The sequence below is a fragment of the Protomyctophum parallelum genome (genome assembly GCF_964188405.1).
Source record: "Protomyctophum parallelum genome assembly, chromosome: 12".
NCBI classification, from domain to species: domain Eukaryota; kingdom Metazoa; phylum Chordata; class Actinopteri; order Myctophiformes; family Myctophidae; genus Protomyctophum; species Protomyctophum parallelum.
In genome coordinates, this window is record NC_139712.1 from 37,504,114 (window position 1) to 37,576,202 (window position 72,089).

General features: G+C 41.6%; 1 protein-coding gene across 1 annotated transcript; it reads right to left on the reverse strand.

The window, feature by feature from the left end:
• Positions 1-3,273: 3,273 nt before the first annotated feature.
• vipr1b (vasoactive intestinal peptide receptor 1b) lies at positions 3,274-46,833 on the reverse strand (the record flags this gene model as incomplete). The annotated part of the gene is made up of 12 exons (XM_083777776.1): positions 3,274-3,459; positions 4,559-4,600; positions 5,952-6,081; positions 8,635-8,726; positions 10,200-10,272; positions 10,354-10,414; positions 10,501-10,654; positions 17,402-17,537; positions 22,211-22,308; positions 26,149-26,249; positions 36,551-36,661; positions 46,761-46,833. 12 exons carry the CDS (start codon positions 46,831-46,833, stop codon positions 3,274-3,276), a joined length of 1,257 nt encoding a protein of 418 aa, XP_083633902.1.
• Positions 46,834-72,089: the final 25,256 nt, after the last annotated feature.

The window sequence follows — 72,089 nt, forward strand, 5'->3', positions numbered from 1 at the left end:
CTAAGAACGCCCTCTAAATTCTAATTCTGACCCAAGTTTTCTGATAAACTTCACATATTTATTCAAAAATTACAAAAATGTTATGCTGCTATATTGTACATAGCTCAACAACTCTAAAATGCGTTCCGGACTTGAAGGGTAAAAACACCAAAAGTAGGAAACAAAAATAAAAACCCTCACAAAATGCAAAACATGAATCTAAAATGAATTAGGAAAATGTACAATGTGTCAGTATCTAGAGCTTAAGGTTTGTTTTATTTGTAGTTTCACCGTGGTTTACATGACATCAGTGCTACATGCATTGCACTGAAGATAAATCAATTCCAAATACAGTATATACTGTAGGCTACAACACAATATCCAGTCTGAGCAGTTGAATAATATAAATCAACTCATCAATATACATATTACATATATTAATACTGAACAGTTTTGTGCACACTTATGAGTACTTACTGACTTAACATACTTTGTATTATCTCATGATACACCACAACCACACCAGAAGTGACAGCCACTGAAATAATTTGGAACAACAATACGTGTCACTGAATTTGACGTATTCAGGTTGATTGTGTAAAAAATAATACATTCTTCATAATGACGCGGCATGAGAGGTACATTGGCTGATTCATAAGTACATTACACCTTTCTGACAACAAAGAACAGGCAGGCACACAACACACAACTGTGATGGACAATCAATTGAGGCTTTAAAGGAGTAGTTCACCCAAAAAATGACTATTTTCTAACAATTACACACCCGATGAAGCCTCAAATTCATGGGGATGTTCTGGTTTTTGCCACATTGCTATTTGCTGAGCCAACAATTTGTGTATAAAAAAAATGCAAAAATGCAAATGTCTCCGGTAGGACTGTGGACTGTGCCGGTCATGAAATTATTGGATCGGGAATTTGACAAAAAAATATAAAAAATATATCCATATTCAAGGCTTCATGGGGTGTGTAATTGATAGAAAATAAGTACTTTTTTGGGTGAGCTAATCCTTTAAGTTGTTGTAAAAGCCACCATTGTGAAAACATTTCAGCGTCAACCTTTGCACGGTTAGTCCAGAGGGCACAGTACTTTAACTCTGTTTAGTGCCATTAAGCAGATGACTGCTTTTCTTCCTTCAAAGCAGTGTCTTCTTTCTAGTAAGGCTTTGTTTCCTTGCTCAGTTTTACATAACGGCAAGAGTCTCTCTTGACTGCAGACTAAAATAAATATAGAAATGTACCACTGTGCTCATGCACCATCAAAGCCTGTTGAATCCTAAACATGTTTTACTTCTCTTCTTTAGGTAATTCACAAGCCATAAACTGCCTAGTACATTAGTGGTTCAACAACAGATCTGTTTGATATTGTACAAAGTTCTCATGAATACTACAACTACACTTATTATGAATATGAATACAATATAAATTGCAATTCGATTGGCACAAACATCTATTAAGTAAAACAACATCAAATAGTCTTGAATTTACGATAGTCAGTGACCTCACCACCAAGTAAAGTAAACATTCATGGAATGGATTGTGTAAAGATATTTTCCTTCCCACACTTCTGAAAGCCATGTAAAAGCCCTCAAAACACGGAATCCTGGCACTCTGTATACTAGACCACCATAATGCCTGAATTAATACAAAAGCCTCAAAATAATACAAAGCCGCACAGGAGAAAGTGGTGTGAAGAAGGAAAAGACAATTATCTGTTATGAGAATGATAATGCAGAGAAGTACTCTAAACCCATCGTTCCGAGTCAATGTCACATTGGTAGCCCACTCTAAAGGCCCGCCCACATGGTACTATTTATATAAATAAAGTGTCACGTCCAGGCTTTCTGTTTCCATCTGCCCACATACACGGACACATGCAATGTACGGCGTAGACTTTGTAGAGTTTTTACAATCCCCCCCACCACTACAAAATACATCGTGTTTATGTGTGGATATGTTTTATTTTAAAAATGTTTAGAAAATACTTTCTGCAATGGCTCAAAATAAACTTCGGAATACTCTATGATTTATTTTGTCACTTATAATCACTATATTATAGTTTTGCACATATCACATGGTTATGGATGTATATATTGTGATGCCATGTCTTGGCACAATTGTGGAGAGTTCTGATCCACAAACAGATTTTGCCCATAATGCCCAAAATGGGGATGAAAGGTAATTAAATTAAGTTAAAGTTTTATTAATTAACCAATTAAAACTAAAGCATGAACAAGAGCTTGTGACTAAATAATAACTAGCCTGTAAACCAGACGAAGCTGCCAGTGAAAAAACAAACGAACAAAAAAAAGCACTCGGCAGGAAGATTAGTCTGCCCCCGAAGTTGTGGGGAACCAATCAGGGCCCAGCATGTAAATATGGGACATAATATCACCAGGGGCATCTTTTTAACCCGCCCCTTGGAAATGCAGGTTCCATACAGTGATTCCGGACTAATATATTAGTTTGGACTCTGGCCATGCCAGGCTAATTAATAACTACATTGGATCCATTGGAAGCTTTTCCAGTGATCCCATTGGATTCTAAGACACGTCTCCATGGAGACGCATAGGGGTCATGGTTGATTCTCACAGATCATTTCCTATCATCTGTGGTCTTCTGATGATGACCGTGGTATGTCCTCTATGCGGCCCACAGTGTGTACCAGTCAATCTCCCGCCAAGGGTACAAAAAGTCAATGAGCAAAAGAGTCTTCTGTCTTTCATCATCATCAGTGGGCTCCAAACAGTTTTCCCATATAGGCCACATGACCCATTTTCTCCCTCACTTTGCTATAACAAGAGGAATGCACCATAACATACCCAAACATAAACCAGCCGTTGAAAGGTCCATCAACCATGTACAGTATGCATGTATTATGAATGTTTGTTTGTATTTCAACACTGTAAAATCCAGAGTGTTAGTTAATGGAACGAAGTAAAAAAAAAAAGCGAGATTTTACAGTGTATATTGTGTATTTTAACCACGTAAACCCCATAATTATTGTTGAGGGCTGTCCCTCAGGGCTCTGTGCTAGTGTCTGTTTTCTGTTATTGTGGGGAAAAGCTTTCGCTGAAAATAGCTTGAAATCCCCACAATATGGATGCTGGGGTTTTAAGTCGTTAATCGTTAAAACGTTTTACACATGAGCCTATATTTGTTATAATATTTGCATGTCGCTCTCGTATGCGCATGTGAGGGTGTGTGTGTGTGTGTGTGTGTGTGCTGTACTGTACAGTATGTCGTATTCGTGGCCAAGCGGCATTAGCACTGCTCTCAGTCCTCCTGGCAGGAAGACGAGGCAGCGCGCTGCGTCTTGGGGCTGCAGCGGGTCAGCATGGAGATCTGGGTTCTGCTGAAGTTGCCGCCGTTGCAGCTGTTCGGGTGCTGGTACTTGCTGTCGGAGTGCATGTACCTCTGGAGGTGCCACCGCCTCCACTTCCTCCTGATCTCGCCCTGGACCTGCATGGCACGACACGACGCGCTAGATGAATTATGCAGTACAGGATGTCATCACTGTGGTTGATTGTTTTCTTCCCCTCTCGCCAGAGGATTTGTCACCGCGGTGACTTGCTATCATGTATTAACAGGCTTTGAATGTGTGTGTTTTTATCACTCTACTGTATTACTGAGGGTATTGCGGATTATAATTCGCCCTTTTGTGGGCAGTGGGCACACACGTCCGTCCTTCTAGGTCCCACACAACTCATTCCCAATTCAGCTCACGCACAGTCTAACCGCGCCACACAGCAGCAGGCCACAGCATGATCAGACCAACCGCTGGGGAACATAAATAAATGTTCCGACTGTGTGCAACAGCAGGCGCTGGCTGAGTGTAGAACTCCCGAGGAAGCCAGACCGTTTTTTTAATTCACGGCTCTCCCAGCCCACGGGATGAGAGAAATTATGTTACGACTGAAGTGCATGGGAGGAGAGGAGACCGCAATAACGGCCAACGCCGGTGACTCATGCTCACACCTCTCATTCGAACCGTATTGTGTGTGACTGTGTGTGCGTGCGACTGTGCATGCGCGTGCGTGCGTGCATGCGTGCGTGCGCGTGCGTGCGTCTGCATACGTACTACTACTGGAGGACAGTGATGGAAGAAGTACTCACATATTTTAAAGTATCAATACCGCAATGTCAAATTAAATACTCATTTTCCATTTCGATTTCCAAAATCTTTTGAAAATAGCAGATCTACAATCTGCTATTTTCAAATAGTCTAAGTAAATACAGGGCTGAAGTGGTTCATTCAGAGTATCTAGTATAACTAAAGTATTAAAATAATTGTAGTGAAGTAAAAGTACAATATCTTCATCTGAGATGTAGTTGAGTAGAAGTTAAAGTATAGAATAATGGTTATAATCCAGTAAAGTAAAAGTACTTTACAGTAAGTAAATGTACTTTACTGATGGGGGAGCCAATACAAACTGACTGGCAAACTCTGTTTCCTGAGTGCCAGTTCCAGTGCACTGCCACGCTTCTATTGATGTTGTTAAGGGTTCTGGCTGTGCGTTTTAGATAGCAGTGTTTACATCACTGTGGGGAGTGTACCTACCTCTCCATTGAGGAAGCAGTACAGGACTGCCACGACAAAGCCCTGGGATGAAATAAACAACAACATAGCGATAAGACTGTGCCACAGTTGCGTGTCAATGCAAAGCAACGCATGGCTTCCACTGAGTTCCAGAATTAGTGTTGAAGTGTCCTTTAACTAGAACCCCCATGGTTGCCATCGGTGTATGAATGGGTGAATGCAATGCACAATCGATGTAAAGTGCTTTGGATAAAAGCGCTATATAAATGCCCCATTTACCATTTTATTTACCATTGAGATGTTATTCAATTTCATCGATTCAACAATAATTTACAGTAAAATCTTCAGTGATAATATAATTCCAAAGAGTGTAAAAATGCTAACAATTTGGTCCAATTTGAACATGCTTCAGAGTTAAATTAATGTGCCATGATTTTTATACTTTTTCTGTTTTGTATGTGTCTATGGAGTGAACAACCAGGTGTGGTTATAATATTCAAATATGTCTTCCCTGTGTATTTTTGGTTTCTTCCTGAAAGCTTGAAATCCTTTTAGTCAAAAGGCCCAATACCACCAATCACACTTTTACTTTTACTGTGTAGAAAGCCATGCTGTGTGGAAAGCAAATCTAGTGAATGATGCATGATGACTCACTCATCGTAGAGACATGGATGATTACAGCACTCAGAAATAAATATAGTGCTGGAAAAGTTCATATCTGATGAGGTGTCTGAGATACAGCCAAGCTGTCTGAAGTCTTTTGCAGTACATCTTTTCGCATTATGTGATGGAAATATGGAAATTGTGTAATTAGTGGTGTTATTCCCAAAAGTGCCTGGAGACAAGCCTGTTATCTTTCATAAATCGAAACACACACACACACACACACACACACACACACACACACACACACACACACACACACACACACACACACACACACACACACACACACACACACACACACACACACACACACACACACACACACACACACACACACACACACACACACACACACACAGAAATGTCAAAATTATTGTTTTGGCACGTAATTTAACTGCAAGAATGAATCGGATTTGGTGTATAAAAATAATAATATATTTTATAGAGTGCGTCTAGTGAAAATAAGCTGTTGCTGTTTTTGTTGTAAAGTGTATGTTATAGGCCAGGGCATTAAGCCAATTCAACTAGTTGAATAGTAAATCCACTAGTCGACCTTGTTGGTACTAGTTGACTAGTTGATAATGAAAAAAAATGAAAAAAACGTTAAAAATATATATAATAGGTAGTTATTAGTTAAACATCTAGTCGACTAGTCAACTATTAAAAATGACTAGAAATGAATGACCTACCTAGTATGTTATGAATAATTGACATTTGGATTGGATTGGATAATTGATATCTGTAGTACCTGAAACGAGCCCAGAATCAAGTCAAAGACCAGCCTCAGCTCCGTCTTCATATGTTCCGGAATTAACGCAAAGACGAGGAAGTTGATTCCAAACAGAGGGATCAAAAGCAGTGTTGACTTTGCCAATCTCCTGCAACAACAAAACATAAATACAGCGTTCAGTGTACAGCCTTCAACCATGTGTCAATGTCATGAATGACCCTCTGAAACCAATATTTAGTCGCACTCTCCATACACCAATAAAACAGTACAACTCTGATGGCTGCTTTTTACAAATGAGTTCAGTATGTGAAAGATGGTGTGGGGGGGAAAAAGTCTCATGCAGGGCGAAAAAATATACTCATACTATGACAGGCTTAGTATGTATGACAGGCTTATGAGATGCCCTCCATCACATGGAAATCAGTTAAAGCTCCTGTCCGCATGTCCCAAGGTGTGATTTAAATCCTCTGAAAGAATCCTCGATCACAAGCTCACAACGTGAGCATGTAGATCTGCCATTTATTTTCAAAATACTTTTACATATTAAACAGGGCATTCTGCACAACTAGTACTTTTCCTTTTGGTAATTTAAGTATATTTTTGATGCCAATACTCCGCTAATGTACTTTGTCGGACATTACTCTAACACTAACCATACCATTAAACCTAACATAATCCTAATCTCACAGGGAAGCCACAGGTGAGTCTTAACCGGCAACGTATGTCGGACTCCGTCACAGTCTTAAGCCGCGTTCACACCGCCAGAAGCTGGAAAAATAAAGCATGCTAAAATTATTTTGAAGCTGCCTTTCTTTCAGGAAGTGGGTGTGTACAAGGTACCTGTCGGTCAAGTCGCGGCTGGACTTGCCTTGAGAAGAGACAGAAATGAAGCAGTTTGAGCAGGCGCGCATTTTAGTCTAAAACGTAAAATAGTGGCTGTAGAGGAGAAATAAGTCTATATGAGTCATAACCAATTTATGGATACATAAATAATATTATGTTGGTAAACATGCTTCTAAATAACTGAACGAGCCGTCTGTATCCCGACGTCTCCTCCCTCGTCAGCCTCTGCTCTTTTCCGCTGTCCTCTCCCCCAAAGACGAAACCCTCCGGGTACAGCTGACCACACCGAGATCGAATAAAATTATATGTATGTAATGTTAATGTTGATTTGGCAAGAGCATACCATATTTATGGAAGGAAATAAATTTGTATACAGCCAGCACATCGTGGAAGCAATTAAAACCATTTCTGTTTCTGTGTCAGGTCCAGCTCTCAGCCCCAAGTCTCCCGGGGAAGGGAGACCCTATCAAGGGAGACGCTGTCGGTCTGTCACTGACCCTCGTCCCCCGGCTGTCCACTCTGATGTATTCCTATCTCTAGTCTCTATCATCTAGTTAATAATATAGGCCTATTATATCACACACACGCACATGTCATCATCATCCTGGCTTTGCTTCGCGAACGAAGATCTAGGGAGGCGGATGTCCACGTCTGCTGCAGGCACGTTGGTGCATGATGACCGGCAAGCTCTGCCACAACCGCTGCAGGGAAACGAGTGTTCTGATGTTTCTGCTTGTGCTGCATTCCAGTTCTTTCTTTTTCTTCTCTTTTCTTCTTTTACGGCGTGTCGGTTTTTCTCAAAGTGATCTATCTATCCATCAATGCGGCAGAACGGGTGACGGCCGGGTCTTTTGACTCTTTTTCTTCGCCATGACTTCTTCACCAAAACTTTTCCACAAGCCAGGCAGGGGGTTGTGCACTGATCAGTGGGCTGTGCTTCAACTGTCCCCGAGGTGAGAGAGCTGGGTTGGTCTGTCACAATGTGCATTGCATGTGCAACCAATTTATTCCTGCACACACACACTGACTGTAGTCCTCTCCCCAGACATTGTGCCTTTCCCCTGGGAGATAACTGGCTCGCAACTGGTTCAACAACTACGTACCTAGGCATTTCCTTTAATCCACCCGACACTGATCGACATATACGTCACCATCGAAAGCCGTCACTCACAATCAACGTAATTGATTGTTGATTGTTGATTGATTACGTAACGAAAGAATGAATTTGAAATGCTTAAATAGAATTACCTTCATGTTCTTCAACAGATCTCAAAATAGTGTCAGACAGGTAAATACTTTTCAAGTAAGTCATAGAGCTGTATTCTAGATAGCCAGGACAAATCATCAGCATACTCCTGAGTAGACTAACGTTGGACCAGGACAAAATAAATCCTTAGCTGAGAGCTGGTACTGTCGACCAGTTTGTAGCGGTCGACAGTACTTGCGTGCTCTGCTTGCGCACTAGTAGGTCATTTATACTTGCGTGCAACAAGCAAGTAGGCACTCGACAGAGTGCAGTTCTAGTTAAGTATATTATCACTAAACATGTACAGTAAGTGTTTACCAATTATATGGGAGGCCACTTCCAATACCCAGCCCAAGGGTTGAGAATCATTGCTTTATCAGGTATCACGTGAAGATAAAAAATGAGCGGCTCCCATCTCAGCCAATCACAAGCCGAGTCCTCCCCAACCATACTAAGGATGATTCTAATACTCACTCTGTGTGTGTTTGCGTGTGCGTGTGTGTGTGTGTGTGTGTGTGTGTGTGTGTGTGTGTGTGTGTGTGTGTGTGTGTGTGTGTGTGTGTGTGTGTGTGTGTGTGTGTGTTACTGTGTGTACTGCTACATGATACTCACAAATACTGGTTGGATTCATTCCTCCCCATGTCCGGGCAGTTGATCTTCTGGCGAAGTATTCTAATAATGCACATGAAAAGCATGCTGTTCATCTGCGGGGGGGGGGGGGGGGGGGGCGGAGGGTTAAAGAAATTAGAATGTACAGTAATCCGGAACATTGTGGAGAGTGCAGAAGGGCACTCTGTTGAAGATTAGTAATTGAAATTTACTTGTCCTGTAACACAGATTAAAATCGTAGTCACGATATGGTCACTGTTGGGCAGACATCTTGATCTCCATATTTCAATATAAACACACACACACACACACACACGGCTATTTTCACTATTTTAAAATGTTTTTTAAACTAGCAATAAAAAAAGGAACAGCAACAATATGTTTGTACATATCTGTCAAAAAGGATAAAACACCAAAAAGCTCGAGAGCTTAACAAAAGCTTGTGACTAAGAAATAACTACACTGGATCCATTGGTTCCTTTGTCCATTTCCTGAAAAGTAATGGTTTCAGACATACTGTAGGAGACAGAGAATATACCTAAACCATTTGGATGTCTTAGCCAACATCATCATGTCACAGTGATCCTGACCGAGAGGCAGAACGACATTCCGAGGCGGAATGACGTTCATGTTCAGCCGGGCTGAACGTGAACAATTGACAATCATTTCTGCCAAGATATGAAGCTAGCTTACCAAAAGCAACTAAAGAATGTGGTCTGATTGAATACACAAAGACTTGTAAAATGTACTATAAATGTATAATGTATTTATCGTACATTGCAAAAAAAACAATCTGATCACATGCCATCACTGCTGCAGTGATGGCATGTGATCAGATTGTTTTTTTTTGCAATCTAATTCAAGTGAGATTTGTGTTTAGTTATAGACCTTACCCTGTGTGTAATGTACACATGCACGCATGCACCCATACACTCAAGCAAAGACTGACGCTGAGCCATTGAGTCTGACCTGCACAAACAACTCTTTCACAATGGGACATTGAGGTCTTTCTTTTTTTTTTTATATATTTTTTATCCCACGATTTTGTAACCCATTTTTCACCCGTGTCAATCATCTAATGTGATCCTGGGCTCTACACACCCTCCGCCAACCTGGGGAGAGCAACGGACTTAACTCATGCTTCCTTCATGCTTGAGTGTCCAAGTTGCTCCTTTACACCTGACAGGGGGGAGTTTCCCTGGTTGGACGTAGCGCGTGGAAGGAACACGTTATTCCAACCAGTTCCTTTCCCATCCATCAGGCGCCCCGGCTGGCCAGGGAGAGGCAGTTTAGAGACCAGGATTACTGCATGTTTTTGTGAGGGTACCTACCCTAGGGGACACGGGCAAACTCCACACAGAAAGGCCCTTTCGCCATCCCCGCCTTCGGGTATGGGCACTGTTGACGCGGAGGAGGAAACACGCCGCCAGCACCCACAGCGCCCCGAGCGGGAATCGAACCCAGGACCTTCTAGCTGTGAGGCGACAGCACTACCAACTGTGCCACCGTGCCCCCCATTGAGGTCTTTCTGACACAATAGTTACTTGGCGCAAAAGGTGGGAACTTACCAGAATGGATGCCAGTATGGGAGTTTTAATGATCCACCACAATACATCAGTGCTCTCAATTATATCCCAGCACCTGGCAACACAACACTGGGTTACAGGATATGCTCTGCATCAATACAGTGCTTTGTGTTGACAGTGGTGTGTTTCTGCTTACCCCACATCATTATAGTAAGCTTTAGCAATGCTCCAAGCTGTGATGAAAACTGTCGGTCCCCCTGTGGACAGGTGACAACAGTTACAGACAACAACAGACAACAACCCCCCACCCCCACATGCTACACAAAACAAGTCATATACTCACCCCAGCCGATCATAATGTAAGCCCAGAAGTATTTCCTCTCTGAGAAGAAAGAGACAGCCAACAGTGCATGGAGGTAAAGGCCCTCCACCAGGAGCCAGAAAAAGCTGGCCATTATACAGTACTGGAATAAGACCATCACAGCCTTGCAGCCAACCTGACAGGGACACAAAGCACATTGTCACACAAGCTAAAAGAAAGACAACAATGTGTGAACCTCAAAGCCAACAATTTGCATTTCTCTTCACCGCACAGTAAGATGGTATGGAACTACAGATCACTTGGAATTGCGGAAACACACATACACAAATAATAATCAGTCCACTTAATTGGAAGTTTAATTGCTACCTGATGTTTAATTGCTACCTCACAATGGAGTTTGTGTCTGTTGTGATCGACTAATCAGTGTTTTGCAGCAGCTGTTAACACAACTCCCTATTCAACTAGCATATGGAACCCTGCCATTGTTTCCCAAACATCTACGGGTTGCAGACCCATTTTTATGGTTCACGAATCACGAGTAAATATACGTTTCCCACATTTAGTTTTTAATTGTTTTTCAACCTCCCCGACCCATTCTACATTTTTCACAAATTAAATGCAAATTAAAGATCATCTATTTTCACTAGCTTGGGTACTGTGAGAGATAAAATGTCCTTTTTGTGTCTCAAGCTAAAAAAGTTCAGAAACCACTGCTGTACGGTACAGTTTGTTTGTTATTGAAAACAAACAAACAAACAAACAAAATGTACAATTATGGAGTGGTTACTATAGCAAGTCTACAGACATACTGTAAGTGACATCAGCTAACAAGGGAATGCAAAAAGCTAGAGAACAGAGACAATTATGGAGGATAACAATCAACCTCATTTTGGTCAGCTGTCACCAACACCATGGAAAAAGTACTCACATTATTAATAAAGCAATGTATAAATACTGTGTTGCAAGTAAAAGTCTGGAATAAAAAATTTACTTGAGTAAAAGTACAAAAGTACACCAAAAATAATGTATAATGAATGTCAAATGTATAATGAATGTGTTCACAATGCATCGCATTGTGCTTGTAGATCGTCTATTTTTAATTTGCGACTTGGGACGAGATTCATTAATGATCACAGACCGCCTAGGGCGAGATAAGTATAGTGTTCAATAATGATTTTTAGCGGCTCTTGCCTTGATCGTCACCAGGCAGCAGATCTCTTCAGCGTCTGTGACGTCATTGGTTATTTGCCATCCACAGGTCCTCATCTAGCACGTATCCAAAAAGCTCTTTGTATTGGAATTGAGCTCAGATTGAGTAAAACGTTCATGTTTTTGGAGGACAATAAAAACAGTTGGCGACCGCTTCAGCTGTTATGGTCACAACACCATGCATAAGGTCAAGGTGCACCCCTGGAATGCTTCCGTGTGTTCCTGGAAGTGTGCCAATTACGGTGGTCTCCCTTCTTAAATGGCCGAAATACAGTACTTTGTGATGTAGTGGAGTAGAAGTAAAATGATTGAAAATTGGAAATACTTTCTTCTTTCTTTCCACCACTACACAACACCCCAGTACTTCCAAAAGGTTACATTGACTCATTCAAACCCCTGTTTCCTGTTGAGAGCTGCATGAGAGGTTGTTATTTGCCTTTCTACACGCAGCAATACAAAAGGCTTATTTTCCAAATGGTGAGGATGATTTGGGCTGATGCACTTTCCCAATATTCAATTCACTGAAATGCACTTTCACACTGTCAGATCAGATACGTTTATACATTTCCCAGAGTTACAAGCGAGATTCTACCAAACCACCTTGGGGCACACCGCACTCAGGTTAGATGTTTAGTGACAGATGACAGGGAATCAGGGATGGGATGAATTGGAATTAAGATGAAAGGCTACAATGGAAAACAGGCACATTACAGACAGATGACAGAGGAACAAGGCAAAGGGGTAGATGAAAGCGGAGACGATGTGAACAGAGTGAACAGACATGATGGACGAGGGGGACAAAGGAATGGAGCAGAGAAGAGGCGAGATTTTATTTTTCTAGAGACACAGATACGACTCAAGCAAAAAATATTAGAGAAGAAGATAGCTTCAGGCCCAGGCCGTAGCGTAACGGTCTGGGCACCGGACTGGTGATCCAGTCGCGGTGTGCCGCGGGTTCGACTCCCGGACCCGACACGGCCTTTACCGCATGTCATCCCCCCATCTCTCTCCCGTTTCCTGTCAGCCTACTTTCTATCCCTTAAAAAATCAATAAAGGCCTAAGCCGCAAAAAAATATCTTAAAAAAAAAAAAAAAAGATAGCTTCACAAAATAACAAGTACCCTCCCACATGGAAAGGAAATATATGAACATATATGCCAATATATGCCACATATACGGTATGCAACTTATACAGCATATTCAGGTTCATACATGGCTTATATATATCCACATGCCAGTCAGGTTCATATATTTGCATATATGTCAGACATAATGCCTTATATATAGCTCATATATGTCTGACCTTTTGCATATATGTCATACATAATTCCTTATATATAGAGCTCATATGTCTGACTTTACATACAGTATATGCTATGCTACACAAAACATGTATGTGTAGTACACATACATGTGCAATTGTGTATATATGCTATACATACTGTGATGCCCCACACACATCACTAGATGGGGTGATAAAGTGGATAGAGTGCTCTGCCTATACTTAACCCTTTTCCAATAGGTGGGCATTCCAGCCTAATGGCTGATTGGAAAGCACCTGGGCCCGGTGCCTCCAGCAGCTATAAATAGCCCTGCCCATCTCAGGCCCAATCCCAATCCACTCCCTTGCTGACTCAATGAGCCCTCACTGACTAAGCTGTGCGTTCATGTGAAGTCTGCGAGGGCTTGAGGGATGTCGCATTTGAAATCGGTAAATCAGTGAGGGCTCAGCCCCGCCCCTTTATGTGCCCTTTGCCAAAGTCAGCATCGATGCTGACTTTGGCTGACTTTAGCAAAGAAATTACCCACAGTTCATAGCGTTACCAGGGGAATGAGGGAGATCCTCCGAACGTCAATCATTTAAGTATGCAAATTAGTTATGTATTGCGGTTAGAATGTCAACTACCACAATAGTGCTTTCTCACTGTTCTCAAAGGGAGACGGAATGGAAGGATATGCTATATATTTAATAACAATAATAATAAGGGAAACATGATGAAATGAATAATGAGCAAAGTAAAAGAATATGGAAATGCAATTTATAATGAATATTATTATATATGAATATTACACAAGTAGGCCTACTAGTGTGCAAGCAGAGCGTGTAAGTACTGTCGACTTGAAACCAATGCCATATCAAGCACAAATCAATCATTACATGAAAATGTAAGATGTACCAGTGCCAGGTATAACTGGCTCGCAATGGTGATGTAATAAAGATGTCGGGTGGATTAAAGGAAATGCATATGTATATGTAATTTGTAAGTTGATTAGCAGTATACTGTGGTTACTTGGGTCGGAGCACCGGACAAAAAACATTACTTGCGCTCTCTGCTTGCGCAAGAAATGGAAAAGCATATGCCTTTCATACGGAAGGTTGTAGGTTCAAACCTTGCCTGGGTTTGACGTCAGGGGGGCATATGATCATAACGGGTTCCTAATAATCAAATGGGTTCAGATCTGAGCCAAGAGGTGCGTCTGAACTCCTGACCTGAGGTCAATCCATACATTTTCTTCTTCACAGAATCAATGTTTTAATGGTCATGATTCACCATCATTCACCTGTATGGCTTGATTCTAGGCTTAATATTTTTGGGAATCTCTATGGGAAAGTTCAATGTCCTATTTTTTGAGTGGAACCACAAAATACCTATCACCAATTCTAATTTTACAAAGATTTTTACAAAAGTAATGAATGCAATACATGAATCTAGCTTTGTTGTGTGCTGGCTGGAATGGTAACTGGGAGGACAACTCCTGAAAGCATGCTTCAGATTAATCTGATTTGGTCAAAATATTGATTTGTACTCGCTAGATGGGCTGGATGATCCTTTTTGTGATAGATAGCAGAAAGATAAAAGTTGTGAATGTGATAGCAGCTCAATGGAACTCAAATAAAAATAATAAAACCTATTATAACTAACGCATGTTAGTTATCACACACACACACACACACACACACACACACACACACACACACACACACACACACACACACACACACACACACACACACACACACACACACACACACACACACACACACACACACACACACACACACACACACACTTTTAGTGGCAATATAAGTAACCCAGTAATGAATTATGGATTTTCTATCCATATCTATCACCCCTAGGACAGGGTGTCTTACAATGTGTTGATTAAAGCTGGACGCATACTCCGCCTAAAATGGTAGCATGCAACCACCTTAACAGTCTTATTGAGTTTACTTCAAAATCTATTCTGTGACTGCAACACACGCACGCACACACGGTATTGTAACTTCAGGGCTAATGCTGCACCTGATATCCGAGCAGGATGCTGTCCTTCAAGCGATAACAGAACTGAGGTCTGAACTACCAGGCTGAGGCTCTAGATAAACACCCTCAAGTCATCAGCTGACAGCAGCTCAGATCTGATTTCTGCGCTCAGGAGCGGGACGTGCGGCTAACGTGTACAGGAGACTCACCACTCCTAAGGCACGGAACAAGGACCTAGGAGGCACGGTTGCACTGTTCAAACATACACATGTATGTCATCGGGATAAAGGTGAGGTGGGAGGCAGGAAAGACATGAACGACTTTCTCAGTGCCATCACAACGCTGTTTTCATGCCCAGAGAATGTGAACAGATCTGCACAGCATCAACATACTGTAACTGCCTTCAGCCGTAATTCCTGCACTGGCATTTAGACACTTTCCTTGCAGTTATGGCCCAGCTGTAAGCTCCCTTTGCTTGACAGAGCACACCACACATACACCATGAGGCCAGGTGACATTGCTCCACCAAAAAGCATTTGTCATCAGATTCCACTATTATCAGGAGGAGGAGGCAATTCAAAGCTGATGGGCAAATGTTTTCTACAGATTCTATGCTAAATCTCAGATTTAAATATGGAATTAAATTCCATCTATCAATATCAGCCCTTATATCCCTCCTGAGAGGGTCATAATTTAACTCCTCTAGTTTGGACAAATCTGTCGGTAATGTAATACCTAGATATTTCACAGATTGTCCCACCGAATTTTGTACCTAGAGCGAAGACCATGAGGGGGATTATAATACATGTTGAGAGCTTGTGTTTTTTGTTCATTTATTTTATAGCCTGAGTATGATCCATATTCTTCCAACACAGACATCAGCGCAGGCAAGGACTCTGTTGAGCTCGACAGATACACAAGAATATCATCCGCGAAAAGGGCCAATTTTTGTTCACCTGCTGGCATTAGTATACCCTTAATTGAGTCATTCTGTCTGATCCATTGCGCCAGAGGTTCAATAAAAATCGCGAACAGTATTGGAGAAATTGGGCACCCCTGTCTAGACGACCGTTCCAACAAAAATGAGTCAGAAAGCTCGCCATTGATCTTCAGTCTAGCTGATGGTCTACTGTAAAGGGATTCCACTGTCTTAATAAACACCTGATCAAATCCAATTTTTTCCATGTTGACGCTTTTAAAGCGTCAACACTTATCAGCATAGCTGGCATCTTATTCTGATTTATATGGTCAATAACATGAATAGATCTTCTAATATTATCATGTGTTGTACGGGAGGAGACAAAACCTGTCTGGTGAAGATGGCAGACATCTGGTATAATATTTTCAAGTCCCCTAATAAAAATGATCAATAAAATTGATGTGAACAGTTTGTAATCCAGATTCAGTACACTAATTGGTCAATATTAATTTCCACAATCCAGTCTGTCTTTATCACCTTTAGGTATGACCGTGGGCAAATGTTTTCTAAACTAAACAAATGACTACTGAGGATGGTGATAAGATGCATATCTAAGGTGGAGTGCAGTTGTAAAGCAGCAGTCTGAGTTCAACTACGTGGTCGATCTTAAAAGCTGTGTGGTGTATTGAATCATATAGCATTAATAACTACATGGTTAGTCATAATTGTACATATAACTTTAACTCTGTATTTCTCCTCTGACATCATCAAAGTGCCTAGAACTGCCATGCTTTAGGGTAGGAGGCTACAGTTCGTCTCTATGCATTTTATTAGTACTACAGTGACTGTCACAGTTGGGGGTCTTTGACACACACACACACACACACACACACACACACACACACACACACACACACACACACACACACACACACACACACACACACACACACACACACACACACACACACACACACACACACACACACACACACACACACACACACACACACACACACACACACACACACACACACACACACACACACACACACAAACACTCTGGAGCCAGTCAGAGAGTGCACCATTAAATAGCTAAACCTAAAACCTTGGAGGCTATATTTTATTTACGCAATTACGCAAAATGTCTATTTTTCTAAACCTATTTTTAAAGTTGAAGGGTGTAATAAATATAAAAAGCTCGGTTCCTCATGGGTCCTTTTGGGTATTATGCATTTCAGATGCCCCGACCGAGACCCACGGCTGTTGTAATGGAACTGAGCCATGGCCCGAGGGTAAGTCAATATTTTGCACACCCTTCGGCTCTCAGGTATTCGGTTCCGGGTATGACCCGTGCTACCCTCTACTGTCTGTCTGTTTCTTTGCACACAGTGCCCATTCGTCGTAATTAAACATCTGTGGAGAACTGACTGACTAGAATAAGTTTATTGATCATATAATGATTATTATGATCAATAAACTAAGTATTTTGGGGTAATGGGGCAATGCCCTCTAAGTAGCCATTACTCACGGAGGATCCTGGGTAGCAGTTGTCCACCTCTCCCTGCTCGTAGAGAACAAAGTCCTTCAGGAATACAGCGATGGCCTTCAGGATGAACGACACAAAGAGATGCATGTGGATGAAGTTCCTGGTGCAGTGGAGCTTCCTACAACACACAGAGAGACACAGAGAGACACAGAGAGACAGAGAGAGAGACAGAGAGAGAGAGAGAGAGAGAGAGAGAGAGAGAGGACAGGTTGACACCTCTACAGTATTATAGACCATGGGTGGGTTCTCAAACCTTTTCAAGCCAAGGACTCCTGTAGAGGCATTCGAAAATCCAAACCTCTAAAGGCCTATAATCATAGTTGGATTTTCAGTGGCTCTGATGGCGTTGCTCATAGTCTAGCACCGTGCACATATCTCCTACCCTCATGGCCAACACTTCCTCAAATCCGTCCATTGTTTTCCTTCTGCATTCTCTCTACTTCCATCTGCCTCTATTTTCTCCATTTTCATTAACCACGCAGGCAAAAGGATAGAGACCAGACCGAACCGGAGCCCTAGCCCCGCCCCCAAGCTATTCATTCCGATGGAAGTTGCTCAGTGGCGTTTTAAAGCACCCGGAAGACGCCGGAAGTACAATTATAACTCAATGGCTCCAGCGAGCGGAAGTTTAGCCTAGCCTAGTCTAGCCCGGAGCTGACGCACGTGACATCGTGAACATCCGTCCACCTCCATGAAAGTGCTGCAGTTCCACTTTACGCCAGTAGGTAGTGGCAGCTTCAACGTTGGATAGCCTTACTGGGCTACTTGGTCGGTAGCCAGACCAGACCAATTATTATGGGTTGTGGGTAAATATGTCCTTTTTCCTACATTTGAATATTTTTTATTTTGTTTAAGTTTAAGTTTAAACAAAATAACTGTTCATCAATTAAAAACAATAAATTCCAATGTTTTTTTTATTATTAATAATAATAATAATTCAATGAATAATTTCCATAAATAAATTAAATAAAAAAGTTTAAGAACCTGTGAAAATAGCAGATCTACAAGCTCACAACGCATGTTACATTTTACCATTTTTACTTCTCTTCTGGTGGTCCCTGGTAAAAAAAATCTTTATAGATGGGAATCAAATCCATATAAATGTGGATGTCCTTTAACTTGAGAACCACATAATTAACGATAACCATTTCAGCTTGCACATCTGCTACTTTTGAATTTGAATCCTGAAAAGTACGTTTTTGGGCATATGAGGTTACCACCCGACAGAGACGATATTATGTTAATACATGTATGTCAAGGGCCTGCTTCACATAAGGGCCTGCACAGTCTAAACACAAATTAAAAGGTTGTGTCACTGGCGCCAGTCCCGGTGCAATCACATGCACGCACGCACGCATGCATGCATACACATACACACACACTAAACCTATACTCAAATATACTAATCCTAAACCCACTCTAAATACACACTAAACCTATATGCTCTATATGTCTAATATGAATATGAATCCTCTCCTAATTGTAAGCCAAATCATTTTATAACCATAAAACAACCATTTCTCTTGGGAGGACCAGGGAAATGGTCCTCACGAATGTTTCTTAAATGCTACTATACTGTACTCGTGGGGACAGTTGGCCCACAAGTATATGCACACGCACGTATGCACGCACGCACATAGAAAGTGTGCGTTTTACTAGTGTGAGTCACTAGTAAAACCATCTTGTCTGACGTAAAAGGACACCTTAAGTTGGCTGTAAATTCCAGGGGATACAGTTATTGCCATTTTAGTTTCAGCGTGGACACCGGCCAAAGTTATACTTAAAGGAATTTCATCACACGCAGGTGGGCATTCACTTCCTTGGTGGAAGGGGCTGTCCGCTAGGCCTTATTTGAACCTGAAACTGATTTGTATGGGAGAACTCTATTGAAGCCTGCAATGTCACTCGTCCGTGATATTGGCCAGTAATCTTATTTGAGATGCCAACGATCGTCGAGAGGCAGAAGAGATAGAAGATAGAAGAGATGGTTAATCCCCTAATGCTTCAATGCCACAATCCGCAGACCATGTCCCCAAAATGAAGGAACTGAGACGTACAGAGGATGAATGTGAAGTGCCAACTTTTGGCCAACAACTGCGACCAGTGTTTGTTCCCTTTTGCTACTGTCGTGCAACAAGCTCACATCATTTCACATTGTGAGCATTGTTTAGTAATTTATTTTATTTTTTGAATTCTTGAATTCTTCATTTATCATATATAATGGCATTGCAAAATGTTTTTCACTTCTGATGTTTTCCTCATCACTCAGATCTCTATTACAGTCTATCGTCTCTGTCGGTTGGAAACCAAACTTGTTAGTTGTCAGGATTCAAATAAAAAAACAGCAAAAGTATCAAATCTACAAGTATGTGTGTGTGTGTGTGTGTGTGTGTGTGTGTGTGTGTGTGTGTGTGTGTAAGTATTTGTAATAAGCAAATCATACAAATACAATCATACAAATCATACATATGAAAATCATATATCTTTATATGTATCATCAATACAATCATACAAATCATACATATGAAAATTCCAATGTGTTTCTCATGCTCAAAAAGCACAAAATAGTTTGCAAAAAATGATAAAATTAAGATAAGTAAAACAAATTGTCAGATAGTCGCCATCTTTGAAATATGCTAAATAGATGTTCAGCCACACCCAGTCATAAAGATAACCATTCCAATATGTTTCTAATTGTCAAAAAACATGATTTGGACAAAATGTTTGCATTCATAGCTCATCAGGTTCAAAGGTTCTAGACAAAACCTTTTTAGGTGGCAGACTGGCGGCCATATTGGATTTGGCCACTATGATGACCCGGAGGGTTGCTGGATCGGGCACGGATTCAACAAACTCAACAAATTCTGAACATTTTGAGCACCTCCGAAAATCTGTAGCTCCAACAGTTTAGAAGATAGAGCCATGTTTGAACTACTGTATAGCGGTCATTTTTAAATGGGTGTGGTCATTTTCGGGTATTTCAACCCGGATAGAGACTTTTTCACAATTCACAAGTTGTTCACGGCATATTAGTCAAGAACAGTTGCGATATTCTCTCCTAAATGAAGTGCATACATATCCTAGCCAGGTCCTCTACTAAAGCTCGAAATGCTCGTACATCTGCTACTTTTGATGCTTTTGTGTGACCACAATCAAAAAATGCTGTAGTAGGTGATAATTTACAAAAGAAACACAAGTTTGAATATGGAGAATTGGAGAGATGCTGCCCGACAGCCATAATCTCAACTCTTCAGCCTCCACCCTAACCCGTAGCACTTGCACTAGCCTTGACGACCTTGCAGGCTTATGTAAAGGCTAAAATGTTTAGATAGCATGGTATGTAGACAGATGCCAGGTCATTTGTAGACCTGGCAACATATAGTGTGTATGTATAGGTTCAGATATGAACACACACATGCATATCCAAACCCAGCAAAAAACTAAAACAACCATAAAGTATAAAACAAAAAGAAACGCTCGCACACTGTGGGCTCAAATTGCAAAGATATATTGCACTTGCTGTGACGCTCGAGACATCACAGCATTCAGGTGCAATTAAAAAGGGTCTTTGCAACTGGAGCCCACCCAGATTTTACATTTTGCAAACTACTACACAGTTGATAATCATCAAATGTCCTGTGTGTGCTAGAGTGACCACCTCCAAATAGTCCATTTCCAAAACAGCAGACCCCCTGTTGCAGGACAATGCAATTACACTAAATACCCTGAATTTGTATGCGGTAATATAGCACATTTGCTACCCCTGCTGTAAAACGGTAGCAATATTTATCATATTATTATAGCAGTCATCTCAATCAATTTGATTATCAATGCATTGCTGTATTTAAATGTGAAAATCAGACATTTTGAGCTCCCAAAGTGTTAGATTGTAGATTGTCTATATTCACTATATTTAAAATATATCCTAAGTGGTTAATTAAAAAAGTACAATATTTCTACTTGAAATCTACCAGAGTGAAAGTCATGTGCTCTGCAAAAAATAGAATGCAATAAAATAAGTGGTGGAAAGTAACTATAAGTACATTTACTTAAGTACTGTACTGAAAATGTCCAATTTCCAGTATTTTTGAATCTACATATCAGAGGCAAATATTGTACTTTTACTCCACTACATTTATTTGAAAACTTTAGTTACTGGTTACTTTGTAGATTTCCATTATTATGTCAAAACATACACTAACCATTTCAGACGAATTGTGAGCTTGCAGATAAGATGAATTCTATACATTTTGGTACTTTGTATATTTTGTTGCCCATACTTTTGTGCTTTACTCAAGTACATCTTTAACCCATTTAGACCTGTGGACAATTCTACAAATCATGACAGTTTTCTGAAAACCCTAGGTTTCTGTCAGTGATTCTCAAACTATTTCATGTCAAGGGCTCCAAAACTTATATGTAATTGGCCGCCGACCCCCATCTGAAAATATGTTGTTCCAGGGACACCCCAGAAGTAAAGATTTTAGCTAAAAATGTTCGCTCTGAAAGAATATATATTCAAAGATTTGCACCACATTTTCAGGATAAAAAAAGAAAATAGCAGACCTACAAGCTCGTAGCGCGGCACTCAGTGCCTCGCTATGAGCTTGTAGATCTGCTATTTTTCAATAGCATAATGCTTAAAACACCAAAAGGGGTTCCCGACCCAAAATGGGTTAATAGCCTATACCAGACTTTTACTTGTAATGGAGTAATTCTACATTGCAATATTGATACGTTTACTTAAGTAAGAAATGTGAGTACTTTTTCCACCACTAGTAGCCACAGTACCTGAAGATGCTAATGATGACGATGGCAGTGATGAGGGACAGCAGGGAGACGCTGTGTCCAATAGTGTAGCCAATCTTCACTTGCAAATAGAACTTTCCCTGTAGACAACAAAACACCAAGAAGTCAAGTTGTGTCTTAAAATCAAATTCGTTTTAAATGACATGACAAAGCAATAATTAAGGAGGAGGTGACAAACTGAAGACTGAGCCTATATGACACACAGCATGGGAGCCCCCTAGTGCCTCCCTCTTCACATTCAATAGATCCCGTGATCTTTTGTGGCCAGATGTAATTTCCTGGGGTCTAGTAGGACTATAGTAAATAATAATAAAGAAATCACAGTAATTCAAAAATGTGTTTCTAAATAGTTTAAAAAAAAGGCACAGTAGTTTAGGGATAAGGCGTTTAGCATGGACGAAAATAGAGCCCAGATTGTATGGGTGAAGGGTTATGGACATGAGTTTGGGTATATATATAATATAATATTTATATTTATATTATATACATATTTATGTTTACCCCATTTAAAAAATACAACCTCGCAGCACGTAACTTCAGGCAGCACTGCAAGCTTCCACGTCTGCTATTTTGAAAAATGAGTGTGAGAACTAATTTAGAAGGCATTTGTAGGTTATATGGAACGGAACAGGAGGATTCTTTGGGAGAGATTACAGACTGTACCAGACAGACTGTATCAAGGTGATGCATTTTGAGGCAGAATAGTCTTTTGTTCTCTTGTGATTCACATCATACTTTGACCTTTAAGAATAGAGTTGCTGAACAATAATCATGTGCCATTGCCATGGGCCAGACAAGAACACATTGTACTCCTGGAGCAACCATTGGCTCCTCAAGGTAACAGACAGCATTGTCTGATGTTGAAAATACATGTATTTTACACAACTCCATCAAGGATATAGGGCTGGGCGATACGACTTCAAATCAACATCATTAAAACGTTTAGCTTGATTATGATAAATAAACTTTTGTAGCCCATCTACAAACTGGCATTGCGATTTGACGCGTTCTGAGCTTGTAGATTCACAATTTTTGTGTGCCGCCATTGTACATAAAAATAGTACAATTGTACAATTGTATAATGCAGCGTTACGTGGTTAATGAGACTAATCAATTTAGTTGAATTCAAAAATATATAATACAATTATTTTGTGTCCATTTGTTGATATATTAAAAGAATATACCTGCTTCTCGATTATTTGATCAACCTGCTGTACAGTATAAGAGCAAGATTAAGTCGCTTATTGCTTCTACGTCAAATATATATTGGTTTCGATATAATTTTCGGTTGACTGCCCGGTTGACTGGATTGACTGCTCTAGAACAGTAGTTCTCAAACTTTTCCATCAAATTCCTTTTAGAGTCCCTCACAAGCCTTGTCCCTCCTGAGTTGCCCATGCATGTCAGAAGGCAACAGAGTAAGGGATCCACATTTGTGGAATAAACTGAAATTAAAGTTAGGCAGTCTACCTCACTTTTAAAACTCTTAAAGATAAGATGTAATCCTGACGTGTGTGTGAAGTGTGTGATTATTGCTTCTGAAACATCTTTCACGTAAAAACTTTTTTTCTCTCTCGTTGTAACAGGTATTTGGCTATTTTTTGAAAGGGGCTAAATATGTCATTATTATTCTTTACTATAGTCCTACTAGACCCCAGGAAATGACATCTGGTCACAAAAGATCACAGGATCTACTCAATGTGAAGGGGAGTTACTAGGGGGCTGCAATACTGTGTGTCATAGTCAGTTTGTCACCTTCCCTTTCAGATATCTTTCTTATAGGACTATATTAATTAATAATAAAGAAAAAATGCGTAATTAGCCTCTTGTTCGAATGCCCCCGCTGTCAAAAACAGTTAAAATCGCTATAACGAAAGAAAGCAACAATTGGAAAAAAAAGACGAAAAAATAAAAACACTCATCTTTTACTTTCTCTATAACAACCTAAAATATGAACCTTGGTTGAAAAACAAAAACAACATTGTCCTTTGGCTGCCTGGGACCAACGTGTCTTTTATAGAGACACGGTGTTGAGGTGTTACAGTAAGTAGGCAGTAGGCAGCTTGATTTGATGTACAGTATCAGGCACTTGTGTGCACACCAGTGCATCTGGTGTTGGTCACAAAAGGTGGTCATACGCCGTAGCGGTGCATAGCACACCACTACACCACTGACTGGCACCCACTGTGAAAGCTTTTACCACCTAAATTGTTATTCATGATTTCTACAAGAAAGAAATACTGAAAGAAGTACCAATGCATCAACATCCAACTCCATCCAGCTCCATCAAGGATATAGGGCTGGGCGATACGACTTCAAATCAACATCGGTTATTAAAACGTTTAGTTTGATTATGAGAAATAAACTTTTGTAGCCTATCTACAAACTGGCATTGCGATTTGACGCGTCCTGAGCTTGTAGATTCACAATTTTTGTGTTGGTCACAAAAGGTGGTCATACGCCGTAGCGGTGCGTAGCAGACCACTACACCATTGACTGGCACCCACTGAGAAAGCTTTTACCACGCTGCAGAGTACACCACCAATTTTCATAGGTCCAAAGTTACAAAGTTGGATGTTGATGCATAGGTACTTTTTTCAGTATTTCTTTCTTGTAGAAATCATGAATAACAATTTAGGCACAATTTATAGCAGAAGCTCTTATGCAGAGCGGCTTACATTACAGCACAAAATCACATACGCAGAGTGAAGGTAAAAAAAACATGCTTCTTACGCTAATAACACGGTATAAAATAAGGTTGTCGTCCAGCTCGTAGACACAATGCAAAAAATACTTTATTTGAAATGGCACACAACCAATGATTCAATGTGGAGTCGGCCTCCTTCTTTTAACCTCTCAATCCCTCCGTCTATACTCTAACCTAACAGACCCTAATTGGCCCTGTACTTGGTTTGCTCTTCTTAGTTTCTACACCGAGCGTGTAGATCGGCTATCTGTCTGGTGAATGTTCCCTCACAATAGGTTGTGCTACTGTTCAAAATGGTTAAAATGAAGTGGTTTTATGTTTCTCAATGTTGATACATTCAGCATTGTTGTCTGTGATCATGCAAAGTATGCAAGTCAAAGACACTAAATATGAACAGATCAGAAATGATCAACATGGATCAAATCTTAATGGAAGCACAGGAACAAAATGTAGAGGACAGATTGGTTTCCTAAACAGAAACAAGTCCAGTTGTTATCTTGCTAGTAGAAAGAGTATTGTTCAATATGTAATTATGTATTTCTTTGATTATGGTGCTGTATGTATGCTTCGCTGATGAAGCAGTCAGTCTACCACAGTGCTTTACGATTTATAACTGGCGATGATTATTACACCCATCATTGTTTTTTATATGATACTGTAAAGTGGGTTGGCCATCTCTCGCAGTTTGTAGAGAGCAACATTGTATTTTCTTTTTATTTATAGGCCTTGTTCCTTCCTTTCTACCTATTCTCGCTTTTAGATCCAAAGATTACTGGATATTCAACACGTTCACAAACACACATTAGATGTACCAGTAACAGTAAACAAGGAAAGACTGCTCCTTTATTATGCACCACACCGATGGAACAAACTTCATGACTCTACAGGACACACTACATAGTGACTGCACTGCACCCGTTTCATGTAACACTATATTTATTTGCATCTGTGATATTGTAATGTGGTTCAAATGTTTGTTATTGTTTTTCATCATATGTATTGTTTTATTATGCTGTGATCAGGGCGTCCTTGAAAAAGAGAGCTTGCTCTCAATGGGCTTCCCTGAATAAATAAAGGAAAAAGAAAGAGAGCAAACTGAAGGATTATCTTCACTCTGGCCTTTTCTACCCACCGACCCCTTGCTGTGCTGTGGGGTTCACTCACAGTGTTCCCTTTGCATAACTGTATTAGTGTCACTTAAGGTCTCACTCACATCATCGCCAGTGCTGTTGAGATTGTATCCACAGTTCACCAAGATGTCAACGGGATGCAACTCTGTCCAGCCATCTGCCGTGCAGTTTTTGGAAAGGTTACCTAGTGTAGAAAAGAATAATCAATAAGTCATGTCCATTCAATCAGTATAGACTATTAAATAATTCTCTCTGGCCAAGTTGGTTTGAAAACAATCCATGTACTGTCATCGAATATTCTGTTAGGAGGCTACTGTGGTTTGAAATCTGAGATGCATCTGAAGATCACCATCATCATTCTAATGCTTTCATGTTAGACAAGCAGAAATTATGAGTTGGAACTATCGCCTTCCTGATCCCTGCCTGTTCATTTGTTCAAGCCCAAATGCAAATAAACAGCACTGATTCTGAATCTATTTTGAACCGATCAAAATTAAAATACTAATGTCTGCTAAGTAAATGAATAGGGGCGGGTGTTAATTGACTATAAATGTGCGCCCAAGTTTGTACGTATGCACGCAGACCTGTGCCCCTCGCATGCACAAATATACTGACACAATAATCTCACCAATGTCACCAATAATTGTCTCTCTCCCGACAGAGAGGGGTGAATTGATGTCCAAACTAGAAAAAGTGCTCCTCGGAGCACAGGTCTCTGCCAGATCAGGTAGGTTATTGTGGCCTCCTGGTGGCCCTATAATGGGCCAATGTGAAATTTCTTCTTGTACCTTTGACGGCAATTGGATGTTCAAATTCAACAAAACGAACCAATCCTGCAAACTTTGGAAAGCAATTTTAGCCAATTGAGATAGAATATGGAAAATCGGACAGATCCGTGTTGGCCACATGCCTATAGAGATAGTGTGTACAGATTTGCGTCATGTATGGATACAATCTGTAGGAATAATATAAAAAAATAATTTATTTATGGCGACAACTCTGGTATAGCCTCCGCTGTTATTACAGCATCTGACTATAGAGCGTCCCATTTTTCCCATAGACATTTCAAAACGTATTTATGTAAAGACCTTATAAGCGTCGTACAAACCCAACTGGAGTTGTGACAAATCATGACAACAAACACAATATTTTGGACCAAACTAATAATTACAAAGAAGAAAAACAACAAAAAATGTGTTGTAACCTGCTGTTTTCTTCTTCTAATTATTTGTTCGACCTGAAAAAATGTGTTTGTTGTCATGATTTGTCACGACAAAAGTTGGCTTTGTACGAGGCTTTAAAAGTCTTTAAATAAATACTTTTTGAAATGTCTATGAGGAAAATGAACAGAGAATCATTTCCTGGGCCCTGGTAGGGGGCGGGACTGCGACGCTCTATAGTGTCAGAACTATTGTGTTTTTGAGACATTAACCACTTAAGCCCCTACTGTACATATTTTTCGTACAACAATATATATATATATATATATATATTTTTTTTTTAAGATATTTTTTTGCGGCTTACGCCTTATATTGGTTTTTTGAAGGGACAGACAGTAGGCTGACAGGAAACGGGAGAGAGAAACTTTTTAAAAAGACATTAATATATGCCTATTTTGCAATTAAATCAATTAAATCATTAGCTGTGACAGTCTGCCAAAAAGAGCTTTTGCAAGACAAATAATGGACATGGTTTTGTCTTGTGTGATAGCCTGGAGTGGGCGACTGGACGTGGGTGGTAGAGCTTTGCGAGACTTGTTTTGCTCTCTGTTTATTTAATGTCCCTATCCTCCCTTAACCAAAGTACTGAATCCATTTAAACACCACCAGGATTTAGCTGCAAAGACCATGAAATCCTGGCTGATTCCTCCAGGCTTCAAAGAGCTGTATCAATTTATTAGACTTTAAAAAAAAATTACATTCACAATAATTGACTTATTGTAATGAATACATTACATTACTGGTACAAATATTACAGATTTTAAATGAAAGCATCACTTTTTCCTTTAGGAAAATAGATGAGTGGAGCATACCACATTCCAGAGAAAAGGTCTATAAAGTGTACAGCAATGGCTCTAAAAGTGGTGCCCGGGACCCTCAGGGGTCCTTGAGGCAGTTCCAGGGAGTCCCCAGCTAAATGTACACCATTACAATAATTTAAAACCACTTTATCCATGTATATGTTGGCTGTTCAAAAATAGCATATGTATAGCAGAGAGAGCCAGCAGAAACATATTCCATGAGATTCACCAATTGTACAATGGATACATTGGATTGAAAGATCAGTAGTTTCCATAATGGTGTTCACGTTGGTAAAAAGGTTAACCCATTCAGGCCTAAGGCCGATTCTAAAAACGCCTCTAAATCCTGACCTAAGGTTTCTGAAAAACTTCAAATATTGATAAAGCAGAATCAAAAATTTTACATTTTTGAATACTGTACATACTGTACAGAACCCAAATATGGGTTCCCGGCCTGAGGGGGTAAGGTACAAATAGGGAACCCCGCCCAGAATGGGTTAATATGAGCGATCCTAAAACGTAATCTAATCCATTCATTCAGCAAACCACACACATACTGTAGTCAAAGATTTTTTATATATCGTTGCTGTCGGGGGAGAAACCTCATAACTCAAATTGTTTAGTTTTTTTTTTAACATAAATCAGTGCTATTTAACACCTACGTCTGTGTGTTGTTTCGAAAATATTGAACCAATGGAAAGTAGTAAAAAGTGCTTTGGACAAAAACTCCAGTGGACCCTCAAAATGTCTGCTAAAGCAACGAACTCCACCACCTCTCCCCCTCTCATCCTGCCACACTAATAGACAGCGCAACACCCCATCCTTTGTCCGTCTTCTCCTACCAAACCACACCGTTTGCACACATCTCACCATGCACAACACCAACAGCATGCCTGTCCAGACATCAACCACTACTTTGCATTCATACAACTGTCATATTTACAGTACAATACCCATTTATATGAAATAACACATTCTTGCGCAAGCTCAACAGCCTACGTCAAAATCGTCATGTTGGCGTCTACTTACGCCAACTGCGTTCACTTAATGGGGCCAGTCCTTCACAGTGACACACGCGTTACATGAACCACGCGACCGGGATAGTTTCTTACCCCTTAATGTCCCTACCCCTAATGTACAGGATTATATAGGTCACCACTTTTGGTGTGACACTCTGTTTCTGTTTACATTGCGTTGTCAACACGTGCCGAGTTGACAAAGATTGACAGATTTCGGAGAAGACTGATAGTTTAGGCTTACCATACGTCCTCTTTTGCCTGGACAAATCCTCTTTTGGGGGACTGTCCGGGGGGGTTTTATAAATTCCTTCAAATGTCCGGGGTTTTACACATATCTGTACGCTCACAGACCATTCAGATTCAGAGTATTACAATGCACGTTCAATGGTTCGTAGTGGAAAAACACTGTGGGAGGCGGACTTTCAGCCCGAACCCCGGAATGTGTATTATTCATAACTGCATGCACGCTGACAGCATGGTCCCGACAGCAGGTCAGAGAAAGGTTCGCTGTCTGCGGATAGACTGTTGTGTTGTCTGCTCTCCATGAGGAAAGCTTGAATTGCAAAAGAACTATCTCATCATTGACATGCAGAAAAAGTAGGCTACTGTTTTCTTAGCTTTGTGACTGACCAATGAGATGCAGATTGTATTGTCTGCAAAGGAACTATGTGTCTGTCACAAATAAAAGTTCTGTCTTGCAAGCCCATGTCAACAACACAGACAAGGCAGCTGTGCGCGAGGCGAGTCCTTCTGCAAATTAAATTGACCGAATATTATTTTGTACAACCAAGCAAAGCATAAGATATGATGGTTTGGAGAATAGGCAGGTCTCTGCCTAGAGATAAACCATTGCATACAGGTTCAACATTTTTAATTTCAAGGACCCCCATAACTCTGAGAGTAAAACCAAATGGACACATTTGGAGTACCATTTGATTCCATTTGTACAGTATCAAGAGTTAAAAGTTATAAAACAGTCCATTTGGTTCCATTTTTACACTCTCAGAGTTACAGACCTGTAAGGGTCCATTTGGTTCCATTTGTACACTCTCAGAGTTACAGACCTGTAAGGGTCCATTTGGTTCCATTTGTACACTCTCAGAGTTACAGACCTGTAAGTGTCCATTTGGTTCCATTTGTACACTCTCAGAGTTACAGACCTGTAAGGGTCCATTTGGTTCCATTTGTACACTCTCAGAGTTACAGACCTATAATGGGTCCATTTGGAACCCCCTCAAGGAACCATGAGGGTCCCTGGATCACACCTTTGAGAGCCACTGCTTTAAATAAATACGTAACTAATATACAGCATATTTGATGAAATTTAGGAGCATAACTTTTTTTGTTATAGATTATTTTGCAATTAATTAAAACAGAACCGCGCACGCACGACACATGCACACGCACAACGTGCACATGCACGCGCGCATGTGTCCTCTTTTTGGTCATTCAGAATATGGTAACCCTATCAGATAGTTTATCCTTTAGTAATTAGGCTGTGGAAGTATTCACACTACTTTTGGATTTATTGGGATTGGCAATTTGGGGAAAGGAGGAGGAGGAGGTGATCATGCAGCTCCACAAGACCACAACAGTAGGCTCAAGGCTGCATTTCACACTACTTTTGGATTTGCAGGCCCGGCGCCACGGGGGGGAAAAGGGGTGATAACCCCCTAAATCAACCTCTTTGCCCCCTTAGATCAAAAGTGGAAAAAACTCTATAGTTACAGACTTCCAGGCATTCAATTAAATTCCATTGCTTGAAAGGAAGGAAGTAAGGATGAATCAGCATCTTAATGATCTCCCATCTAGAACTGGAAAAACAACAACATTCCTCACCTATAGGCCATCCTTGGGGTGGGGAGGGGTGCTAATGTCATTGTTTCAGTGGTCAGGGTGCTTAAGTGGGCAGCTACTGTAACTAGCCAGGGGTGCTAATGTCATTGTGCTGGGTGTGGTCAGGGTGCTCAAGTGGGCAGCTTAGCTACTGTAACTAGCCTATACAGTACAGTACAGTACAGTACAGTACAGTACAGTACAGTACAGTACAGTACAGTACAGTACAGTACAGTACAGTACAGTACAGTACAGTACAGTACAGTACAGTACAGTACAGTACAGTACAGTACAGTACAGTACAGTACAGTACAGTACAGTACAGTACCAAAATTCTAGTGGAAGTAATTGACAATGTATAAAGTTACAACACCAACTTTGATGAGGCCGGTTTTCTTTATTTCCTGAAAAATGTATATATATATTTTTTTATGGGAAATTATAATAGAGCATTGGAACACACATTTTATTTCACTTTTAATATTCACATATAGAATCACATCTTAAATATGGGGCCAGAGCCCTCTATGTGTCGTACGTTAGACTGCAGATGGATAGAGAGACATAGAAACACTTTAGATATCTTCCCAAATTTCGCGAGAGTGTGTTACTGGGATAGAGAAAGGTCGATAACAAATTTGTCTCGCTAAAGAAAACCATTTTAGTATGAACATTTTGGAAATATTGTGTGCCTGACGATTGGGTCCAATATTTAGTTCAGTGACCATGGAGCTAAATAATGGTTTCCCCCTGAAAGAGAGAGACAAGTTAATAAATGCCTTTGTAAATAGGCAACCCTGATCTTTGCTCCTGAGTTGTGCACTAAAAGTGCACAAATGTAACCAAACTAGAGGTTTGCGCGGCATCTAGCAACCTACTGTACGCAGCCCTCTTTCTCTCTTTTTCCAAGCTTTGCTGTTGTGCAGTGCCTTATCAAACAATCTGAAAAGATTTGATTGCCGTCAGAGCTAGACCATTTTGGCCGGAATCATGGTCAGTCCTTTCACAAGGAAGGGGGGGGGGGGGGGGGGTATGACAGGTGGGTGGTCATATAGGAGGGGGTGGAGGGACTGGATCAGGTGGGTGGTGCTATGGTGAAATCCAGGTATACTCAATGAACTGGTGGGCGTGTCTATATAAAAACAATCTTCACAATTTCTATACACTGTTTAATAGAGGGGGGGGGGGGGGGGGGTTGGGGGGGGGGGGATCAGGGCACCCCATCTTTAAGGTTTTGCTATGGCATAAATACTATTAACTGGTGTAGCTACAGTATATAAATATAGAAGATAATAGTTGCATTGCATATCGCCGAGTCACTGACAGCTGCTGTAAGGCGTCTCTGCGAAATCTGGCGTAGTGTGGGGCCTGTGAAAGGCATATTTAAATGACTTTCAGCTGCCACATTTATCAACACTGCACCATTGTTACACTGTGATTGGCGAGACACGAGCGGTAATTACACGTGAACCCTGCCGCGAGATAACTTCTGATAAAATCCTTCTTCATGAGCAGAAAGCCACACAAAATATAGGGTCAACACTATTTGTCTGGTCCACACTGGCTGTCAAGACCCAGAGAAGCGGTAAACCTCAGTAATCGCCCACACAGCAGCTTATTACGGCTGCTAATAGCATAATCCGTCAGTTCTCATTCAGTGAAAACATTGCTTTGGGACGACATATATGTAGTCACCTCTCTCAGGGCATTTTCTACCGATCCTTTGCAGAGAGTGCAGTGCATTTACTTTTTGCTTTGTTGCCTGATATCATGGTTCATTAACTGTGAATAATGGAGGGCGCTCAGTGGCGCAGTGGTAAAGTAACTGCCCACCCTCGCTAGGTGCCGTCTGAGAAAAGACGCCAGAACAAAAATGGGGGGCATGTCCAGGAATTCCATGTTGTTGGCCACTAAGCAGTTGGGGGTTCAGTGTCTTGCTCAAGGGCACTTCAGCAGTGTTGGGTGAGTGATGACCAATCACTTCCTGACCCAGATTTTTGCTGCCCAAATTCTAATATTGCATTTCATTGCAATATTAGAATTGCTTAACCTCATTTGCTTAACCTTAAGTTTGACAGTAAATTGGAGGACAAAGAAAATACAGAAGCCATAAACACAATCTCTCATCTCTGCTCCTGTGATTCATCGAGCCACCGGCGCTACTTATAACCCTATACTCTTTTCCCTCCAACACAAGGGCAAGGCGATTTGGCAACGGAGCATAATGCCACAGCAGAACAGGATCAGATCGACCCAACCACAATTAACTAAACCTTAACTTGTGCATTCCTCTTGGGTCACCATTTACCAATGCAAATCTTTCAAAGCTATCCTTGTTGTCGGAATGGAGATTACTCTCCTGGAACGTAACACGACATCTGTTGCAGTAATGATAATTATGATCAATAAACCCTTCGTATCTGTAAGCACTGAACCATGAACCAAAGGCTCAATAAATATAACCAAGTGCGGTTTAGCCTGTTTAGAAGGTGAGGATGAATCTTCACTCACTGGTGGTTCCATCAACCAAATCACTACTGTTTGTAGTAGGGATTTAGGCAACAGCAGATGGAGGTTATGCCAAAATAACCCCAGGGCCTGCTGGACTAGCTGGGTATGGTAACCCCATGATATGCGATTCCAATTACATACAGTAATATTCCATTTTTTATAATATGCCATTTTTCTGGTAAATATAGCCCCCCACAATTTTGAGAATGGAAACAGGCAAACAGTACAGTATGTAGCCTATTGCCTGTTTGATGGTCCTTGTCACACCATTTGTTGCTACATTTGGTTTGGGGAAAATCATGTTTCTGCAACAATCAGTGACATTTGTAACCCCCATGGTTGGTGAAATACATTGTTTTAGCTGCCCACGTTCTATGGTGCAATAGCATTTAGAAATGTCTCGCTGCACCTCATATAGTAATGGGCCAATAATGCGCCAGAGCACACCTCATTCTAACAGGTGCACAGATGAAGGTGCAATAGTATTTTCTCACTGTACCTTATATAGTAATACAACATTAATGTGACACACAACATTAATGTGACACACACACACACACACACACACACGCACACACACACACACACACACACACACACACACACACACACACACACACACACACACACACAGGTGGAGAAAATTATCCAAAGTAGGTGCTGGGTGTGTAAAAAGGACTGGGTTTTCGTGCCGCGTTGCACCTAATGGCCCCGGGTGTAAGATGGCAACATGGCTACTCCCACCTGCAGTCCCATGCACCACATAGGCCAAGAGGCTGACTCGGTACAGGGGCTGGCAGTGTTTGGACAGCATTGGTCACTCCAGCAACACCATCTGTATACCCTGAACACTTCTCCAAGCCGTGTGGCGAGTGTTTTCTGTGTCCAACCATTCTGCCAGAAAGATCTCCAAGTCAGAGAGTTGTTCAGGGATAGCACTTACCCTGTAGCCATTAGACATCTGAACTCATAGTACATGCATATACAGTAGCACACAAAAACTGGATGTAATTTCCTATGCTGCTGGTTTTTGTTTTTGTATTGTACTTGTCCTTCTCTTGTTTGTGTATCTATGGTTGTCTGTATATGTTGAGTACGAACCAAGACAAATTCCTATCAACTTGTTGACATGGCAAATAAATTATTGAATCTTGAATCTTGAATCTTGAATACTTTTCTGAGGGTTATTTGTGTGTGCACATCAATATTCATGTTGCACTGTTGAAATGGAGTGTGTATGCGTGTGCGTGTCTGTGGCTCTGTGCGTGCGTGCGTGTATAGAATGTGGGCCTGAAAATGTTGACAGACTTTATACAGACTTGATTGTTAGCTAAGTGAGCCACCAAGTGTGCCATGCCCATGATAGTGTGGCAGGCAGACAGGGGACGTTCAGTCAGGCGGCAACCCAGACCTAATCCCCAAGGACAGGAAGCAGTCTCCTGAGCAGTCATGGGCCACTGCCAGGAGAATTCCATGCTAGAAGCATTTGTTTACAAACATTGAGACTGGCCGCACGGGTGACTGTTTCATGTAATCAATTCCGAACAGATCCCCAAACCGGTTGTTTTGGGGAGCGCTGGTTTCAGTTCTCTCCTCGTGTGTTGGCTAGAGAGGCGCACCCTAGCGAGACATATACTTCATCACACAACAGTATTGCGCACCGAGAACGGCTGATCTACAAGCTCACATCGCGTCGCCAATGCGGCCCGCGGGCCGCTAATTGGGGAACCCTGGCCTAAGCCATCAACTCCTCCCTAATGACCCAGGAATGTGAGAGAGATTTGTTGCATGACTAGCCCATGCTCTATATGTGACATTGTGAGTGACTTGAGATGTTTTGTCACATAACCTGAAGTGTCCTATATAATACAAATTTCGGCACTTTGGCTATTTGACATATTAGATTATTCTGCTGTGGACCGGCACCACTAGAAGGACTGGTGTGAGTATATAGCATACTTCCGCTGCTGGAGAATAAGTAGGTGGAGAGACGGCTTTTTCATAGCTTTATTTAATATTATTTCACATGGCTTCCATACGGCTTCCAAAAGCGACAGGACAGTTCATCAACATACCACTGCAGCACTCAGCCAAGTTTAACTCCTTTCTCAAGTTTACTCTGTGGTGTTTCAGACTTTCAGTACACATCCGAGTGCTGCGCACATCATTAACTCTAAACCTCGGCAGTTCGAGTAAACAACGGGTGAAACGTGACGATTCCTCCTTGTTGCAGTCTCGTCTCGGTCGGACTGAAGGACCTTTTCTCTGTGAAGCTGTGGTCTCTCCGCCTACTTCTTCTCCAGCTGTTAAACACAGCAGTGTAACAACTCAACTGGAAGAACTCTCCTAAAAAGGAGATTTAAGACGTTTCTACCTCATGCCATCATGTCAACATCGCAACACAAATAATACAAACTATGAGAAACTACGCCATCTGTACGCCATCTGTACTGAAATTTATTCCTACAAAATCACGACCGTACGTTCAATGAATGAGTGGCTGCCGAGAGTTCCAGAATATTTTTTTTTCCTGAGGCAGATTCGTCTGGATTGCAGGCTAAACTTTCCTCAGCCAGAAAAGTTGTACAAATGCATGACCAAACCTATGGTGACAGACAATGAACTTGGCTTTGCCTATTACCTAAATACTTCGGTGTCTACTGATTTGAATCATTAGAGAATTATTGTAAGTGCACTGAGATACTTAAGGCTGTAGCCTGTAACACCTGCCCCCTTAGACAGAATCATCATTACTGAAGAGGATGACAGGAAAGTGTGTCAGTGTACCAACACAAGGAAAACTAATGGGCCACACAAGTGCAGTGCTTTCCTCAAGAATTTTGCATCCCCAGTGTGGCAACCAATATTTCAAAGCTCTGTAGACACATACACATTCCTCTGTCTTGGAAAACCTCGTACATAAAACCATTACCCAAAATCAAATGTCGAAAATAACATAAGGAAGATTGCAGACCCATAGTAGCTCTCAGTGATTATGAAATCACTCGAAAGAATACTGTTACAACATCTTGTTAGAAGACAGAAGAAAGGGTAGAAACGTGAATTAAATCAAATTTTCTTGTAACAAAAACAGTTTACCTTTGTGGTTGTCACTGAAATAGCTGAAGTAATTGGGGCAGGTTATGGTAACCACTTCATTCACCTTGGCAGATGGCCAACAGGCAATGATATCCCACATGCCTTGGCAACCTGCCAGGAAAGAACATTTACCATTAGCACAGTTACTCGCTAACTCAAAAGGACAGACAAAAAGGCCTACTGCACGCACCCACGTGTGTGTGTGTGTGTGTGTGTGTGTGCAAAAACATATCTAATATCACACTGATATAATCCACAGCCAGCCATGTTTTGATACATATACACACAAAAAATTAGAAACATTTCCAATCACTACTGTACATTAAATGAATATATGGTGTTGGTTCATGGAGATAAGAAGTAGGTGGCATTCATTCTTCAGGTGAGCCATACCTATTAATCAGGTGGCATCCCTTTGTAGGTGTCTCATAGAAAAATCAAATTCAAGGATAGCTTGCTGATATGAATATTCATGTAGCCTACTATGCAAAGTCAATTAAAATGCTAATGTATTTTTTCTAAGTAAAAAGGGAAATATAAACACAAGGCCTAGTTCAGTGGGAATAATTTGTTGGTGTGCTGGACAGCGTTTAACTTGAAATGATGGATACAGGAAGTGGTTGAATATGACAGGGTAGCACTAGCAATCACGTCGCAACCGTTTCATCGACAGAAACCGGATTGATCTCCCCCTCTCCGGACCTGTCGGCTGAATGGCCAAGCTTTATGTAATGTGCTGCATCGAGAATATAAGTGACAATGTATGCAATGGAAAAGAAAGTGGGCAAAAGCCATAATGTGCAAGAATGTGATAACAGAATGGCAGTTATGTTGGGATGGAAAAGAAAGGCATATTTATCAAATAAAAGTGGGCAAGATGAACATAAGCTACAGTATTGGAAGGAGGAGAGGGACCTCATCACAACATGTACATTATGATGACCATGTATTCCTGCCTTGCGTTGTTCACGTTCACGGCATGCATGGCCCGTTTGGGTGCCGGTCTAGTAATAAGTAAATACAATCTATCAACAATGAAACGTTTACAGCAGTTATCCTGAACAGGCATACTGTTATGGTTCTATAGTGTACATTCCAGGGTGCTTATAGATGAATGTGCCAGAGAGTCAAGTAGGGATCATTAATCTGAATGTTGGGGGTTTATATTGGCACAAAGGAGAAAGAACCCCTGTTAGGTCATCATAGAGGGATGGGAGGGGTTCCTCAGGAGTCAGCTTCCAGTATGGGCAGTGGTGTAAACTAGTGTTTACTCAAGTGCAATTTAGAGGTATTTTTTATTTTATTTTTCAACTTTACTGGAGTATTTCCATTTTTGAGCGGTGCCTCCGCGTCATTAGGGAGCTTTGTGTGTCCCTATGCATGTATGCATGTATGTATGTCTTTTTCGCTCCCGATCCGATTCTGATCATTTGATTTTGCGTATCTGCAGATACCGATTTGCCCCTTTTATTGGCATCCTAAGAGCATACTTTTTCTCATGGCACCAAATCTGAGGATTAATTCCGAGATATACTCCGCTGAAGATCGTGGCCATTATGGGGCTCTATGGACTGTTTTTGTTTTCTCTAGTTCGTTTCAAGATGGATGTCGTTTCAGGCCATAGGAGGCCTGCCGTAAACGGGTGTCGTAACTGTATCAGGGACAGTCCGCCCTAAACCATCTCGCCCCTCGATTTTTCCGCCGACCGCTCGGTCTGACGGTTCTTGTATTCTTTATTTTGTTTTACTGAGAATAAGGTTAGAAATAAGTTTAGGGTTAGGCATATAGTTTTACTGGGGTTAAGTTTAGGTATAGGGTTAGGTTTAGGCATAGTTTTACTGGGGTTAAATTAAAGAATAAGGTTAGGTTTAACCGTTTAAGCATAATTTACTCAGGTTACCTTAGTAATACCAGGCCGCGCAGTTCCGCCGGCTGTACGCCTGGGGAGAGTAGTTTGGTATTCGTCGTAACCCGTCTATTTACGGGCGTGGCAGTAAAGTGATAACCTTTGTAACCCGTCTAGAGACATACAGTATATGGCTCTAAATGTGTAGAGAGACCAGCTGTCATATTTCAGAAGGGAGCATGACAAGTCTTCATCGCCTTACAAAGTGAGGTCTCTTAACTGTATCCTATATTTCTATTCTCTGTGCCAGTCCATGGAGATAGATTTTATTTTAATATGAGAAACCAAAGTACTCAACTTGATGTGCATCTTTATTTCCAGCTGCTAGACTTCTGCTGTGAGCAGTAAACTCCTATCTATATTCACAGCCTTACTGCCTCTTGCATTACAGGTTGAGGTCGCGTACTTTTTGTAGATTAGGCGTTTGTGATGTTAATCACAGGATTTCAATGAAAGCAATAAGGTACACCTGCACACTGTGTATTTGCTCGTTAAATGACCTTTCTCATGCCTGAGGAAGGTCCGGAGGGACCGAAACGTTGCTTCATTGAATAAGAAAATACTCATGTACCGAGCAAACACACAGTGTGCGAGTGTACCTTATTGCTTGCATTGATGTCCACTGGTGTGCACACCTGTACATACGCCTGATTTCTAGGTGTGCGAAAGTTTTCTCCTACAGTTAATCACAGGGTTTGACATTTTATGCTTGATGATAAAACATCAAACATTCATCTACACACTTACACTGTATACACGGTGGCGCTGACATTGATATTCTGTCAGGCTCAGCATAGCGATTGAAGTTGAACGGAGAAATGAAATAGAGTATGATTGATCTCCCCCTCTTTATTTTCACCCATGCAAATAACATCATATGCTTTTCCGCTGTGGCGTGTGTGCGTGCGTGTGGGGTGAGCAGATGATCCATAGGATGCCTGTCTGCTCCATAGGGTGCAGCTCTGCACTGTGACTAATCTCGCTGTTCTCATATGAGCAGGCTTAACAATAGCATGACGTGCTTTGTCTTGGAGATTTTATTGTTTCTTATTTATAGAGGTTCATACTTCTTGAACCCCTCAGCACCCTTTATTCAACTGCACTCAACTTGCAGCTCCAGGAAACCCTGCTGTGATTGGCCAGTAGTCGCTGTGATTGACAGTTCTCGTTTTTGTAACTGCGCAACTATGCCTAAACCTAACCCGTTAGAGGTTAGGTTTAGCCACATGTGGCTCTTTAGCCCCTTCCTAATGGCTATAAATATATGGAGATAACTATGTTTATTTTCTTCACATCTTTTAATTTATTGTTGCTGTAGTAGGCCAAACATCACACATACATTCTTACGTTTTTCAATATTGTAAAATGTGTACTTTAGAATAAATACAAAGTTTTCAACATTTCTATAAACAAAAATGTGCATAGCCTGCAACAATATATATGAAGCATCATATTTAATGAATGCTCATTAACATTAATTTATATTTACAAATGTTGATAGGCTATATAGCCAGTGTCATAAGACTCAAATATAGTTGCGGCTCCAGACAGATTTTGTATTCATGTTTTTGGTCCAAAATGGCTCTTTTGACATTAAAGGTTGCCAACCCTATGCCTAAACCTAACCCAAACCTCAGTAAAACTATGCCTGTCCGGGAGCCAATCAGACACACGGTAAGGCGGGTCCTGTATCCTGGAACGGCAGTGGGATCCTGGAGCTTTGATGGGATTCGAAATCACACGTCAGAACCCCCCGGGTGGGTCCCCATATGATTTTTGTTTTACATTAAAGTAACAATTTAAGGACTTGTAAGACCTTTTCAAACACATTGACTGCCAAGTCCTTGTGGGCACTGCTTTGATCCTTTCTTATCTGTTCAACAACCCTCAATAATGTCTCCACTTCCCTATCTGCTTCCTCGACAGGAACTAAGGTACTGTAGGCCACTCGCAAAGGTCACATCCCTAATGAATGAATTAACAGCTGTTGTCTGATGTGTGTGTGTGCGTGTGTGTGTGTGTGTTGTATTGTATACTATACTATACATATTCAAAGCTTGTGGCTGTGCGTCATACATATGGTGTCCCGGTGTTCTGTGACTTCCTAGAAACAAACGGAACGGCCATAAATATAAGGAATACTCTGACAGGGTGTATATCCTAGCATGCAGCCTGAATCATGAGAACACAGAACAGCTCAAATGCCAAAACAACTGTTGACACCCTTATAGGAGCTGTGAAAGAGATTGACCCAGAGTATTGGTCACAGAAATCAAAATCTCAGAAGTTGAGCTTCTATTTTAAGCCAGCATTAGTGAATCCCTCGATAGTGTATTGCCAAGGTTTTATCGCGCGTAACACTTACTTTGAAGAGCCAAATATCCGTAACCGGATGTTACAATGACAAACTGCTGTGTGTGGTGTCAGGACCAGTTGTTGTTGTCTCGGTCGGTGGTGGAAAAACCTGAGTGTCAGCGCGCCTGCTACAGCCCGTTGAAAACCCTTGTGTTCACCAGAAACGTCCCCCTCAATGTCGTTTCTGAGATACAGAGCTTTGAATGCAGGGCTTAGAATCGCGCAATTTTTGTGTGTTTTTTGATCCTCCATGTGCCAGACCACATACCCCGTTTTCAATTTCTGAGAGTTAATTAAACCTCTTCTTTCCAATACCCTTGCAGGGAGTCACAGCTGTGTTTGGGACACAAACAGACTAAACAAGCTGGTGGAGAAGGCCAGCGTCGTTCATTGGTGCTAGACTGAGCTTCTCTTCTTCCCAGCTAAGTCCTGCCCTATGCGGGAGCTAACTATTTCCGTAGACAACGCCCTGGTAACGTCTGTCCCAACAGCCAGGAATCTTGGTGTTGTCCTGGACAGTCAGCTCTCGTTCAAAGCTCACATCACAGCTCATGTAGGTTCACACTCTATAACATACGACGAATTAGACCGTTCCTCACCCAGGAATCAGCCCAGCTCCTAATCCAGACAACAGTCTTGTCAAAACTCGACTATTGTAACTCCCTCCTTACTGGCCTACCAGCATGTGCACTTAAGCCTCTCCAGCTGATCCAAAATGCAGCAGCTCGCTTGGTCTTCAACCAGCCAAAATTCTCACATGTCTCCCCCCTGCTCCGCTCCCTCCACTGGCTCCCGGTCGCTGCCCGCACAGAATACAAAACTCTGATGCTGGCATTCAAAGCAACCAAAGGTATGGCTCCCCCATATCTTACAAGTATGATTGAACCCTACAAACCCTCCCGCGCACTCAGATCAGCCAACGCAGGGAAACTAGAAGTACCCTCACTAAAAACGCCGGGACAACGCTCCACACGTCCCAAACTCTTCTCCCTTCTGGCTCCAAAACTGTGGAATGCACTTCCCATTGCAGTCAGAACTGCAGCATCACTCCCAATCTTCCGCCGTAGCCTGAAAACCCACCTTTTCAGACTCCATCATGGCCCATAGCACTTACCCTAACCCCTTAGATAGCATTTCTGTTGGCTTAGATAGCATTTGACACAGACTTATAGCATGTTATGTAGACAGCACTATAATTGTATTGTATATAGTCATAGCACGCCATAGTACATATGTATAGCATAGTAGTGAATATGTATAGTTTATTATGTATAGTGTATGTATAGTTTCATCATATAGATATTCCACTGTTACCTTCTTAGCTTACGCATGTTTCATGATAAATGCTTTTATGTGATGTATTCCCATGCTTTTGTTCTTGCTTAAATGTAAGTCGCTCTGGATTAAGAGCGTCTGCTAAATGCCTAAATTGTAAATTGTAAATTGTGCTAAACTGGACAGCGTGAAACCTGTGGCGTAGGTGAGAAGTTGAGAGCTGGGAGGAATCTGGAGGCAATCCTGGAAAACTCCTCTCACCCCCTCCATGATGAGGTAATGGGGGCGAAATGATCATGATAGGGCGATAGTCCATAGACCAAACTCTTTCACAACTCTACTGGAGTAACATCCATTCTGAGATCAATACAATAATGTTATAATTAGGGCTGGGACTCGGTTACAAAAAGAATAGCAAATTAATTTGAGGCTTTATCATACTATAATTCTAACAATGTCTGTGTGTGAGTGTGTGTGTGTGTCAGAAAGCATTATCTCCTCATTGCCTGCACAAATCGCTCCCACTTTTCACACAGGCATTGACCATATGCATATGGAGGGTGTAACGGAGCCCTTTTTTCGATTTGACACATTAATGATTATTAATTAATTAATTAGTCAATTACAAACGCACCCGGGCGCAGTACCCTTCACGGCCACAAGGGGGGCAAATATCTCACAACGGGTAAGGACTAGTTATAATTAATTCATCAAAATGAATCGCATATCAATATTTGACATATAAGCATTTTTGAGGGGCGCTCCTATATCCAGCTTTTGGTGTCAGTCCACAACTTTGTCCTACACAAACATTAAATTCCCATTGAAAATAGACATAGGGCTCCATCTTGCGCCACCCTTATCCCTTATCCCTAAACTTATTTGCCATTTCTTACTATTTTGAAAATCATTTTAAAATAGTTCAACTAGCCGATCTACATCTACACCTTGTGAGCTTGTAGATCGACTATATTAACTATTTTAAAAGGTTTTTTTAAATAGTAAAAAATGGCAAATAAGTTTAGGGATAAGGGATAAGGGTGGTGCAAGATGGAGCCCTATGTCTATTGTTGTGTAGTTGCAATCATATAATAATACAAACATATATATATAAATCATACATGGAGTGTTACTGCCATCTAACGGCTGTCTGGGAAGTGCACTGTAAAGGTTTATGCGCATGCGCCAAACTTGTTTTGTCAGTGTGGAAAAGTTTCCGATGGAGATCAGACCTGGAATTGGTACGTACAGTAAATGTATATATATTGTGGGAGGTCGGGTGGGAAACAGGACTCAGAGTGCAGTATCAGGGGTTAGACGCACGGTGGCGCCTCTGGTTTTATTTCAGTTCAGGTCAAACAATAGTCAATTTTACATCAGAATTCATCAGACAACATTCTTTCTTGAAGTCCGGTCTCCTAGGAGGGTTACGACACTGCAGAGGATGAGAGGGGTGGTTAGCAACGGTCAGAGCACAAGGTAAGTACAGGGTTGGGGCCTGAGACTCCGGTCTAGGCAATCTACCAACTAGACTTTTCCATAACTTTCCTTCTTCTTATTTTCCAGGTTCCAGAGGCGCCAGGAGCCCCCCCCCCCCCCCCCCCCGGAGGTAGGTATAAAGGTAAGTGACTTTCTCTATCCGCAGGGTACAGGAGAGTACTTTTGGGTAGAAGTACTCGGATACATAAAGGTGAGTAATCAGAGTAAAAGTACTTGGTTCGGGTCCGGGTGAGTAGGTAACCTAGGGCCCCTTAGGCTCGGCCAACAGGTGGGTACAAAAGTACTTATATTCTGATTTATCTCTATACAGTGGGCCCGCCGTAGCAGTATGTTACAGCAGCCAATGTGTTAACAGAAACAGCGTCTTTCTTTCTAATGACAGCCTTGGTCTTCTTTCACCAGGGTAAGGTAGGGCTCTCGCCAACTTAAAGTCTTTTACAGGTTTAACTGAACAGAAAGGGGCCTGTCTTCGTTCACAGGGCTAATGTGACACTTTAACTAGAATGTACTTTCTGTGATAACATCATCAATATCCTCTTCGTTCACATTCTTCAGGGTTAGCGTGACACAGGTAACTATACGTCTTCTCTTCAGTTAACATCAACAAGGTACTCTTCATTCACAATTCTTCTTATTATCCTTAGCTTCTCAAGCGTCTGTAAGTGCCTCTTCTTAGACAACATGTGATAGTGAAAGAACGTTTGTCTTACTGCGACCTTAACGTGCGGTGGTCTGCCGGTGGATACGAGGGTCCCGTCTTCTGCTACTCGTCCCCGAACCGAGTCAGGAGGGTCTCCAGGTATGCACGGTTTTCCAAGCGACACTTGTCTATGGGGGGCACACACTCCCGTGTGCGCTTTCAGCCCCACTCCTACAAGCCTGATGAAGTGGAATACAAGACAGAGTTGAGTTGCGGTACAAACAATCAAACAGAGCATTTAGATATTGTCGAGGGATCCGGTACCGAGAGGAGTGTGAACTTACCATCCAGCGCCAAGCTGCCGACATACATTGTCCGAGGGTTCTTGGGTGAACCAGCCAGTGTCAGGGCTAAGTTCCACTGGCGTTTATAAAGGGCGCGGCTGACAGGTTGCGGCTGTCGCTGATTGCTAATCGGGCGGCGGCCGCATTAGCCGCAGCTGGTGTAGGATCGCACTGGGATAGTAGATGGCGTCTATGACGCGTCCGTGGGCGGAGCGCGTCGGCGAGGCCGGCGTTTGTCTGGTTGTCATAGTAACGCGCCCATTATTCTGGTGGTATTGTGGCGAGACTCCACAATATATATAACGTTGTTCCAAATATCCCATCTAAATAGTCATACTATCGATAGCATGCTGTGCTCATGATCAATCTGTTCTTTATCCTACAGTTAAATTACCTACCTGCTGAAACTACCGATGCTGAACTACGACAAAGAAATATAGACTAGTGTGTTTACTAGGCCAAAGCAAGGCGCTTATATTACACAGACTGGCACGTTGTATATTTTCTTTCTCCAGTTCATTCTCAGGGTTTATCTGTATGTGTATTTTGTGTATGAGTGAGTGCGTGAAAGGCATAAAAAGTAAAAAGACACGTCATCTCTTTGTTTGGTTTTTATAGCACAGTAAAAAAATAACAGCCGAGTGATTTTCATATACATTGTGTCTGACCATCGGACTCCTTTACGGAGGGATCACACTCCCAGGATAGGAACGTTTTATAGGCCTGTTTTGGTCAAATTCCGTACAATTGTCAATGGGAATTTGATGTTTGTGTAGGACAAAGTAGGACGATTTAAAAACATTGACTTCTTACGTGATTAATAACCAATTAAGGTAGTTTTATGTGTATGCCATGGCTGTGCATAATGAAGATATGTACCTTTGCCAGTGTATAACTGGCTCTCAATGGTGACGTAATAAAATATATCTTTCGGTGTCGGGTGATTAAAGGAAATGCCTCGCCCTCTATGTATATACAGTATGTATATGTAATTTGTAAGTTGATTAGCGGTATACCGTGGTTACTTGGGTCGTTTGATACATAAGCATCGTAGCATGACGAAAAACATTACTTGCACGGTCTGCTTGCGTATGTCTCGTGGCAGCGTATGACGTAATGATTACTTGTGCTTGATATGGCAGTGGTGTCAGATTACATACATGTATACATAGGAGCATTACCTTTAATCCACCCGACACTGAAACATCGATACGGTACCAATTATACCCTGGCATTGGTACATATCTTCATCACGTCATATGCTCATATGCTGCTACGGGACATACGCATCGCAGCACCTGACGAAAAACATTACTTGCATGCTTTGCTTGCAAGTAACAAAGGGAGGTGGGGCCGAGAAAGGCCCTTATTGGCTAATTGGCTTTCAAAGTCATGAACACAACGTGCAATTTACGTGAAATCTTTCACACATTTTCTTACTATAGGCTGAGGAATACTATATCCCGGGTGGATTTTTGCAAAACACATATTTGGAACAAAATGCCTCAAATCATCCAATTGCCATCAATGGCGTATGAATAAATGGCACCCTTTTCACATTGGCCTATTATAGCGCCACCAGGAGGCCACAACCTCCTGGTGGCTTGGTGGAGACCTGTGGGGCACTTTTTCTAGTTGATACTGTATTGTGTGGTGAGGTGTGTCATGATCCAAATAATTCTGGTGACCTACAATTCCAACGGTACCAGAGATCGATCAGACAGACGAGACAGACCAGACAGACAGACCAGACAGACGAGACAGACCAGACAGACAGACCAGACAGACAGACCAGACAGACCAGACAGGACAGACCAGACAGACAGACCAGACAGACCAGACAGACCAGACAGGACAGACAGACAGACCAGACAGGACAGACCAGACAAGACAGACCAGACAGACAGACCAGACAGGACAGACCAGACAGGACAGACAGACAGACACATACTGTAGTCTCCAGATTGGACAAAAAGTTTAATTAAATCTGAATTTGAATTCATTAGTCCCAGAATTAAGTTTTGCTCCAGGCCGCCTATATTTGCTTTCTTGGGAACAAAAAAGCTAATTTCACTGTGGGTAAAATAATATTTTCATGAATAATATTACAAACATACGCTCCCTAGTTTCTCCAAATTACTTTCTAAAAACACTAAACCGTGTGAGAATATAGGAGAGTAGAGAAATGACCTGAAGTGATGTTCCCGGAGGTGACGTTCCCGCAGCGCTCTCTCTCCTGCTCGATCTCGTTCACCACGCACATCTGCACTGACAGTACCTGCAGGAAAGGCAGAGTTTTCAGGTTGAAATTCACACACGATGAATTGATTGTGATGTGAGCCATGTTCCAAAAGACTGCTTCATTGCAAGTGTTTGGGATTCTTCTTTGACACTTTATGTAACAGATGCGTTTGTGCAGTGCGCTCGTGTCCCGGGATTTCACTTGTTGTTACAAGTGGACACCGTACACATACTACAGATCTACTACTATCCACAACGCTCATAATGTTAGTGTTGCATTTCTAAAGCCATCCCTACCAAAAAACACAAAATCAATATGACATACTGTTGGTCTCCGTTTCAAATATGTTCTATTTGTTTTCTCAATAAACTTATAAACTAATAAATACCCAAAGAAAACACCCAAGAGCCCCCATCTCCCCAGAGATCCTTCCATCCCCTACATAGACATCTTGCAAATGGGCATAGAAGTGCAGAGTGGACCAGTGACTAATCTGCTGCAGTCAATGTCTATCTGCGTCAACACGCGCCGCGACAAACTCAAGCTGACAGTTGCTGGCAGAGAGCCCGCGGGTCAATGCAGAAGTGTAAGACCACAGAGCAGCTTGAAAAGGTCAATGAAGATAAAACTGTCAAGGACGACCGACAGACAGACAGACAGACACACAGAAGAGAAAGGCAGGGGGAAAATGTCATAATAGATACATCAGAGAGTGAGAGATATATGGCCAAAAGAAGGGCCACGTGGTCTGCTCTGCATGCAGCAGAATCCAATGGATGGAGGTTGAGAGGGCTCAGGGATAGTTCTACACACAAGCATGATGGCGGGAGTACGCACAGAATCACATACTCAAAGAAATTACTCTTGAGCACAACGCGTGTTCTGCAGATATGGGAATACCCACCCAGCACTGCTTTTTTCATTTGTTTTAATTTCAAACATCACATCGCATGCACATATAAATGGTTTCCAGGGTCGGGTCATTTTTATGAAAAGAATAAATAAAATGGGATGTGGTACAATGAATGCACGTGTGATGAGGTGCTGCTGGCCATGGCTCTCTCTCTCATTAGCAGGCAACAGTGCTGCAGTGCACTGTCTCTCTCTCCGTTTCTGGCACAACAGCACCCCTACTGGTACTAATAGTCATACTCGTGCTCACAGTCACATAGGCGCATGGGTGGGTTAACGTCACATAGATAGGCGGACACGGACATTGCTGTTCCTTGGAGTGGTTGCACCACTCAAAAACATAAAATTAATCGTAAAGCGGACAGGGAGCCAGTGTAGGGAGGCGAGGACTGGGGTGATATGGTCCCACCCATTTGTGCCTGTGAGGAGGCGAGCGGCGGCGTTATACCTTTCATGCCGGTCGTTTTAGATGTTGCTATATATTTTTATTCATTTCTCAGCTTTTCAGAAAACTCTGTACTTGGACAGAGTGATTCACAGCTGAGGAAAGTACGACATTTGAACATTTGGTTCATAGTAAAACACCACATGAAGGGCACTAAGGGCATTAAAGGCACTTTAAAAGCACATTAAAGGCAGGTAAACAAAGTTAATGGTAATTGTGACACAAAAACACTATTATACACAACGTGCTGTTAAATGTGTCGACTACGGTGTACAAAGTACCTCCCAGGGCGCCTGCTGATGGACCCGTTAAAACATTTCACATGACTAAAATATGACTAAAACTAAACAGACTTTTATTCAAAAGATATGGGCCTCATCTTGGGCTGAGTTCGCTAAAGCCACTATTTGAGGATTTCGCATTGTGCAAAGGGCGTTCCCCCGCAAAAGTTGCTATCTTGGAAACCAGCCTTTATCCCTAAAACACCTAACTGTTACATTATGCATAGGTGTGGTTTGGGAGTTACAATATTAAAACAAATTACTGTGGCCAGATGCCATTGCCTTTAAGAAAAGACTGTGCAAGCCATTATCCCCACTGCAATCGTATGCCCTCTCCCTCTGCCCTTGGAAGAGCCATTGAGTTGGAATACATTTATATTTGGGATATATTTGGATTTGGTGTATAAATTGTGATTGACACACGTGTTCCACACCACCACAGGGAGTGCAGTCCCCGGTGTCAAGTTCGTCGGATCTCCAGTTGTCCAGAACCAGCACAAAGGCCTCTGCCCAGGCTCCGGACAGGGCCCAAATCCAGATCACCCCTAGATGCTCCATATGGAGCTGGCCTGTTCTGACATCGCAATGATGTTCTGACATCGCAATGATGCGCGACCTCGCCCTTTATTAGGCAATAGAGACACACGTGGACTACAAATTTCACGCCCCCAAATGAGACTGCGGCCCCACTTCTGGTCCGTTTCAACGGTGTACTGCAGCTGCCAATGCAATCCCTATGAGAGGCATCATAATCCCTCATCATAATCATTATAATCATAATCATCATAATCCCTCCCCATAATCCCATCATAATCCCTCATTTCACTGGTCCATTACTGAGGCTGTAGCGATTTTCTTTGTGTTCTAATAAAGTGTCAGAGTGTCTCATATGTTTGATTTGTCCTTCAATGTCACATACCTGCCATCTCAATATACAACCCACAATGTACTATAATATCTCCCGGCTGGGTCGCCTGAGTGAGGGGTATGATGTTGCGAGACCCGAAACTCCGATGACCTTGGGATACATCACTGAGGATACGTCCCAGGTGCAACCATGTGATGTTTTTTGTTATAGTTCTTCTATTTATAGTGACTCATAGGAATGGTTAGACTATGTGACAACCAGGTATAGTCTGGTGACCACCGGAGAGACTGGTGACAGCCGGAATGTAGACGGCAACCAGGTGAGCAGTATGGGTTAGCGCCCCAGCCTGTGTCCTCCGTGAGGAGGAAGCCCAACAACCCTCGGTGAGGCCTTTAGGAGGGCCATGCAAGCAGCAAGCGGAACCGCAGTACCATGACCCTGCGGAACCATTGCCCACCACTCCTGAATGAACTGTCTGGTGCTGGGACTCTGGTGCAACGCACAGGTCCTCGCTCTGGTGAGAGCAGGAGTGGACCTGGTGAGACGTAGGAGGGGCCCGGACAGGAGACAACCCACAGAGCCTAGTCCCTCCATGTGCCAGAAGTGTACCTCCCAGCCCTGGCAGAGTAGTTCTGGAGTAGTTCCAACGGATTGTGTGCCCCTGGTTTTTCCCTAATGGGACTGATTGAGGGTAGCTACTGGGACGTAAGTCGGGACTTGATCACTCCCAGCTGGGTCGCCTGAGTGAGGGGTATGATGTTGCAGAGCTACCAACCTGCACACATTTTGTGTACCAACCACGCAATTCTAGGTGTCTATAAGCCTAGAATTGCGTGGTTGGTACACAAAATGTGTGCAGGTTGGTAGCTCTGATGTTGCAAGACCCGAAACCCCGATGACCTTGGGATACATCACTGAGGATACGTCCCAGGTGCATCCATGTGATGTTTTTTGTTATACTACTGAAAAGTGCTAGCATTGTAAATCTCAAGTCAAAGTGGTCGCACGGTAAATACTTCACGGTTGCATCCCTTGAGGTTTTCAATAGCCATGCAGATATATACCCGTAAATCGGTGAAATCTCTCTATCAAACAATATCAAGCAAAAATCAAACGTATCAATCACGCATTTGATAGTCACACATGACACAGTCACACATGTTACTAATTATGGAGAATATATTATTGCAATCTGTTGTTCATTTCCTATGCAATTGTTTAACTAAAGTGTGTAATTTGAGGCTGAGCACATGGCAATGTGTGGCACAAATTGTCTTATTTCTTCTTATGTAGACACAAGGAATTGACAATATTAATTAGAATGACAGAGATTCATGGAGAATTAGGAGAGGAGACCTCTGAATGTTGTGCCTTTGTGCCATAGAGTAATAAAAGGATAGAGACTGAACCGGAGCGACAGCGCCGCCCCTCCGCTATTCATTTCAGTGGAAATTGCTCAGTGGCGTTTTGAAGCACCCAGAAGAACCTTCTACTTCCAGCATTTTTGAGTGGTGCAACCACTCCAAGGAACAGCAATGTCCGTGTTAACCTATGTGTGTGGCCATGTGTGTGGCTATGAGTACCAGTAGGGGCAAAAGTGGCGCTGTTGTGCCAGAAACAGAGAGAGAGATAGTGTTGCACTGCCTAGTGCTAATTACAGAGAGAGAGAGAGAGAGAGAGAGAGAGAGAGAGAGGCAGGGGGAGAGGGGAGTTGCACCACTCAGTTAACACAGGTGTGATTTTTTCAATTTGGCCACCAAATTTGGTGAGCAAGACACTTTCCCAACGGTGCGTGGGCAAGATAGCAATTTTAGGGAAAGCGTAACAAAACGGCCACGGCCACACCTCCAGGCACAAATAACGCAGTCGGCATAATGAATAGCGGGGTAGTGCAGCCCTAAGATAGGGCCCTAAGACTAAAACTTAATTTGCTGACAAAATCAACATTGGTGTCTGGTCACTCCTATGAGCCACCGGTGGGCACTCCAGCACGATACCATCTACCATCTGCAAGCTGTTATTGAAGAAATTCCCCCATAGCCTGAATAATAGTAAAGCCACTGCCTGGGAGGCAAGGTAGCTTTTTACAGTATCTGCTCAGAGGAAGACTGACAGATTGGGAACTTGTGGTGGTCAGACCCTTTGGTAACCTTATTTTTAATGAGCATGAAAGTATCCTTTGAGCAAAGTAAAGATGAGCCCTTAGTAGAAGATTTACAGTGCAGGAACTAGGGTGGGGAGGGAGTGAAATGTGTTCCCTTTGTGTTCCAAACAGACTGTCATGTGCTTTGATACAGTCAGTTGCCTGTGCCAACTGCTTTATCTGTTTGAATACATAAGTGACAAAAACTAATTACAAACTCTGCAGCAAAACATTAACAACAGCCTAAGAGTATGGTGCCAAATGTTGTTGACACTAATATGATAATATTACAAAATTTACAAAATTTACAAAATGTGGAACTTTATGGTTGAACTTGAACCGTAAATGGTCCTGAAATTAGATTAAATCCACATGACTCTTTGAAGAAAAGCAAACCATTGGCAAAATAACTAAAGTTTCCAAATACTGCATAAATTCTACAAATAAATAAATTGATTTTCTCAACAGACGATGATAATGGAATGTGTAGATGAGCCTGGCTGTAGGCTGAGAGCTCAGCACTCTAGTTAGTTGTTATATTATGCATTGTGAATGCAGCCAGAATACACAGGAAAAACCCAGTTACAACAAAACAATCGTGAGATCGAGCTTAGAGGATGGAGCGCATCTGATAAGCAGTGGTGAAAAAAGTTGCGTGTTTCCATATGTGGAAATAATTTGTGCATCGCACCGACCCAAATGAATAAAATAATAATAATAATAATAATAATAACAACAACTTGAATTTATATAGTGCCTTTTAGTAGAGGACCTGGCTAAGATATGTATGCACTTCATTTAGGAGAGAATATCTCAACTGTTCTTGGCTAATATGACGCGAAGAACTTGGGAACTGTGAAAAATGCTCTATCCGGGGCGAAATACCCGAAAATGACCACGCCCTTTTTAAAATGACCACTACTTCGAACACTCATCTTCTAAACCGTTCAGAAACTGTTCAGAATACTCATGTTTGTTGAATCCGTGCCCAAGCCAGCAACCCTCCAGGTCATCATAGTGGCCAAATCCAATATGGCCGCCAGTCCGCCACCTGAAAAAGGTTTTATCTTGAACTTTTGAACAACATGAGCTATGAATGCAAACTTGGTGTCTAAATCATGTTTTTTGACAATTAGAAACATTTTGGAATGATCATCTTTTTGACTGGGTGTGGCTGAACCTCTATTTTGCATATTTCAAAGATGGCGACTATCTGACAATTTGTTTTACTTACGGCTAGATGACTAAATGACTTTGACTTTGCTCAGCATAAATTATTAAACTATTATTCTCTTGTTTCAATACAATTACATCTGTAGTTTACACATTTATGTTTTAGAGATAGTCAGAAAGACAGGAAGGAGAGCTGGAGGTAGCAGAGACTAAAATGTTGAGGTTCTCTCTGGGAGTAACAAGGAGGGATAGGATCATGAATGAGTACATCAGAGGGACAGCACATGTCAGATGTTTTGGAGATAAAGCCAGAGGCCAGACTGAGATGGTTTGGACACAGGGACAGTAAGTATATCGGTAGAAGGACGCTGAGGTTGGAACTGCCAGGCAGGAGGCCTAGAGGAAGACCAAAGAGAAGATTTATGGATGTAGTGAAAGAGCCCATTGAATTTAATTGAAATGAAATATTGGAGGCAGACTAGCATGGTGAAGAGCTTACATGTTCGTATTAAGGAATGGTATTTCTTTCCCTTTCTTGCACAAGCTCTTATGATGTGCTTCATTATAATCAATAATGGAGAGAAAAGGTGGTTGCACACTGGACGCGTTTCTTGGAAAACTGATGGAGAAACGCCACTAGAAATCCTAAAAACATGCTCGGTGTGTGGGGACCTTTAGACCTTCATTCAGCCCAGGACACTGAAGGACAGATGGAACCTAGTGGATGGAAATGGAGACATTTGCTAATGGATGTAGAAACTAGCTAATGGATGTAGAAGGAGAATTCTTGCTTTGGTATACAAATAGCTACAAAGTATCGGTACTTGGAAGCTGCATTATTCTGAAAGGAAAGAGAAGTACACAACATGTCTGGCTGTTTTTTTTCTTTGTACCATGAAAAGGTCTTTAATACTTTTACTTTTGATACTTAAATACATCTTAACACCAGATACTTTTCTTAAGTAGCCTACATATGATGTGAGCTGTGTGTGTGTGTGTGTGTGCGCGTGTGTGCGTGCGTGCGTTCATTCATTGGTTGGCCCACCGGCATATTGTACGCCAAGTGGTCAGTCCGCCTGAATTAACTTTTACTCTTGAATACTTAAGTACATTTAATAGCACATACTTTTTCACTCTTACTCAAGTAACATTTTGACTGAGCTACTTTTACTTGTAGTGGAGTAAATCTGAACAGGTCGTATTTGTACTCTGTCCACCTCTGGTAAAATAGAGGTTCAGCCACACCAAGTCATACAGAAAATGCATTCCAAAATGTTTCCAATTGTCAAAAAACATGATTTAGACACCAAGTTTTCATTCATAGCTCATCTGGTTCAAAAGTTGTAGACAAAACCTTTTTCAGGTGGCGGACTGGCGGCCATATTGGATGTGGCCACTATGATGACCTGGAGGGTTTCTGGCTCGGGCACGGATTCAACAAACATGAGTTTTCTGAACATTTTGAGCACCTCAGAAAATCTGTAGCTCCAACAGTTTAGACAATAGAGCCATGTTTGAACTAGCGGTCATTTTAAAAGGGGCGTGGTCATTTTCGGGGTATTTCGCCCCGGATAGAGAATTATTCACAGTTCCCAAGTTGTTCGCGGGGGTCATATTAGCCAAGAACAATTGAGATATTCTCTCCTAAATGAAGTGCATACATATCTTAGCCAGGTCCTAGACTATTTCAAGAAACCCAAGGACGCTTTACAATACAGAAAAAATCAACAACAAACTAATTGCCAAAAGCCTGAGGCCTCATTTACATGTATCAAACACCGATCAAAGAAATATTTGGTATTTTTTTTTGTTTTTTTAGGCCACCACAATGCTTTTCCAATAGGAGTCACATGGTTTGACCAAACATTTGTGTTTGATGGCTGTGTTCTGCCCCCCTCCCCTCCATCAAACACAAATGTTTGGTCAAACCATGTGAATTCCATTGGAAAAGTATTCAGGCGGCCATCAAACACAGGCAGAGCACAGAACATTTGTTCTTTATGTGTGTATGAGGCCTCAGGCTTCAAATGTCTCAGTGCAGACTTGAAAGAGTCCAATCAAGGGAGGTACGCTTTCCATCTTGTTTGGATCTATCAGCCATCAGATACCAGAGCGATGACTAGTACAGACTGGATGGGATTATGGGGCTGGTCATCTAAGCATGCATTAATTGCGTTAAAGTATTTAATCTAATTAACTAACTAGTTAACTAACTAGTTAATTAAGTTAACTCAGTTAACTCAGTTATTTTGACAGCCCTAGTTCAAATACATGGCCTATTTAAGCAGACCGATGCTCACGCTTACACACTCAGACCACAAATGACACCTCATCAGAGGCAGTGAACAAACTCCCTCCACTTCTTCAGCTTCCTCCCGTAGTAGCATTATATTTTGTAGTGTCTTCAATTGTCAACATGTCACTCAATGTGGGTTCATAATCATGTAATAAGATCATGTCGTTTAATATCTGTGTATCTTCAGATTATCCCTTATGAGGGGTTCATATAAGGCAATCCATTATCCTGTGCATGTGATAAATGTATTATTTTGTTTCTGCCCTATGAGGAGTTCATATACTGTATATCTATTATTTATTATGTCCATGTCATAACTGTGTATTCTGCTTCAGGGGCGTTTGTGTCGTGAGCTCAGAGTCAAGTCTGTGTCATGCTTGCAAAGATTTGTTCTGGTTCATGATGGGAAGTGTGTCTTCTTGACTGACATGTCATCTACACATCATGGAATCATGGACACAACTCAACCCCACCAGGAAGACAGCAGTGTATCAACTTGACAAATGCACATAAAACAATGAATGCACACTCTCCATGCAACGCGCGCACGCACGCACACACGCACGCACGCACGCACCCCCCCCCCCCCCCCCCCTCAGGAGTTTAAACAATGCATGGATACCTGCCAGCTTTGATGGTTTGTTAGCACAGATCTCATCATGACAGATGCCTGGCTGGTTGCTGCCTTAAGTGTTTAACGACTGTTTGACATTTGACAACGGCTGCTCTTGGAGACCAGTGTGAGTACACCATACCCTACTAATCAAACAAAGAGGTGCAGGGAAATCTGAGAGGGACAATGGAAAGAAAGGAGGACATGAGTGCAAGTGGTGGAAAAAAGTACTACTTTTTAAAGTGGTGCAACCACTTCTACATCCAGCTTACAATGTCCGTGTGCCTGTTTGTGTGTGTACCCATGTCCGTGTGCCTGTTTGTGTGTGTGTTACTGTGTGTACCCATGAACATGAGTGGTGTGCGCATGCGTGAAATTGGAACGAGAGAAGTATGTGACATGGCTGCCACCTGCTGGACGCAAACAATACAGAGAAGAAATTGAAACGATACAGAGAAGAAATTGGAATGATACAAATTGGAACGATACAGAGAACCAATAGATGGGAGTTGCACCACTTGGTTCACACTGGTGTGATTTTTAATGTTTAATTAATGTTTAAAATACACTTTGTTTTCTGTGGCGGGCTACAACGAAGCTGTCCTGCGGGTTAAAAGTCACCCATGGCTTCCTGTGAGGTTAGGGTTAGGTTAACATGGTCTGACTAACGGGACGTCGGACCAATGACAGTTACCGTTTTATGATGTCTTATCTTGTTTTGCTTTCTTATTGTATTGCTCTTATGTTGCTCTTTTTTAACGTTTTTGTTTCATTTTGTGGTTTATTGTGCACCTTATAATGTTTTGAAAGGTGCTTTATAAATACAAAAACTACTTACGTGTACACCACCGATGCCCTGTTGTTTTATGTCTCACATACGGTATATTCATAATGTAACTTGTAATAGGTTACTGGGCCCGGACGGTTATCTCAACCGTCTGGGCACCTAGGCTGCCAAACCAGCCGGACGGCGTGCCGCAGGTTTGACTCCCGAGCCCGATGGCCTTTGCCGTGTGCAATGTGTCACTCCCCATCTCTCCCCCTTTCCTGTCTGACTACTGTTCCCTATCAATAAAGGCCCAAAACAAATCTTAAAACTAGAAAAAGTGCCCTTCTGGGCACAGGTCTCCACCAGGATTTTATTCATCCTCGGCCTAGTGGAAATGTGCGTGCATAATTTCACGGAAATTGCACACTGCGTTTGTGATTTGTGGCATTTTGTTCGAAACGGACCAATCATGTGAGCTTTGGAAGCCAATCTTAGCCAATCAGGATGGTAGATGGGAAATGGTGCAGATCCGTGTTGATCACATGACTATGGAGATAGTGTATACCGAATTGTGTGATGTATGGATAAAATGTGTATGAGTATTCTACAGAAATGTGTTTTGCCTAAATCGGCCTCATGGTGGCGCTATGACAGGTCGTTGAGGAATATTTGGGGCAGAGGTTCGTGGTTGGCATCCAGGGAGTGTGTGTGCAAAGTTTGGCATGGATCGGGCCAACGGTGCCGGAGATTAGCTGGTAACAGACGGACGGACAGACGGACGGACGGATGGACACACACACACACACACACACACACACACACACACACACACACACACGGACGGAGCGCAAAACATACTCTTTCCCCATGCCTTCGGCCTGGTGGAGACAAAAATAATAATTGGAGATTTCAAGTAATGCTGGTCTTTTACTGTAGCATTTACTTTAAAACACCATAACCACTTAAACCCTATATACTGCATTGACAGGGTCTATAGGATCTACAGGCTCACACTCTATAGCTTGCAAATCGGCTATTTTCTAATGTTCAGTTACTGAAAACAGCTACAGAATAGGAAAGGACCAATCACTTCAACCAGTACACCCTAATTGCACTTCACAAATCTTTCTAGAATCCTAGTCTGCATATCCACTAAGAACCAGACAGGATAAATGATGGCCTGCTGTGAATAAGGATCAATGGATTATACCTATCACTCTCTACGCTGATGCTACTGCTAGAATGATATGATACATATTTCCAATTTCGAAAACTTCACATCTCAACAAGGCAAATGTTGTATGGGGTCCCTGGCACGAAATTGTAGGATCCTTGACATCACAAAGTTTGAGAACCACTGAAATGGAAGACACACTACATGTGCACAACAGATGAAACATGGAGTCCATACGCTATAATGAAGGTGTTCATTATCACAGACATTTTTGTCTGTGTTTGTTTCAGTACACAATAGCATTATTCAATAGATAAAGCACACCCGTGTGAAGTGAGGGGCGCTAATATATTAAAGTATAATTCATGTTGATTATGTGATGTAATGATGATGTAAAACAAACGGTGCCAACACAAATTATCTTTATTGTTAACCCATTTAGACCGTAGGACGTGTGGAAACGTCATAACTAATCCAACCAACAGATTTCTTTTTAGTTGGCCTCTCCTTCTGCACCATATTCCTTAATTGCTCTTCACGCATGCACGTTGTCGTTCACTTCCCTGTATACCGCAAGGACTATCTAAAGAGGACGAGGAGCGAAGACTGTACGGTGGACGCCATGTTGCTCCCTGGAAGGAAATAAACATGCGCAGTTGAGACCAGGAAGTTGTACATGCACAAATTTGGGCATGTACAACTTGCTGGTCTCAACTCTGAGAAGGAAGTGAAGTGGAATGCACTGGAGTCAATGAGACCTCAGTGACCAGCTCATGAACAAACAATCAAACATTATTTATGAACAATTGAGACCTTTTGTAAAGTAATCACAGAAGACATGTAACACATTATTGTCTGCTGTTATTGGATGTGTACACTGTGTAATTTTTATAGAGGTATGGTATCTAAAGAGCACAAAGTACCTTTCTGAATGCACCAAGTATCGTGAGACTTCCCACCGTTTCCTGTCTGGAAGCCAAATCTTGCGATACTTTGGAGCCAGAAACGATGGTCTGCTGCTGTTTAGATCATCAGATAAAATGATATACTGTGCACTCTGTGCACATCGAAAAGTCATTAGAAAACAACCTGTGATATGTCTTCTGTTATTTTCCAGAAGTGATTACTTTACAAAAGGTCTCAATTGTTCATGAATAATGTTTGTTATGAGCTAGCCTGGGCACCATTTCATTTAAGGTATATGATCCTGTCGGGAGCGGATGATATTGTTACGTCATGTTGTAGTATTGTTTTGTAGTCGACAGGCAGGAACAACAGGCGGCAACTTCCTTTTCCCTCAAACCGATTTTTCTCAATAAACGCTACAGGCTACGAGAGCATTTATTGAGAGGGAAAAGGAAGTTGCCGCCTGTTGTTCCTGCCTGTCGACTACAAAACAATATTACAACATCAATTTTAGACAGATGACGCAAGGAAGAGGAAACTTAATAAAGGTTTTAGAATTTTAGTTAAAATAGGTTAAAAAGAATTGAGGGGGCACGGTGGCAGTCGGTAGTGCTGTCGCCTCACAGCTAGAAGGTCCTGGGTTCGATTCCCGCTGTGGGCAATGGGGGCGTGTTCCCTCCTCCGCGTCATCAGTGCCCATACCCGAGACGGGGTTGGCGAAAGGGCCTTTCTGTGTGGAGTTTGCATGTTCTCTCCGTGCCCCATAGGGTAGGTACCCTCACAAAAAACATATAATCCTGGTCTCTAAACTACCTCCCCCTGGCCAGCCTGATGGAGGGGAAAAGAACTGGTCGGAATAACATGATCTACGATGGACCCACCCGACACAATAGTGGTGGGGCATTCATGCACCATGGGTTAATATTGTTTTTGTTTTCTTCTTACTTGTTACTCACTAATCACACTATCACAGGCTACATTCATGAGCTGGACAAAAAAAAACTATGTTTCAAAGTATTTTATTATCAAAAGTTTTACAAAAGTGATTTACTTTTTACTGTTTTTTTTACTACTTTTTACTAAGCAGGACTCAAAATAATAATCCATTTCAGTCAACACTGAAGACACATTTGACAGTCCCAGTAGGTTTGTTTCTCATGCAGCAGCATTTTTTTCTGGGTATTCTGCCTTACAACTCATCCAGAACTTTGAAAGGGGCTCGGTTTTATATTTACTTCGGCCTAAGTAAAAGTATCAATATTGTAATGTAGAAATACTCTGTTACAAGTAAAAGTCCGGAATACTTGTAAAAAAGTACAGAAGTATTGGTATCAAAATGTACTTAAAGTACCAAAAGTAGAAAGGTATTATACTGTATTATGTAGAAATGTATGTTATTATGTAATTATGTTAATGTCTATTTTGTAATTATAATTCAAATCTACAAAGTAACTAGTAACTAAAGTTTTAAGAAAAATGTAGTGGAGTAAAAAGTACAATGTTCGGATCCGAGATGTAGTGGAGTAGAAGTAAAAGTAATGGAAATCTACTTTGCACCACTGGTTATAGAACGCAATGAGTTTATGTCTCTTCCACACTTCACTGGAGAGCGACTGTGCCTGTAATCAGTCTTTACCGCGGTCGATTTGCAGATAAACCTGTCAATTTAAGACAAATTCAGGTAACTGGCTTGTACTAAGAAAAGGATTATGTGTATCTTTCGACAAAATCCACACAAATTTATTGATTTGAGGCAGTTTCTGGACTCTGGACTAAATACCCGTAACTGAATTACAGAGTACAGACTTACAGCTCCGTCTATGGTGCATTTATGGTGCGTGGTGATCAAATTTTTGGGGGGATTTTCTGCACACTACAAGCCTAAGCAGATATACAGATAAAGCATGTCAAGCTGTGCTATTGTAAGGGCAGCTGGCAGCAGATTGCAGAGGAGATGTATTGAGAATACACTGTCAAACATTTATTTTCCACACCAACGCCTACAACAAACACAGAAGATATGTCAACAAAAGATGCCACAGATTGCTACAGCTTGCTGTGTGGAATGTCTGATAGTCTAGCTAGCATCTGATAGAGACTAGAGTGAAAAAGAAAGAAATATAAAACTAGAAAAAGTGCCGCTCGGGGCACAGATCTCCACCAAGATAATAGCGTTTGTGATGTTTGGACAAAAAAAAAAGAGAAAGAAAAAGAAATGTGTAGAACGCAAGACCATAGCGATAGTGTATACCGATTTGCGTGATGGATAGAATCTGTACGAGTAATATAAAGAAATGTGTTCAGCAAAAATCGGCCTCATGATGATGGCTCTATAACAGGCAGATGTGGAAAATAGACTGTTATAGCGCCATCCTGAGACTGATTTGAAAAAAATTAAGTGGCATTTCTTCCTCTGCCTAGTGGGAATGTGCATGCATAATGTCACGGAAATCGCACGCCGTGTTCATTTTGTTCATATTATGGACCAATCCTGCAAACTTTGGAAGGCAATCTTGGCCAATGTGAATGGAATATGGGTTTTTTTATGGGATTTGCGTGATGTATGGTTAAAATGTCTAAAAGTAAGAAGAATGGGTCAAATTAATTCAATATCAATTAAACTCTGTCTCAGTGATATTGTCAGGGAGTTGTCTTGGTGTCTTCACAACTGTAAATAAACTGTCTCAGAAATTTGGAATATTTGGACGGCAGTAACATTAGTGTTTTCTCTCAAACCACCGCGATCATAGGAAATGGCTGGGAATGTCCCTGGCAATCAAAAGAGCATGTGCATATTGTAAAATACATATTAATACTACACTTTGTATATTACCATACAATATGAAGAACCAGAATCAGAGACCTCCATATTATTATGTGCCTGTGTGAAAGGTGGGAGTGATTGGTGCAGGCAGTGAGGAGCTACGGCAGTTACAGTGACACTCATTAATTAATTAATTAATTCAGACAGACAGACAGAGGCTTAATTATAGTATGGTTAGATTAAGAACACTAAAATCTAGTTTGCACCTTAAATCAAGCTCTCAAGACACCCTGAGATTCCAGGCCTTGCAATCCCAGGAGATGAAACCTCAAAAGAGTCCCTTCTGGTTCTGGGACTTATTGATCAGCTACCACCCAACAGTGTCCAGTCTCAACCTCAGACCAGCACTGCTTTACAACCACTAGTCAACCAAATTAGTAAACTAAAACTGCTCAAATATACAGGTCTGGAACATTGGACCAATCAAACCAAAACTCTAAACAAACTTAATTGCCATCAACTGGCCCTAAATCATGAATTTAAACTGGCAGAGTACTGACAAAAGAAGTCCTATCTACCTCCAGATCCAGAACAAAGAATGACAAAGTTTTTCAGGGTGAATTTATTAACCCATTTAGGCCTGAGGCCGATTCTAAAAACGCCTCTAAATCCTGACCTACGTTTTCTGAAAAACTTCAAATATTTATATAGCAGCAAACATTTAACATTTTTTAATACTGTACATACTGTACAGAACCCCAAAATGGGTTCCCGGCCTGAGGGGGTAAAACACCAAAAGGGGTTCCCGCCCAGAATGGGAAGATTCAGAGTAACAATATACAGAGAGTAAGGTCACATTCTCACCTAATACTTCGGTAGACTCGAATGCGTATGGGCGGGGAAATTGGGATTCTTGCATATTTAATTGGCTGCGGTTTGCCTTCACACTGTCATTCGCAGCAATTGGAAACGCAGCAGGGGGGGACCTTTATCAATGTGATCCATTCATAAACTAGCCTACACAGTGAAATCTATGGTGATACAATTACACTCATAACGTGCATGTGTCGTGCCGTCTGGGACCCCCCTCTCTCTCCCTCTCTCTTTCTACGCACGCAGCCACCACACACTGTTCTTTTGGGCATGGAGGCACAGCGCTGCATGAGCGCACTGATATAACTCCCCAGTCCCCACACAGTGACAGCACTCCATGTTTACGGCACGCACAGACAGACAGACAGAATATTCTGTAGGCTACAATAGGCTACACTGCAGTGTTTTATGTGTTTTCTTAAGCAATTGATTAATGTACACGTCCTCATTTCGATCAGGGCTTCAGTCTCCTCATTCGACCACGTCTATCCACAGTAACGGGACATCTTTGCGCTGCGTAAAAAATATGCCTTCTCCGTCTCCAACTACATGTGTTCAGCTCCTCACCCGCCACATTGTTTGCTTCATTTCCTTTATTTACTGCGGATTGCATTCACACCTGCGAATCGTAGTCAAGTGCGATTGGAAGCGAAGCGAAACCCCCGTTTTTGGGCGGAGTAAAATGTGGTTCTTTGCTGTGCATTAGGATTCGAATGAGCCTTCACACCTGCCGGGCGTCCGGGCGCAAGCCTCCCCAACCCCAATCCCAGACAGTTCTTGGCTTCTTGCCAACTATAACAGAGACTCTATAGTAAATGGTCAGATAAGGATCTTTGCTAAAGATAAGGGCGACACACAAATAGTTACACAAGTACAAATTCGCTGACATAGTGATGGTAAGCATGGAGAAGTCAGGCCACTGATTGACAGCTGCAGTTGGAGTCAGAATGAGTACATTGATGCTGTGAAAGGTGGCTCTAGTATTGACTGTAGATTGATAAATATAGAATAATACATTATATTTGGCAAGGCAATCTATTTGGCATTCTAAAAATAGCCACGCACACACGCACACAAACACACAAAATGTGCTATATAAATAAAGTCGATTGGACTGGATAGATTTGTTAACTGGAAACATGCCAAACTCCACTTACTAAAACTGAACCTGATATAGCGCATGTAATTATTGTAATATTAATGTCTCCATGGTGTTATAAAAAAATATTTATGTAGTACAGAATCTGTCAACAATGTAAGCGGATCCTTATTGGGTTTTTCATCCCATATGCTTAATTGCCATTTTACTGTGTGCTTAAGTAAATGACTGAAGTTGTTTATTGACTGTTTTAACGGAAGGCAAATTACTATTATCTTAATATGATGTGTGCATGGGAGCACAGGAAAGTTATGACTCAACATATTACATCCACTTTGATGTTTTGAGTTATAAACTAAAATGATGGACGAGTATTGCTAAAAGCATTTCAGCAGCAAGTGATGAAATAGACCATGGCTGTTCTGATGTTCTCTACCTAATAAGACAGATGTTCCAAGTGAGTGAAAACAGGTTCTGTACGTGTGAAAAGGATCCTAGTTTTCCACAATCATCACAAGAACAAACGCTTACACGGTATGAGACACCAAAAAACAATTCAACCCATCTAAAAACGAGCCCCACACAAATCCCATTATATATGTAGACGGTACCCGGGAGCAGTATGGGTTGGCGCCCCAGCCTGTGTCTTCCGTGAGGAGGGAGCCCAAAAAACCCTTGGTGAGGCCTTTAGGAGGGCAATTCAAGGACTCGCAGCTGTAGAGGAAGAAAGTTCTCCAAACTGTCATCATTCCACACTTGGAGCCTCATCTATCGGCAATCCACCCTCAGCTTATGGGCCGAACATCATTTCAAACCAGAAACTGCTACATGGCCTACTTGTGCGCAAGTACTGCTACTAAGTTCTAACTAAAGTCTATTACAACTGCTGTTCTAAATCCTTTAGACTCGTTATTGACCTTATACCAACCTTGAAGCCTACCTTAGTTACGTCACCATCAACAGCCAATAAGGAACCACCATTCTTGCCGAGATCGATACATACATACGTTACCTTTTACCCACCCAACATTGAAACATATCTTAATTACGTCAGCATCAATAGCCAATTAGAGACATGCATACCATACATACCACATTTGGTCCAGCCGACCACAATACTTGCACACTCTGATTGCGCAAGTAACTATACTATACCATACAAAGTAACAGGTAACTAAAGTAACTTTAAAATAATTGTATTGGAGTAAAAGTATTTTTGACTCTTAGATGTTAGATGAGTAGTAAAACTACAGAAAATTGGAAATACTGCAGTACTCCAGCCGTTCAGGCTACATTCACACAGTTAAATGTACTTTACTTAGCTACTTTACACCACCGCTGAATAGTGAGAGGAAATAGTTTGTTCACATAAAAGCTTGCACAAATATCTGTCACAAGAATGTACAGTTCCATTGAGCAAAAATGTAGCCTACAGCTTTGCCATAGTGAAAAGGATGTAATGATCCATTGTCCCACTGGGTGGGCGCACGTGCACACACGCATGCTACAAGCTCACAACGCGTAGCATCGCATTGTGAGCTTGTTATCATTTTCACTAGTTTGGGTCACGGGGAGATAAAAATAGAGAAATGGGATGTAAAGCTCTAATCTAATGTAGACTATATCACATCTTAGAGAGAGAGAAAGGAGAGGAGAGGAGAGAAAAGAGAGCGAGAGAGAGCGAGAGCGAGAGAGAGAGAGAGAGAGACACACACAGACGACACCAAGTAGAGAAGGAGACATTACCCCAGGTGAAGGAGTTATATCTCGGGGTCTTGTTCATGAGTGAGGGGAGGACAGAGAAGGAGATCAGCCGGTGAATCGGAGCGGCAGGGGCGGTATTGCAGTCACTGTACCGCACTGTATGTTGTGATAAAAAGGGAGCTGAGCCAGAAGGCAAAGCTCTCCGTCTACCGAGCAATCCACCCGCTTCGAATGGTATCAACCAATAATTCACAGGAGGTTATACTTATCAAGCCGATCTTATCGACCTACTGCATGTAGTCTGGGAGCCTACTGGCTGCGATTGGCATTGATAAAACGAAAACGGTTATGTTTAGGTGAGGGTATGAGGAGGCTTGTTCTCAGTAGGCTCCCAGCATGGGCAGTAGACCGATAAGATCGGCTTGATACGTAACCTACTGGGAATTATCGGTTGATTTTCACTCGAATCCGCTGAGCAATCTTCGTTCCCATTCTCACCTATGGTCATGAAGTGTGGGTCATAACCAAAAGAATAAGGTTGCAAATACAAAGTTTTCTCCAACGGGTGGCTGGCATCCCCCAGGAGGAAGTTACTAATGTTGGAGTCTGGAGCTATCTAGTGGAGCAGTTGACCCTGCGACCCGAATACGGATAAGCGGTTGAAGATGGATGGATGGACTGGAGTATACTGTACAGTAGACTGACAGGAAATGGGGAAGAGTGATGGGGAGTGACACGCAACAAGGATTTGAACCCGCAACACGCTGTCAGGCTGCATCAACAAGGTGCTCCAGCCACTACTCCAGCCGTTCAGGCTACATTAACACAATTGCGTATTCTTCTAGAATCTAGATGGATGGACAGACGGACGTACGCACGGAACTATGACAAAAACGCAGTGGATAGTGGATACCCTTTTTTAATTAGTTTGTTCCAGTGAAATGTTACAAATGACATTCTATGGCATTGGCGCACTACCAATTTTTGTAGAAGGCTATTTCCTCTTTCTGAATGACAAATAATCATGCCCCCCACACTCCCTCCCATACAGAATAGTCTGTTGAGATGAATGAGCCATTAACCCAAACACATTTCAATTGGATTCAATTAGAAGGCCAAATGTGAGCCAGTCCTAATCTCCCAAAATTGGTTTTTTGGCAACCCTGGTTAATTATTTGCAAGAACTTGCTGTAGCTGTTCACAGTGTTTACAGTGAATCATATTGAAGCCCTGGGGGTTCAATAGGAATACATGCGAGACGTGAATAATTAATTACAAATGACAGTGTATGAGCTACACGGAGTGGACATCATATTAATTCCTGGCAGCTCAAATGCACCTGGACATTTCTACTGACTTGGGCCTACGTGTTTTGTTTATAGTACAGCTGAAAAGTGTTAACACGATTGACTGATTTGTTATTGAACTTTTCTGGACTGCCAGGGTTAGAAATGCTAATTGAGGATATTTGGCATGCTGGATAGGACCTTTGTGCAAATTATGTAATAATAAGAAGTGAATCAATTTAAAAAGAAAAAGACTTAAAAGGCATAGGAAATGAATTAATGAATATTAAGCAAAAGAAGTTTAAAAAAAAGTAAATACAAAACACTATGCCAGTAACACACACACACACACACACACACACACACACACACACACACACACACACACACACACACACACACACACACACACACACACACACACACACACACACACACACACACACACACACACACACACACACACACACACACACACACACACACACACACACACACACACACACACACACACACACACACACACTTCTACTTCGTTATTTCATAGTGAATCTGTAAATTACATAATTGTCTTATTCAGTGTCACAGCTGTTGACAACAAAACAAATGACCCAGTTGACTGATATTAGTTTTTAAAATATTTTTTCTAGCTCTAAATAATTTTAACACAAAATCCCCAACTCATACCAGCTCTCTCTCCATTCAAACATCTGCATAATCAGGCAGTATTTTTCTTCCCTATATTATTTATTTGTCCAGTTATATCAAAACACTTCTGTAGCATTAAAACTAGATTTGGGTTGGTTTTATACGTTTCCTTCCATACCTCCACAATAGGTAGGATCTACTGTATGTCATATGACAGTGAATTTTGATTCAGCATAACTTTACTTATGAAATATTGAAATCAATTTAGACATGTTTTAGATGTGTGTTATCACTCCAACATTTATTTCCATGCACTTTCTATCACTATATCAACATGATCATGGATTGTTGTAGCCTAATTAGTTTTACTTTGGTGTAAATAGTTTATTTAAAAAAACTGTAATCAGTTCAATCTGATTGGATTGCATGGTCTCCTAATCCAACAATTTCGGAAAGAATACATAGATTTCAGTTCCAAATGAGCTGCTCATTTGTTCAAGCAAAACATCAACATGTAACCCTCGAACATGGACCCTGTTGTAAACAAGTGTAATGCTTAATTGGGTCGTCCACTCACAGTTAACAGTCTTTGTATTGAGTTTGTGCTTAAAATGTACTGTAAATTCTACAAACTGTTAATAAATATTTCAATCAATCAATCAAACGCCTACATTGCTATAAAAACACAGTAGACATATACCGTTTGTTATTTGTTTTACTCGGATTCTCGAAAGAAACAGTTAAGGATAGCTACTTACCAGATATGCGTAAAATACCAGCAGAAAATACATTCGCGAAGCATACATCATTTAAGTTGCAGGGTCAGTTTCCACAGGCACAGTCAGGAAGCTGCAGCTCTTAACTACACGCTTAAAAAAATTCAGGAAACTACACTTGTTGCATGCGCAAATTGCAGCAATCACAGCACATGTGTAGGACAGGGACGGACGCTATGCAGACGTGTGTAAATCGCAGCACTCGCTCCACTGGCTGCTGCATGGTGCATCCGTGCATCTCCCTCTCTCTGTGCGTCTTTGGTATCCGCCCATCCCTCATTACGCATTCCGGAGAGCTTGTATAGTGGTGTGATGGTCCACAGGCGCAACAGTTTATGAGCAGTTCGTGGCCGCCTCAAAGGTTTCTTCGGGCTGAGCTGGAGGGATGGCAATAACAGAATATTCTTAATAGTGGAAAATTACTATAGAAGAACGTGTTACCAAATTTGTCAGTAGCTGGAGGTGATTGAAAAACACTGTACTTTTGCTCAAAGGTATGCAACACTATTGGACCTGTGGGCTGTGGCAGATGATGTCCTGATTGATAATCCTATATTTTTTTGTAGCCACTTATTAAGTGAAAGTATCAAATAAATAGTCAAGGACAAGTTCAATATTCAAATTGACTTCAGAATAGGTAGGCTACAAAAGTATTGGCATCAAAATTAATCCAACATTAAAAGTAGGCCTACTCATCATTATTCAGAATAATTTCACATGTTTCAAATGTATAAAATATATAAAAATCCTTTGAAAATAGCCGATCTACAAGCTCACAATGCGTCGCCTTGACTATTTATAAATTGACTAAGTAGGCTATTATATAGGTCTGAAGTGGTTTTGTAATAATACAAATCTAGTAGGCCTAACTTAGACTAAAGTTTTCAAATAATTGGAGTAAAAGTATACAATTTGCCATTGCGATGTGGAGTAGAAGTAACATTAATGAAAATTGGAAATACCGTAAAGTACCTGAAAACTGTACTTCTAAGTAAAGTACAGTCATGACGTCAAAGGTGTTTCCCTTTAAACTAGCTTAAACATGGAAGAGACAGGATTCAAATCTCATTAAAAATTTTATCTGGATCTCGTCAGTGAGATTCCCATTTTAGAGGCACCCCACGTAATTCTGGCCTTGCTTGAATGATGATCAAATAACTAGTCTGAGCAAAGAGATCAAAGTACCCTGACCCCTAATAGTCACGCAGCTAAGAATGAAGAGATTGTCTTCTTGATTATGCATGGTAAACGGACAAAAGGCAAACCAATTTAAAATCATAATGCAACCCTGTCAGGGAGATGTCAAAGAAGTGTGTTGGTGTAGTGATTTTATAAGTCACTAGATCAACTACGGCTACTGTATACTTAGGGCCTACTAATTTGAAACGTATATGAGACTTGTATGGCAAAGAAGGGGTGTACGCATGATTGAAGGCATTAAGACACAAAAGCAGGTATTTCATTTGTGCGTCATTGATATTGTAAAAAGAATCACACCTGTGTGAACTGAGTGTTGCAATTCCCCCCCCCCCCCCTCTCTCTCATTAGCAGCACTATCCCTCTCTCTGTTCCTGGTGCCCCCTACTGGTACTAATAAGTCATATACTCGTGCTCATGGCCACATAGGTAGGTAGACACATAGGTAGACACGGACATTGCTGGTTGTAGGAGTGGTTGCACCACTCAATAATGGTTGATAATAAATGGCCTGAAGTAAGAAACAGCTGAATGTAAGAAAGAAGGGGTGGCATAGAGGAAATGTAAGTGAAAGAGGGAGAGAGAGAAAGTAGAAAGGATTTGTCCAATCATAAAATTGTACCTCTGTTGCGAAACTGACAGCCTATGGGATGATAAACAAACTGCATAGACATTGCAGTTCCTAAAAGCCCTAAAAGGACCACTTCACCACTTTTCAACCTACCGGTATCTTCATATTCAGAAACCGTCCTCCAGTGACATCATCGATGGGAATACAAGCTAATAGAAACTGAAGGCTTTCTAGTCCTGAAAAGTTGCAATGCGAAAATGGAAGCCATCATTCTCACGATAATGAAAATCTAAATATTTTTGTAAAAAATCTTGTTTAAAAAAATCTGCCTAATGATGATGTCACTGGAGGACGGTTTCTGCCCACAGCCCTGAGACACAGACTGAGTAGAAAAAAATCATGCCATTTTATCATGATTATTAGTGAGGACCTATTATATGAAGATAGGTTGAAAAGTGGTGAAGTGGTCCTTTAATTGTCACATTATTATTTACAACAATTTTATTAAGTTTGTATTATTTACAATTATAACAACTTGATATATATAATCAACATAGCAACCTATAAGGAGCTTAGGGTATGTGCACAGCGTATGCAAAATAGCAGTGGTAGAAAGTAACTAAGTGCATTTACTTAAGTACTGTATTTAAGTATAATTTTGAGGTATTTGTACTTCCATCCATCCATCTTCAACCGCTTATCCGTAGTCGGGTCGCGGGCGCAACAGCTCCACCAGAGTGTTCCAGACTTCCCTCTCCAGAGCAACATTAGTGACTTCCTCCTGGGGGATCCCGAGACGTTCCAAGGCCAGTGAGTCGATGTGTTTCCTCCAACTGCGCCTTGGTCTCCCTGGACCCCCGGGGTCTCCTCCCAGTGGGACGTGCCTCGCGAACCTCCCTAGGGAGACGCCCGAGAAGCATCCTAACCAGATGCCCGAACCACCTAAGCTGGCTCCTTTCCAGGCAAAGGAGCAGTGGTTTTACTTTCTCGTGTGACTGAACTTCTCACCCTATCTCTAAGGGAGATGCCAGCCATCCGTCGAAGAAAATTCATTTTGGCCGCTTGTATTCGCAACCTTATTCTTTCGGTCATAAGACTCATAACCCACACTTCATGACCATAGGTGAGAGTAGGAACGAAGATTGCTTGGTAGACAGAGAGCTTTGTCTTCTGGCTCAATTCTCTTTTCGTCACAACAGTGCGGTACAGCAACTGCCGCTCCGATTCTCCGGCTGATCTCCTTCTCTGTCCTCCCCTGACTCGTGAACAAGACCCCGAGATATTTGAACTCCTTCACCTGGGGGTAATGCCTCATTCCCTACTCGGACTGCACAATCCACCGGTTTCCTGCTGAGAACCATGGCCTCACCACTGCAAAATAGTTCTCTTTGATAGTAATCTTTTATTAGTGTCTCCTCTTGGCAATTTAATCAGGGCCTCTCTCCTCTTGGCAATTCCTGCTGGACCAATGCCAACCAGACACTCTGTGAAAGCGATCTATAAATGTATTTTTTGAAGAATGGAGCTCAGCCATCTCGTTGAATGACTTACCGTCTTATGACAGCAAGCATGTTGATATTTCATTTTGCACATTCCAAACAGTAGCGCAGGACAGTTGATAGTGAGAGAGTTGCAGGATGACACTCACCCATTATGTCCCAAACCATTAAACCCATAGCGTTGCAGTCTTCCTTCGATGAATAGCATTTGATTGAGCACACACATGAATTTTCCCCATCTCTCCCCTACCGCCTCAAACCTTGACTTTGGCATGCAAATTAAGGTGGGACATATGCCTAGGCTTCCCCAATTAATTTTCCTCAAGGGCCATATTTTGACTAGCGTACCAGGCTGGGGGCCGAGTCTGCACGCGCGAGGTCTTGCCCTTGCCCTGAAAATTCATTTTCAGGGCAAGACCCCATTTGAAAAGGATGCCCAGTTTGACATGCAGAGGCTACTGACCCCCATTTAATGCCATTTATATCTGGGACCCTTAAAAAAAAAAAAAAAAAAAAAAAACTTTTTTTTTAATTCTTTCATGGGCTACAAGGGGTCGCTCTGTGGGCCGCAAATGCCCCGCGGGCCGCCTATTGGGGAACACTGCGATCCCACTGTCACCATGTGATTCAAACATTGCAAGTGGAAGATTATTATCAACCTGAGCCTGGCTAGAGGAAATAAGTAAATTGTATAGCGAACATGGGGTTTTGCTTCAACAATTTTCATTTTTCGCACAGACAAAACGAAAGCCTGGGTATCGAGGCTACTTCAACTCTAGAATAACTTTCAACGAGGCAAAATCCATTTGCCAGCGGAGGAAAATGATGAATTGCAAATGGTACTTCAGATTTAAGTGATATTCAGCTATGGCAATGATAATAATATACCCTTTTTAAAGCAAAGTATTGTGAAGACCAGAAGTGTAAAGTAAGTACACATTTTTGAAGTTTTTCCACTACAATTATTTGAAAACTTTAGTATCTATCTAGTTACTTTGCATAGATTTAGATTATTATTATTACAAAACATACATACATTAACCACTTCAGCATGGTGAGCTTGTATCTGCTATTTTCAAAATATTTTTATACATTTGAAAACTTGTGGGACATGGTGCACAATGAGTACAAGTTCTACTTTTGGTACTTCCAGTATACATTTTGATACCAATACTTTTGTACTTTTACTTAAATAAATCCTGAATTCTTGTGTACTTGTGTACAGTTACTTGTGTAACTGAATATTTCTACATTGCAGTATTTTGTTCAAGTAAAAAATG